Below are 72089 nucleotides of genomic sequence, written 5' to 3' on the forward strand. Positions count from 1 at the left end.
ACTATGACAATTGTATAAGGTTATGTTTTATTTATAAGATGTATAAGGTTATAAGAAGTATGTTTAGCTTTCTTTTGAACCTGTGATGTTTGACATAAAATGTACACAGAATTAAAATAAAATAACAAAATGGAGAGGAACTGAGGTGGCTATTATGGGAGGAGGAGGCCACCCATCACTTTCAAATAAAAACTTGTAATCTTCTTTTACATTATTTTTTCCAAGTCATAAATCCATGAAATCTTCATATCAGAAAAGTTGAGATGGAAAAACTTGGGTTGTTTTGATACTTGAAAGTGGACACAGGTTCGATGGTAGTCACCACTACAGTCTACAGTAACATACATTAGGTCGATAGGCCTAGCTCTCAAGGCGGGCGTCAAGAATATGGTCGAGTTCGCCTCTTCTAATTTGGCCGTTGTCAATGACATCAAACTATATGACCAAAAGGTCCAACGGAGTCTGACCCAAGATGAAGGATACCACATAAAAAACAAGTTCTTAGGTATTCTATGACATTACTAAACCTTGCAACGTCGTTCTTTCGACAAACAAGCAATGAGCGCTAAAGGCAACACTAGCAGGAAAAAGTGTAACCTGCAGAGACTATTCGTGGCAAAGTAGCAAAAATGCAAGTTACATATTTGTTGTACCATGATTGATATTGATAATTGAGACAGAGCAAAGATTTGAAATTAGGAATCAAAATTAAAACTTCCAGTATTGAGATACTGCGTCATTGATGCTCTTGTTTATTTATTGGTTTCTGAAACAGGTTTGATGGCTGCTTGCTGCCGAGTTCTGTCTCTTTGGGCCCTTGTTTGTCAAAATTGGAATCAAAGAATATTAACGGTATAGTACAGTATAGTTCCTTGATATTCTCTTTCATGCTGAACAGCATACTCGGAGATATATTACATTAAACAGTGTCTTTGTTAGTCCGGTACCTTACCTGTTTTTCGCTATTCTTCGACGTATGCGTAGAGAATTAGAACTTAATAACGTTCTTGGTACGTCTGCAGTAAACAAATCTCGATTTGGTTTTCTCTGGCTTAGTCTATTTTTTGCTCATGACTTGTTATTGAAATGATTATTTTATTCTTTCTTTACATGTAGTTTTCTGTTTTCCCGACGGGCGGGAAGGGCGCCACTATAAGCTACATTTCCAGTCTGGTCATTGGCTGCTGGATCCTGGAACTTCGTCCGTTTTTCCGGTAATTTAATTACTTTTTTCCTTATTTGCGTTCCCACCACATGATTAGTATTGCGGTAATTACTGTGGAATTCGGTTCTATTAAAGTCCTGTTCAATATCCACTGCATTGTATTATCTGTGGAAAATGACACCATTGTGCCGTTGTTGCCATTCTGTGATGCTCCTACAGAACGCCATACCTGAAACAGCTCGACTTTATAATTGATACTGGAATTTGTTTTTTTTTAGAGCGTTTGATGTAAGATATTGTATACTTGGTTTCTGCGTCCTCTTATAAGGGTCACAAAAAGCTTCTTTCGATACAACGAAACAAAGCTCCAACCAATATCTGCGGTCACTCAAGTGACATATTGAGACTGATCATCAAGTTGAACAATCAAAATGAACAATGAACGCACTTGACCATCAAGTCGAACAATGAACGCACTTAAAACAAAATTATGACGCGGCTGTCCGTGCCTAATGATGAAACAAACTAAAAGCTGTAAAATGTTTCTGTTTTATGAATCTCTTTAATGTAGTAGAGGTTATGCTAAATTTACAATCAGTCATTTATCGTCGCATTCTGTAGATACATTGTGTTACTATTTGATATTTATAATTATATAATCGGTGGATTTAAAATCCTGATAATTATGACAAGCAATGTGTGTTTTCTTTCCTTACAGTTGAAACATTTGGAGAGGTATTGATAGAAGTAGATTATGCAACGATACAACTCATCTGTCCTTTTGAATGTGAAGTCCAGGCAATGTATTCCATTCCCAGGACTGGTGGTATTGTTCAAACATCCATGGAACACCAATCATTGAATCGTACGAACATGATACCTTTTCTGAATGACAGTTTAACAAAGTATATATCGCGTGGCGTTTTTGTTTGTAGGTGGTGGACAAGGGGGAAGCATCTTGAAATTCCCGGAAGACGAATTTGTGTAACTTGTGTTCATCGGTAGGCCATTGATGTCATACGAATTTTACGTGACCTATTTTCAAACTCTGCCACTGGTTCAGTATTGTCACTAGCTTTCCATTGTAAACTGCAATAGCATATTTTACTAACAGTTTGTTATCTCTGTATGTTGCTGTTGTTTCCATCTTTCCTTATAATCCCTTTCCAAATTCTTCACTAAGAATCCCTTTTTGTTTTTCACTAAAAGAATAATGTTTTGCATGTGACCTATATTGGAAATGGTATATGATGTTATTGTTTATTTCATTGTATTCAATTCTATTTCATCTCATCTGAAATTGGAGAGAAAATAAGTGAATAAGTGAATCTAATTGTACGATGAGATAATATATTATTACACTATTATATTATAATATTATCGTACTATATATTGCAGCAATATATTATTGTACTATATATTGCATATCTTTTGTAACATTTCTAAGTTGTAACTGTTGTTAAGTATTTTGTAAATTGAAAACAAACACATTGACCAGAGTGTTTAAGTCAAGTTGATTCATATATATGTCACATATTAACGCGTTTAATGTTGTAAGTAAGATAAACATTGATTCAAGTTTAGGCACTACGTAAAACTGAATAATGTTAACAATTATAAGCGTTTTCGTTGATATGTTGCTATTCTTTAAAATGATAACAATGTTATAATCATCAAGTTCTTCGTTTTCTTAATGAACACAAAATAAATAAACACGAATTAAGGTCAGTTTTAATTACTCAATGCCTTTCTTTCCGCTGATTAAGCCACATACCACTTATTTACCACTAATTGTGTGTACCAAAAATGTAAATCTCTGTCAAAATAATTATTTCAAAAGAGAGCAAAACCGACATTTCATTGGTGACAGCTATTTGCACTATTGTAAAGTTTCTTTTGGTTCACCAAATATAGCAGTTTGTATAGCAAGGAATAAGGAAGCATGCTCGAATAATAGGAAAAATGCTTTTATGCTATCAAGAAATACGTACTTACGTATGAAAAGCGACACTGTTCCAGATTTCACAACAGTGAGGGAAGGTAATAAATAAAAAAATACGTCCTGTGTCACTGATCCGTCGTCCATGTTGTATTGCCTCATTAAATTGCATCTGCAACTGTGGTCAATTACTGAGTGTCAGTACCCCATATTCGATTATCCTCATTGCAACCACGTTCATGTGGAATTAGTGCCCCACATTTCTGCACGACTATAGATTAGTCTGATCCCTGCTTATTACCAACAGTGTCCATCTCCATTCATCTTTAACAAACAACCTGTTAGTTTCGTTGTTTTGAGATGCAATGTTAACTGAACGAAGGATTACGCCATGCGTTACTGAAACAAATAATATTCTCATTGCCTCTCATAATTTGGTATATGACTGATTAGTCTGCTAAATGACATCTGTCACTTTTTTAAACATATACTGTGACTTACTTGTTAATTACATATGGGCTAAATTGTAATAACGAGGCTGTTAACATAAACAACAAAAAGGTTGCATGAAGTCTTAATCATCTATCACATCCACGTAAATGTTGATGTTGCTATTAATGAACATACACATATCACTCATCTCCTTTTACATTTCTCTCTCCAGAGACGTACGTTATTTTCAAATCAAGGGGCAGGAAACATTCCTGTACTGGGGTCGTATATACCTGTTACTTCCTCCAAGGGACAGCTTAGAATGTTAATAATGTAACGCACATACAAGTGATATATTTTGTTTTATAATATGTTTTCTGTCATTAAAGGGCTGAGCCCGCACCCAGAATATACAGTGCCAAAAGAATACTTGGTTGCGCCCTTGTTCCAGATTAATTATGGTTTTTACTAATACTAAATGCTAGTATGTAATACTAGTTGATACAAAGGAGATGCACTAGCTATACACGGGGTGTGATACTTTAACAAAATATTGGAAAACAAATTACCCCCAATTTCGATGTCAATTTGATCACCAAAAATATTTCAAGAATATCCTGACAAAAAGCTTCACGAGTAGCAGCAAATAAAACGACTCAAGAACAACAAACTACTATTTTGCTAGGCTACAGCATTACAGCACTGGTTTAACTTTAATGTACCTAATCTTTCCTCTAATTAATAACTGCATGTTTCAAAGTGCAATGTTGCGTAAGGGCGCAGCGACTTAATTTTAAATCATCATATCATATCGGGCAAATGAATTTGTTGATATATACCCGATTTCAGTTATCAAATGTCAACATGAACTTTAGTTATAAGGGGCAGTTAACGATATCCCGAAGGGTGTTATTAAACAAATTACTATCAGTTATGGTGTATATGAACTTTGTCATATGATATTACCAGTCGCTGAATGTGTCAACGGCATTAGTTCATTTCAAGAAATTATTTATAGTTCATTAATTCCAGTACAAAAGGGGTAAGTTTCGCTCTCTATTTTAAGTTAAATTAGAAACATCAACGCGGGTCACGAGGAATTATTCTCACAAAATATGAAATTAATATAATTAAATGTTGTGAATTATGACCATGCTTCAATTAATGTGCAATAAAGTTGTATTTCGAATGAACCTATCGGTTGTTCTAAATTGTGGCTACAATACCAATTTTAAATCACAAATGGGTTCGTTGAGTATTGTTTTACCTTACATTCTATTTTCAAATTTAAATGTATGGGTTCATCATATACGGTAATAACAATCAGTATGGGTCACTTCTTACACCAGCAATTTAGAGGAATTTCCACTAGCCAAGTGATGGATCAACCAGAACAAGAAAGTACTACGCAGATCAGAATTTGACTAAGCGTTGTCATTTGACCCGTAATTTGACCGAGGGGGTCGTGAAATCTTCACCATGTTAACAGATAAATCATATAAAATGGGCAAAACTGAGTTAAATTGCATGATTTTTCAAAAGTGCAATGTTGCGTAAGAGTGCAACGACTTTATTTTGAATCATTATATCATATCGGGCAAAGTACTTTGTTGATATATACCCTACTTCAGTTATCAAATGTCAGCATGAACTTTGGCTATAAAGGGGAGTTAACGATATCTCGAAGTGTTTTCTTAAATCAATGACTATCATTTAAGGTGCATGTGAACTTTGTCATCTGCTATTACTAGTCGCTGAACGTGTCAACGGCATTAGCCCATTTCCAGAAGTGACTTATAGTTAACTAATTCCAGTACTAAAACAGTAAGTGCTCGCTCTCTATTTAAGTTAATTTAGAAACATCAACGCAGATCATGAGGAAATATTTTAGCACAATATGGCATTAATATAAGTTAATGTTGTAAATTATAATCATGCTTTAATTTATGTGCAATACAGTTGTATTTCGAATGAACCTATCGGTTGTTCTAAATTTTAGCTAAAATTAAAAAAAAAATGTATCAAAACAATTTGTATCAAGTATTTTGGATATTAATTAGGTTTTATATTAGGGATAAGCTAATGTTTGTTTGCGGTTGAAAAAGGTTTACGTGGAAGAGAATTCCAATGATTTATTTCCCACAAATTGGCAGTTTTTGCTACTACGGTTTGTACTCCCAGCTATCATTATTTGCGCCCGTCACTGCTTATGAATGTAACCGGGAACGAATCTATAAAAAAAATTACCACAGTATTATAGGTAATCGAGATAGCTAACGTAACATTCTATTTTACTTATTGATGAATAACAGGAACACATATTCATAGAATGAATAAGTAAAACACGAAGTAGAAGATACAGGTATCGATATCTGCTGTAAAGATGTAGTAACTGTTGATCGTTAACACCACGGCCCTGATTTAAGAGCTATTTCAAGTCTTTGTTATTTGTGCAGGACCCTAAAATTAGGAATTGTTGTTGTGTTCATCACAAATCTCAAATCTGATTCAACAACATGTCGTCACTAACAATGATCACAAGAGAGAAGTTATAAACGTAGCTTATGATCACAAAAGAGAAGTTATAAACAAAATTTTCTTGTAAATTTAGTAACAAAAAGGCAATTAAAAAGTAATCGGATGAAACAGTACTCGTAGTTGGTACTCGGATTATAATACGCTGTTCTTAGACATTGATACTCGGTACTCGAATCGCATAAGAACATTTCTTGAACCTCGAACTCTCAGAAGTACTTGTTCTTCGGACTACATCACTGCATGTCACAAACATTAATTCCCTACAGTAACAAGTTAATGCTTTCAATAGATAACTTAATACAAAAGTAATAACATTACAATATCAAAATAGGTAACACAATGTTACTTTATATCTGTATTTATTTTTTAAGACGTTTTCTTTATAAGCTGCATTAGTTTAGAGTTTGTTGTATCTTCTCTGAAATGTTGACGTTCAACGTTACTGTAAAAAGTTAATAATGTTTTATTTTTTTTGTGAAGCACAGTGCATCTGGAATGGTTTTTATTCCGATGTTACAAAATATATATCAACTGATTATTGATTGCGATATAACATTTTTTAAGCATTTTATATATATATAAGTTTGAAGTAAAAGACACAAACTTCAAATAGCTAAGTTTCTTTAGAAGCTATACAAATTGCATATTTCAATAAGACAGTTCCGTTTTTGGCTTTGTTAGCTAATCTTTTTGGATTTGAACGTGCATTTAGACATGTAGTGACTTGTTGGTTTAGTCGCAAATTATGATAAACAATCTTCAAGATCTCTTTATCTTCATGATAAAAGTATAAAAAGTAAATATTATATCCACCTGACACCCGAAAGTACGTATGAACTTTTCTGATTCCAATTGTATCAAACAAAATAGTTGATAGTTGTTTTCGCAAACGTTGTAACTCTGTTAATCGTCTAGATGATGTGTTATATCTTTATTTTATTATTGGACCTGTATAGTGTCGGACTTTTTTGTTTTTCCTAATAGCCCACAATTGAATCGTAGTCCTGTTATCAACTCTAACAACGTGAGTTTTGCTACGTTTTCTGTTTCAATGTTTTATGATTAATCTTAAGTATACGCTCCTCACTTGATACACACTTCAAATAGACTATAACTCACCGCAAATAACATACCGTACACTAGCTGGACCCGGATTATTGAGGTTTCTCAAATATCTTCGCAAAGGCTTAAAAAGTAGACCACAATGTTAAATGATTGCCTCTGTTTTTTACGGTGTTGTATGCTACGTTAGCCGCCCACAACACCAAACTTACTGAAAGTAAAACTCAAATATGAAATGAAATATATATTTAAATATATATACATGTCATAAAACTCTCAAAACAAGGTCAGAAACAATATCGGGTTAACAAAAGCACCCTGGACATATCTGCCAGCCGGTATTCTACAGCACTAAAGTTACACGAAGTAGTCAAAGGCTCTGAATAACATATGGGTTTAGATATATCCGATATGACATGAGAAGACCCTTATCAATACTCCGGATACAATCCAAGGGGGCACGCAGTAAATGTCAGTTCCCGTATATTATAAAACACCCACACACAGCACCATGTGATTGATCCCTGTTTACACCCTTAAAGTGAACAACCAACTTATGAAATAAACACGGTACACGCTAAGAATTATGGAGAACATGGACCACTGCTCCTTAAACACAGGGGTGTCAGGTACGAAAATAAAACATTCGAATGATACGGTTTGTGGAATGATAATTATATACACTAAAATTATCGTAAACATATGATCGAATATATACCCTTGTTGAAGTCATATGATAGAAGCAAGGAATGCTATACTGATATACACATACAACATCTGCAATTCAACGTCAAAACTTGTATTATATACTACAGCACCATTCACTAAAGAATGAGCGCGTATTCAACTAGACCCATGTCCATATGGTTAAGGGGGTATTTATCTTCCTCGGTTTTACTTCCGCGAAGAAAATGAAAGTAACTATCACTTAAACCTTGCGCAGGTAAACCTACTAATAGAATGTCCTATGTATAGGCTTAATATGCCACAAATGCACATCATCTTAACGATCCCCAGGACATACCCTCTTGTTTTAGAATTGTCTTTCCCTATTACTTTCCTTTTAATCACTTGTGTAATGAACTGCATTCAGCTGTCATTCTACGATTAACTGCGAATGTTTATTTAAGATATGGTGGTAATATAAAGTAACGTACATTTGCCTCAAGTATACCTTAACTAATGATATATGAGCTAATTAAAAAACGCAGCTTTAAGAAGGTAGGGTCTTGTGTAAATTGTTCAACTTAATTTTCATCAACGTTTACAAAACACGCTGCTGCTAACACACCTTTTGTTAGCATTGACACAAAATAAGACTGTGGTAAGGAATTTTGGCAATAAAAATTGGTTTAAGAATTACAATTTTAGATTACTTAAAATCACATGTCAACAGTATAAATAGAGTTCACATGACCTTTAATAAATATTTACACAATAAGTCAAATTTTTCTTACAACGTTAGCACAGTAAGCTAACATTTCCCTTTTATTAACCTGCTATCTATCTAGAGAACGCGTATTTGAATATCTTCAATCACGATAAGACATGGACATTTAGCAGGTAATAAAACGATAATGACTACAACAGGTTCCTTATTTACTCGTTTCTTATAAACGTCGGGGTATTTTAATAGCCATTGCATGACATGACAATTCAAACAACCAAAATACAACCACTTCTCACCTTGAGACCGAAAAGAACGAATTATTTAATGGATTTCCTTGGTTTCATTAACAGTTTTTGTTTTAGGAAAGACTACAACTAATTCCTCTGAACACCTAACAGTATTTAATACGCACGGCGTACTAAAGTTAAATTTCGTAAGCAATTCATGTTGATTCTAGTTCGTTGTTACAGTCTGTTTACTCTTCGTGTACTTTAGCACAGACCATCGAAGAAGAAAATCGACAATGAATGCCGCAACATTAATCTCAACTACAAATTGACAGTCATTAGCGTTGTTTAAAGTCTCTTGAAATGCCAGGTAAAAAGAAAGCCGTTCGGAGAAAGAAACAGCCCACTCACAAAGGAACGGCGTCAGCATCACAGTCAGCACTCACTTTAGCAGGTATGTGACACATTCACTGTATTGTAATATTCTGTAGCATACGCATTATACAACAAAGGAAAAACAACATGGATATAAAAGTGCAACTAACAAACATCCATTTCTGTAGTACCAATATAACTACCGTCACTGCTGTTCTTAAAGTTGACACAAATTCAGTGTGACTTTAAGGACACAGACCCAAGCATCATCGTTGGTGTATATGTCAGGTATAACCCACCTAAATAGTTCAGTTGGAAGATATCCCAATTTAAAATTAGTGTTTGGGAACTGTCATTTAGATATATTAAATATGTAAAATCAATGCCACTGGGATCTGAATCCGTTTATTCTTCTATAAAAAAACGACATTAATGTTGAGTTATCTTTCGAATACATTAAATGTTTCTTGATAATTGCTCTTGACAGCTGTCTCTATCACATATAATAATGGTAGTGTCTTGATTTGAATCTCATTAAGCTAATATGAACTGATTCCCCGGGGTAAGATATTGTCTTTTGAATGGTCCGAGTTGTAAATAACATTAAGGGACAGAGACATCGGAACATATAAAAGACAGACGAAACGACTAATATCTTACCGACATTAGTCCCCCACCCGTACACCCCTCCCCATCTTACGTTTCGTTATGATTACATGTAATGGAAACACAACTTTTGTTAGTGACATTAATGAACTCGTTTGAAAAAAAAAAAATTGTAAATAATGCCTTGATTGCTAAGTACGTGTCATTAGAAGAAAGATAAAACATTCAAGCTCAATTGGGTAATGACAAATACTCAAGAGAACCAAGCGTATGCGCCATCGTTATGTTGTAACAGACCCTATCTTTGGTAGTTGTATTCTTTATGCATCACACAAGTACTTGAATAATTTGTATGCTACAAGCTGAACTGGAGTAAAAAACATAAATGAAACGTGACTTACTTGGTATTGACATGTAATGAGGTGTTAGGGAAACAAATAGCGTCTAGTATAGCCCACACAGGAATCTAAATAATGTTTAAACAATCAGATATCAGCAATGAGCGACATGATGTTACGAATAGTTCACTGTGCTGACAGTCTCAATGTTCCTATTAGAGTGACTCTAGTAGTGACTAAAAAGTAGGAAAGTGTTCAATAAAATATTGAAATTGTATAAAATCTAGATGCACGATAAGTACAGTAAACAATTCTGATTTTTGCTGCTGATTCACATGTTTATATACAAAAAACAGAACCATATACTAGAAATATCCTTTCATACATTTCTCAGCATCACGTTTACTTGCTTGTTTTGACTAAATTAATGTTTTATTAATTTCTTACCAGAAAAGAAGTGCATACTTATAGATGCTCTGAAGATTGCTTACAAGAAGCAGTATGACGCATTACAACCAATTCCCTATATTAAGGACAGACTATATTGCGTAGATACGGTTTTTGTTGAGGGAGGTATCGAACACGTCCTAGAAACTCAGTCCGATAACTCGCAGAAAGAACGTTTGAGCTCGTATAAAAACATTTTTACTGATTCAAGTTCAAGGTTATATAATAGGCGTATTGTGAAGGGTGAAGCTGGATACGGTAAATCAACCCTGACCCTCCAGCTGGCGTATGACTGGTGTAATGGTGTCAAGGATTCTCCTGTCTCTGCAGCCGATGTATTAATTCTTCTGAAACTTAGACAGTTAGGAAATGTAAGATCAATCTATAAAGCAATCAAAGTTATATTATTGCCGAGTGAGCTCTGCTTAAATTCCAAAGACGTTAAAGATATTCTGCAACGATGCTATACAGTCAAAATAATTCTGGACGGCTTTGACGAATATCCAAATAGAGAAAAAAGTAATCGAAGTGATATCTGGCGCATCATTAAATCCACATTGTTTGAAACATTTGATGTAACTTTGACAACTAGGTTTATACCAACAGACTTCGAAAGGTCATCACCGAAACGACTGAAATTAATTGGGTTTGACGAAACAGCGCGTGACCAGTATATTCGCAAAGCTATTACAGGTGAAAATAACGAAAATGCTGTTGATAAAATCAAGCGAGGATTGCGAGAAAACCCAATTCTTGATAACATTTGTCAAGTACCTCTGTTCTTTGTTACGTTCGCTCACATGACTCATGAACGAGACGACTTTCGGAAATTTAAGTCGGTAACAGACTTTTTCGTATACATGTTAAAATGTTTCCACAGTCACACTAGAAACAAGGCATCTGACCACAATGTAGTAAGCTACTCTGTCGAATATGAAAATAATCACGTTGAACTGGACAAAGTAGCATTTGAGGGTCTAAACAAAGAAAACCAGCAGATAACATGGAATAAGAAACAACTCTGTAAGAGACTTGGTAAGCAGTTTTATGATATGTATCTCCGTGTGGGTATTTTAGTAGAGGAGGAGACACTTGAAGATTCAAAGAGAGAAACTTCTAGCGGGGACATCAAGATCAATACTGAAGTAAGATTCTACCATAAAATATTCTGTGAATGGTATGCGTCGTTTAGGTTGGCGATTGTCACTGCAAATGCAAACAATGCGTTTCAACTAGAACAGATTGTAGGTAAGATGGATCCATTTGACCTTCAGTATGTCTTTCGATTCGCATGTGGATTAAGTCGTAAAGCTGCTCGTAATATCATCGAATATTTGAAGAAGAAAAAAGATTGTGATAAGTTTGCAATCCTCTGCATCTTGGAACAAAATGGAGACATTGAGAAGATCAGGAAGACTATTACAGAGTTATGTTCTAAGGAGGTTATCATCAATAGAGATGACAGCAAGTTACTACAGAGGTCTACCGTACAGCTGCTACAGATAGCATCAAGTCATGACGTAAGTATTATCGAGGATACACATTCGTTACTATTATATGATTTATCATTGTCCTTTTCTTTAATTCTTTACGAACTTCCTTATATACCTCAGTTCTATGATATCGGATACAATCTAACTACAAAGCCCACCATAATAAAGTAGTAATTATTTCCCTTATGCAGATTACCATTGCAATATAATGTAGTATAAATATAAATAGAATGTTATCATGATTTGTAATATATTATATAGATTGTTTAAAATTTGTCACTTTTGGCACTTTTAGCATATTACAGTACAATTGCAATTACGGCACATATATGTTATATAATGCAATCTGCTTGCTGTTTCACTATAAGTAATTTATGACTGAATTACATGTTACCCGTCCAATTCAATTCATTGATAATCCATATGCCTGCATTCAGATATCTATGCAAGGTTGTTTCTTTCGTCTCCGTAAATGTGTAATTAACTCGCACTTTGTTATATTCTCCAAGAAAAAAAAAAAAAACTGATATTATGCCTCGAAAATTGATAGGCCCCTAATAACACCATTAGAGTTAACCTTTATTCGTCTAACAGAAAAGAGTCATTCGTCTAATTTACATACACACTGTTTCATCATCATTTGTTACTGTTATTTGCCAATTTAAAAACTCCCACTTTCTTTGACATCTATGGCTATCAAGCTGTTGTTTTATATTTAAACCAGTACATGACTCCATTCCAATTATATCGATCATATATTTTTTTTTAATTTTCATTGTACTACGTACTCTTAATATGTACTCGTTCCAGCGCAACACTGTCTATGTACCATCAAATAGGCTTACATCATCTCAGCACAACACACGCTATAAACGTATTACAGTATAAAACTCTGCTGCTCTCATATCAAATGTCGAAAACTTTGGTAAAGACTGCTTAATAATAACTCTCTGTATATTACAGACTGCTTACTTTTCTCTCTTTCTGTTTCCTATTGGTATTGTCTCCTTTGTTTGTTTCTGTCACTTTTGTTATACTGTTGTATTTACGTATTATGCTCAACCGAGTTCTTTTGTATTCCTACTCATTGTAATTTCAATATTGAACTCACTAAATGTATAAGAAAGTGAACCTTAGTATTCTCCCGTGGACGAATCTTAAGTAATTTGTAGTAAGCAAGTACTATGCTTAGTCGTTCGTGTTACGTAACTAGCTTCTCATTTAAGGAGAGCGGTATACAAACAATTACTACAGTTCTTTCTGAAATCATTATTGAGGAGCATAACAGTAAAAGTAGACCCCCTGGTATGGTAAGTCACACATTACTCCGATGCAACTATTTTCCTCTTCCTTCGATGGATTCATAAAGCATCCATGGTGGGGGGGGGGTGGGTAGGTGTGCACAAAATTCAAGGTTCAGTGGGATTTGTGCTAACCACACTACATAAAAACGTCCCGACAACTATTGATGCACTAAAGCGGACAATTATTCATTGAATTTTCTGTATTCATATTTCCCAAAAAAGTGAAGCAGTTTACATAACAGAAAATGCACTCTAAAAAACTGGGCACTTTAAATGTAGAATAGAACAAATGGTACTATTACATTAATGCCATGAGTCTAATGTAAACGAAACACAATTTTTAGGGTATTTGCTCTGTTCAATTGCTACCACGGTTAGATTGACCTATTTCTGTTATCTGAGTCTGTAAGTTTATCAATGACATACATAACGAGGGTAAACATAGCTGAAAACAAACATTGATACATACTATCCAGGCGCGTATCCAGGGGGGCGTTGGGGCGCGCGCCCCCAGGGAAGAAATAAAGGAGAGAAAAAAAGAGAAGAAAAAGGGAAAAAAGAGGGGGGAGAAAGAGGAGGATGAGAGGAAGGAAGGGAAAAGAAAAAGAAGAAGGAGAGAAAAAGGAGAAAAGGAGGGAGTAAAAGAAAAACGCCAAGACACCGGGAAGAGAAAGAGGAACAGTCATAATTACAGCGCTGATCCCTATTATATACACATGGTCGGGTAGCCAGTGACGGATCGAGGATTTTGACTCACCCAACCCCTTACACCGACAACTCCATTTTTGACTCTTCCAATTTTTCCTCTCTCACTAATGTATCTATATATATATACTATATATGGTCTATCATAACGTGTGTGTGTGTGTATTGTGCTATGAAACCAACTGTTGCTGGTCTCGAACTCGATCGAGTCGTCGGGGAACAGGACGCATTTCGGGAAGGGGGCGACCGACCCCCCCCCCCCCCCAACCGAGCATATTTTTTTATGATATCGCTAGTAATTTCATTATAGAAATTTTCGGCCAAAATGTTCTTGTACGCTTCGCGCCAACCCAAGGTGACGCTACGCGTAGATAATTTGCTTACAGGCTTCGCCCCTCCCTTGGCAAATTATTCGCTACGCGCCTGTTCGAATTTGTAAAGCAGATATCAAATCATATCAGTGAGCATGAAAATGGCGGTTCCAGGATGAACAGCCTCAAAACTGTCGATGTGTGTAGTCAGGAACCCAATTTGGTTTGGGGGTCTGTAACGTATTTCCCGAAAAATATAACCTAAATTTGTTTGCGCGCTCCGCTTGCGTTTCAACATGTTAATGTCAATATCATATAGGCAAGCATCGGCTATTACATCGCATGCTATCGTGTACCATACGGTCCGTGGAAGTTACGCAGTATACCGCGGGATGCCAATGTAAACAACGAAATGTCTTATGTAGATGGAGAAAAAGCACGGAGGTCCTAATATGTCAAATTCTCTTTTACATTAGCAATGGCGAATTAGTCGGCCAAGCTTAGAACTTTATTTTAATTATGAAGGAGATATTTTTTAAACTATTCATTTCCTTTAGCAATTTATTTTTCTTTCAGTAGGAGACCCCGCCTCCTACGCCTATGTGTGCAGTGTTCGGTTTCGGAAATATCTGGTATTTTTTCATTTCCTGCAACCAAGTTTTATAATAGCCGTTATAAGAGGGTTTAATATTTGTACACCAATAAATTAACTGTGTCCGAATTTTCGAAATTTCCTGACCAACATTCTTAATCATACTTTCCTCTACTCTGGGGGGGGGGGATCTGGGGGGTTTAAAAACCAGAAATTTTCTTGTACGCTGCGCGCCAACCGATGGTGGCGCTCCGCTTAGATAGTAATTCGCGCCCACGGGTTAGAAAATCCTGGATACGCCCCTGCTATCTATTTTAGAATATTAACATTTCCGGTCAAACTCTTAGACTAATTTTTTGGAGGGTGCACCCGCTCAATATCGATCCAAACAATGTTGTTTATGCTTGATTTGATCGGATCGGCTACACAGTATTTGGATTCAATCTTTAGTAGATGTTACTTCCTTTCAGCAGCATTCAAAGGTTTCGTTTTTTAAATACTTTTCTTCAAGCAATATTACATGATTAATAAATGTTTTGTTCTCAAAAGGTTAAATCAGTAGACTATCCACAGCCTATCCAAAAACACCTGTTCATTTATTACATGAAAGCTACTACAATAATGTAGTAATCATAATTAAGTTTAATTATAGCAGTGACTTCGTACTGCAAATTATGATAACGAATTATGGATGGTTAGGTCTAACCCTAACCAGGTGCGTATCCAGGGGGGGGGGGGCGTTGGGGGCGCGCGCCCCCCGGGTAAGAAAAAGAGGAGAGAAAAAAAAGAGAAGAAAAAAGGAAAAAAGAGGGGAAAAAGAGGAGGAGAGGAAGGAAGGGAAAAGAAAAAGAAGAAAGAGAGAAGAAGGAGAAAAGGAGGGAGTAAAAGAAAAACGCGAAGACACCGGGAAGAGAAAGAGGAACAGTGACATCATTACAGCGCTGAAGGGTAGCCAGTGACGGATCAATGATTTCGTAAAAGTGTGCCTCACCCTACCCCTTACACCGACAACTCCAGTTTTTTGACGTTTCCATTTTCCTCTCTCACTAATGATCTATATATATACTATATATGGTCTATCATAACGCGTGTGTAGAATTGTGCTATGAAACCAACTGTGGCTGGTCTCGAACTCTACCGTGTCGTCGGGGAACATGACGCATTTTGGGATGGGGGCGACCGCCCCCCCATTCCGCTTTTTTTTAAATGATATCGCTAAGTAATTTCAAAATAGAAAGTGCTTAGATGCAACTTACAAGGCCTGGGAAGTGTCATTTCCGGCGATCTGGGAGACATTTTCGGCCAAAATTTGCTTGTACGCTTCGCGTTAACAAATGGTCCTGGGTAGTGCCATTTCCAGCGATCTGGGAGGCATTTTCGGCCAAAATTTTCTTGTACGCTTCGCGCCAACCTATGGTGGCGCTACGCTTAGATAATTTGCCTACAGGCTTCGCCCCTCCCTTGGTAAATTCCTCGCTACGCGCCTGTTCGAATTTGTAACGCAAACAGCAGATATCACATCATATCAGTGAGCATTAAAATGGCGTTCCAGGATGAAAATCCTCAAAACTGTCCGACTTGCCTGAAAAAATAACCAAAAATTTTCGCGCGCAAAGCGCGCGTTCAACGTTTCGATGTCAATATCATATAAGCAAGCATCGGTTATTATATCGCAGGCCATCATGTACCGTACGGTCCGTTCAAATTGCGCAGTATACCGCGGGATGCTAATGTAAACAACGACATGTCTCATTTAGATGTATAAAAAGCATGGAAGTCCAATTATTTGTCAAAAGTTTCTTTTACATTAGTAATGGCGAATTAGGGGCTGCACCCCCGCCGAGCAATGGCGGAGCGTCCATACGGTCAGGGGGGCGGATGCCCCCCTGACGGACTCAAATGGACTGCTGGCGCCTTTTTCAGCTCTTTACCACTTTTTACTTATTCTAGATTATTGACTTTTTTATTGCGCTCTCATCTACTTATTGACATTTCTCACATTTTGTTGGTGTAATTTCGCGATGACACCCTATTCTTCGTTTATCTGCAAATTAGCCAGGCCCTGAAAGGGTCATTTCCGGCGATCTAGGGAGTATCTTTACTCAAAAATTTTCTGTGCGCTACGCGCCAACCAGTGGTGGCGCTCCGCTTAGATAGTGTCGAAAGCGCCCCTACAGACCATTCTCGCCCCTCCTGACCAATACCCCTAGCTCCGCCACTGCCGCCGCGCCTCTTACGCCTGTGTGTGTAGTGTTCGGTTTCGGGAATATCTGCTATTTTTTCATTTCCTTCAACCAAGTTTTATAATAGCCGTTAAAAGAGGTTTAATATTTCTACACCAATAAATTAACTGTGTCTGAATTTTCGAAAATTTCTGACCAACATTCTGCATCACACTTCCCTCTACTCGTGCAATTTTGACCGGTCTGTTAGGGGTTCAAGGAAGTTTTTCTATATTGGTTGTCCATAGATGAAATTTTGTACAACATTATGGGTATGTTTTCAAGTGAGTTTATTCACGAGAAATGTGAATTTTCAAATTCTGAACAAATTTGGGGCTTAAAACCTTGAAAAGTGGGGCTGACGGGTATTGTGGGCCGCGACGTAGAATCACCTACAAAAGCAAAGACCCACAGGAGATGCGATCAGGTCGAACATGACGTGTGCCGGGTTGACAATCTTCAAAAAGGTTATGGATGGAAAAAAAAACTATTAGGAAATACTTGGTTCTCAGGCCAAAAGTGTACATCTGGTTGGTCATTTCAAGCCCGAGAAGTGCCGTTTCCGGTGATCTGGGGGGTATCAAAACCAGAAATTTTCTTGTACGCTGCGCGCCAACCGATGGTGGCGCTCCGCTTAGATAGTAATTCGCGCCCCCCGGGTTAGAAAATCCTGGATACGCGCCTGCTAACAGGACTGTTTATTTCTGCCAGGACAGGTCTTTACTACTGGCCGTTAAACATTGCTGTACACAATGTCCTGTTAAAGAATATAACGTCTTTTTGCGAGAGAGTATTCTCGAGCTTAGATGTGGGACAGAATTCCACGCCGTTTCGTTAATTTGTAGATATGTCACAATGTCGAATTTACAGAATCCTAAGAGCAGTGTCAAAAAATGATGTTTACTAACGTATAAAATTCTTATTTACGTATATATCATACTCCAGATGATAATTATTTGTCATAATTGGATCTAAATGTAAAGAAAATGACTGCAGTTTACAGAGTCTTTTTGCTAAGACTACGAGTTATAGAAGTTGTAGATAATGACGTCAAACCAAAAAGTTTGCGTATGCATCATGTATAACTAGCTCATCGCCGAGTTGACTTTGTTTAATTGTGTACGTAATGTCGTATGTCATGCGAACCATCAACAGTCAGCAATACTACTGCATCAACGACACTATACTTAGCCTACTATACCTTTCGATATTCGGTAAAACTACTTCGTGTTAACTCTCACTTATATTTCTTATACATTCTTGAAGTATTTTGCTTGAATGTTAGGCGTAGATTAAGAAAAGAAGTGGCTCTGCGGACGAAAACAGTTTTGCTTAAATCACAATATCTTAGCCTCTCGGGGTCTGGCATTTAGGCACAAGTTGTTCGCAATACCGTGCGAGATTCACGAAAGTAGCCTAGACGTAGCGTTACGTAGAAAGACATAACGTTAACCTTACATTGCAATGTGACCTAGGCTAAGCTATATGGCAACCAGTTCGTAACCTAAAATGTTTGGGCGGCACTGAGACAATTGCTCTGACCAGAATCTCCTGAGAGAAATTTCGTGGTATTTCTTTTTTCGTCACCCCATTTGAGCACATTGGGTTATGATTGAATACAAATGGACCACTGTCATATATTATGCTAGGCACCCCGGTAACTAATTCTTAGTCATAGGCCTATGCCTTTCAGTTTCAGCATGTAATACTTGTACATGTTACTAGTGTTACTGCCTAGGCTATGTACAGTAAGTTCTAACTCTCAAATTAAAAGTATTAAGCTCGGCCTGAATTTTGTATGTAGTATGAAATGTTGGTTCAATTTTACCTACTGTGTGTACTGTATCACACAAATCTCAGCACCTGTACAATGCAGACTGTAACCAACGCTAGGCCTAAGTTAAACAGCCACTGGTCCAATTTGTATTTGGTATATAATGTTACTTCGTTATTACCTACTGTGTATACCGTATCAAACAGTACTCTGCACCTATACACTGTGTAGACACAATGCAATTTGCACGTTGTATACATTTGGGTGGGTTTTATGGGAGGGCATCTTTCGTACGCAGTTGCCATAATTGACGTAAATAATTATAGTAGCTCCGTAGTTGACAGTAGTAGAACTCATATGATGATACGAACGAGTGGGAGGACGTAGTCTTCTGGTTTAGAATAGTTATTGATTCGCACTAATCCTTACGTATAGAGACCGAGTAACATATTACTAGGCCCTAATCCAATCAGACATTCCGATAGCCGAGTTAGCCCTGGTACTGGTAGTGGTAGTGTATTTGACTGTGCAGTCATATTGAAAGTGGTAGTAGTACATCAAAGATATTTACTGTAGCAGTTATGATATTGTAACATTTGCAGCTGCACAATAGGCTACTACTTTAGACACGACGAAGAATGGGCCCACAACAAACATTTTGAGAGAATATAAAATGAAATGCATGGATTTTTTTTTTACAGTTATAAAATATTATCATATAAACTAGCGTGTGACTAGAGTATACGTGGCGGTAGCTTGTAAGCGGTTCATACGGGGTTGTGTCGGTTGTTTATACACTGCATGTGTCGGAACGAAAAGTTTTTTATTGTGATTACTGTATGTAGGTTGATGCCTGATTAACCACGCTAATACTAATGTGACGATCGATGAGTGTACAGAGTAGGGAACGAGAAACGATGAAAATAATATAAATTTGCAATTTGCAACTATCTTGTAATATCAACATAATATTTAATAAATTACTACTTACCATGTTATCCAGTTAGCAAGAAAATCAAAGCAAAAGAGTGTTTACATGTTATAATACATTAATATCAGTTGTTAGTTGTAGTCAATGGGTTTTATTATCAGGTATAGATACTGTACCTCCCAGCCGTGACAGTTATAGTGTTTTTAATGTATAAATTTATGTATAGTTCATTCGAGGCAGAGAGGGGGGGGGGGGTGTCAGGGGGTGGACATTGCTGTAACATAATGTATAATAGATGACCTACTTCTTTAGACTAGACACGTCAGAGAATTAGCCTACAAACAAACATTTATAGAGAAATTCACAGGCGTGGAATGTGTTGCACAATCATTAGGAAAACAAATGTATCCTATAAAATAGCGTTAATGTGACATTTGCTTGTTAGCGGTATACACGGGCGTGTTTCGGTTGTGTTCACTCCATATGTGTCGGGAGGGAAAGTTCGTTCTTACTGTTACTGTATGTAGCTTGAGGCGTTATCATCGATGAGTGTACAGACGTGAACAAGTAGTTTAATTTCCACAGATACATGATTTAACTTTAACCATTTTCTAATTTATTTCTTAGTATATTATTTCTTCCCGACTGGTACAAATGAGGTTGTGTTTGTAGACCAAGCTATGATGAAGAAAATGTTAAAGCGCCTGATTAAATTACTTCTTACAAATCATTGATACCAGTTGTTAGGTATAGCGAATGGGTTCTACTACCATGTATATTATCACCCAGCCGGCACAAGTGTTGTTCTGTTGAGTTAGTCGGGTAGGACAGAATGTGGGTGAGGGGGGGGGGTCGGGGTTGGAGGGCATATGACAACCGCAATGACTTAAGTCGAGATCTGCAATCTTGTATGAATTTATACTCGAGGCTATTCCTATATTTTTATGGGGAAAGCATATTGTTTTCCTTATAGTCGAAACCAAATTTAACTATCCTACGTACTCGCGGTAACTCAACACATCGGTAGTGAGTTCAACACTGTTTTTCATTTTGTTCATTTATTTATTTGTCATTTTGCAGTTTTTTTTTTCAAAAATAATTCTTCATTTCATTTTGGAGAGGGACCGGGGCATGAGTTTTTCTTTTGTTTGAATTTCTAAGAAAAGATACTACTCTGTTAACAGTGGTAAGTACGTTTAGTAATATTTATGTCAATGAGGTCATGCATCTAAACTACAGTTTATTATTTCATTAATCTTTCTTCAGATACCAATATCTGATATATGGTTGAAGTGGTCCTTCAGTAAGGTTGACAACAATACCATCATCATCCGGTCTGGTATTGCTCTACCAAGCCTCTCATCACTGGAGAAGTTATTGGTGAATGCAGGAAGAGACAAACCAGAAATTACTGAGGAAGATATTGTAGGATTATTGAACTATGTACTGCCGTCTAAGAAATTTAGGAAACTTTGGTGAGTAACTTACAAAATAAGGAGAGGAAAATGATAGATAATTACAAAAGATTTAAAAAAAAAAGTATTCAATAATTTATTCATGTCATCAAAGGATCCGACAAAAGGTAATTGACAAAAAATAATATCAAATATGCCATTAAAAAGGAACGTTTTGGGTAGGCCGGGTGAATAGGATTTTTAAGGTCATATGAATGCAAAATGTTAGGTCATATAACTTTAGAGCAATCTGAAATAACTGTAAGAAAATTCTAATTAAGAATTGCACATACATATATATATATATATATATATATATATATATATATATATATATATATATATATATATATATATATATATATATATATATATATATATATATATATATATATATATATATATATATATATATATATATATATATATATATATATATATATATATATATATATATATATATATATATAGCACTGGATTGGTATTTACGTTTACTTCTCCAAGTTGGTGCTTAGGTTTATCTAAGGTGAAATGATTGGATCAACTTGAAATTTTACATCAGTGTACCTTATGGTACTAGGACTGTATACCAGTCGTTATAAGTTGCTACCTACTTTTTGGGTCATTTGGCAAGGAAAAATCCAATTGGTCAAACCCTTACGGTAAACCTAAGTCTTGCTCTCAAAGTATATCCCCCAGTTGGTATATAAGTTGACCTGACGTACATGCATCCGTAGTTTTCTTGACAGCGGCAGTAGTCTGTATTCAGTGTCTACGCTCTACACTGTGTACACTGTATACGCCAGCGCTAACGCTAAAGCATACCCGTAGGCTGCATTGCATGCAACCCAATAACAGTTTCGGCTAATATAAGATGATGTGTAGTATCTGTTCCCTTTCGATGCAAGGGGACTGGGCTTGAGATCGGGTCAGTCGTTCGCCGGGTAGTTTGGTTTTCGTGCCCAGGTTCTTTCCTTGTTGACTTTTTCTTAAAAAAGTACCGTTAACACGAAAACGTCTCACCAACAACTTCAGGTAAGGTCCATGAGATTAGTCAATAAAGTTTGGTGATATTAATAACGTTGATATTATAACGTTGTTGCTTGATATTATAACGTTGTTGCATACAGCTTCACGTTATTTGTTCATACCCATATTTCAATACTATAGTCTAGACTAGCTTCTAGCCTAAAACTTGTAAGGCCTAGCCTACGTTCGGCTGTAGCCTAGGGCCATATTCCAAGTCCTAACACTACCTTAGCATTGGGTCAAGGGTAAACTGGTCTGTAGTTTGAGCTACAAATTAATACCAACTGCCAGAGAAATTAGATTTCAAGTAGGGCAGCTTAACTTCTTAGCCTACTGTGCATGTATGTATTATATATGGCCTTAAATTTTGCTGGACAATTATGTTACTGTACATTGCCCTAATCATGACCAGATACTGTAGCATGGTGGGCTTATAATTGACGCACTTAAGGATTTGATCAATGATATCTATCAAGGAAAAATCCAAATTACTCAACTGTATGTGTTTTTCATATGTGTAGTTCCTCAGAAATGTTCTGATCTCAACATATTTAAGGTTCTGTGCTTATGCACCGTACAATTGAGCAGAATTTGACCACAAAATGTCTGCCGTGTCAAGTTCTTTCATACCCCAATTGACACATTCGTCGATAAGCTAACTGTAGTGTAGGCCTTAGTATACATCCATTGACTTTAGATGCTGTTTGCTATGCTCTGAGCCTCTAAGCTCTGACAGGTCATGTCCCAGAGAGTAGTGTTATCATATTGAGGTAATGTTGGGTATTTTAAGGGTGTAAGATTTCCAAATGGCCAAAAAACGTGCAAAACTGGGGGGGGGGAGGGTGTTAAAAGCTTAAAAAATACCACAATTTGGTCAGCAAATACCTCAAATGGATTCAAACTCATGAAATATGTAATTCTGTTTGACTGCAAAAAAGTTTAGGTGGCCTGCTGTATCGTTGCTAGTAATAATTTAAGGTGCGTCAATTACGGGGGTGCGTCAATTATGAAGCCTTTACTATACTGTACAGTAGCTATGCCTAGATTATTAGAGACTGAAGTCACCATGCAAATGTAACTTACAAGTAGCCTGTATTGAATAAGAGATGCTATAATTGCTAGAACTTTTCAAAAAGTTCTTGGAAGTCTTTACTCTCCAAAATATTCTCAGACATTCTAAACACCACTGTACTGTAAGATGTCTGAATATCCCAGTGAGGGTATCAATAAAAACAGTTAAAGGATATAATACTAGAAAATCCAGCATCAAATTTGGGCCAATGCAGAATACCTTTAATCTAAGTCTCTCAAGTGATGCATTGTGTTTCAAGTGTCTTATTTATAACTAGCCAAAATTTGTACAATATAACAATGCCATGCATCCAAAGGGTTAATGAGTCAGTACATTTCCATAATGTAACTATTACAAAAGCTGAGTGCACCTAATTAAAAGTTAACATCCTCCAAAAATCTATATAACACAAAAATTTGATAAAGCCTTCTATCCCCTCCCTTGCATATACTGTAAGTCATTTTGTTAAGTCTATTTAGATCCATAAGTAATACCAAGTTGACTAAATGTGCAATATTCAGTGTTAAAGATCTGAGCTCTGTATTGGCCCAAAATATATTGGAGAGAAGTGTACAAAAAAAAAATTGAAATAATGCACATCTACACTCTGACCATTTGATATTTATTTGATTGGCACTGTTGATGTTTTCTCAGACAAATTTGATGATCAACATTCTTAATCTCAAGATGAATGACAACAGCCCACTATCCAAGGGAATAACACTGTACGATGTAGCTGCCATGCAGTGAAAAAGTCAATGTTGGAACGGTAGCAATCATAGCTAGAGCACAGATGCCATCTGGGACAGACTGATGTGGTGACCTACTGCATCATTGACAGCAAAATGGAAGATATTTTCTGAATTAACCAAAAAGTAAGTTAATATTCTGTAGGTTTGACATCGCATAAACTTGATACCATAGGACTCTATTATCTCAAATACGAGTAACATCTGAGGTAATTTATTCCAAAGTTATGGAATGAAGAAAGAAACAATCAGAAGGGATAAAAACTTTTGTATGATCTGGTTAATGTGGTGGTATCTTTTCCTCCATGTCCATAGTATTTAACTACACTAGAGCTATATCCACTCTCTGGTTTTTAATCTTAAAGGTCAATGCAAGACAACACCAAATTGTCAGGCTAGGTCCACATAAAATGTACATGTATATTTAAATTTTGAAATCTTTACAATTGGTAAAGCTTGAATGACTTGCAACTTTTAAAAGCACTTGCTATGGTAGGGAGCTGTTTCAGCTCCAATTGAATGCATGGCTGCATAAATAAAATGTGTAATGTTGTATACAAGGCAAGGTGAATCAAGAATTAATGGGCCCAAAATGGGATGGATAAACGAATTGAAATTTACAGTGGAAATAGTATATATGAAAGGTTGTGAGATGATTAAAATATTGGCTGAATTACAGGAGATTTAGTTTTGTAAAGCAGTTCATTGTTTTCTTCATTTGTAGAGTGTGAGGTCATGTGAGGTCTAATCGGTAATCGCAAAACATTCCAAGCAATATTGCGCGTGCTATAATTGGGACCAAATCAGCATATCTTTAAGAGAAAGCTTTTCTTTTTGTACCAACAGATGGATAGATCTACAGGCTAATACAGCAAATGATATGCTCTAATTAGAAATGCCAGGCAAGATGATCACACAGTTTACAGTGGGGTGAATACAATCATCAACCAAGCTTTTCATCATGCTGTACATAGTGGTATACAGTAGCTCCTTGTTGGGCTTATCAATTAAAAGCTTGCATAGAAGCCGATGCCAAGCAAAGCAAAAGTATGTCCTGTAAATCGCGAAGTAGATTCACACATCTCATGTATATCGTCTGGGACACAGCACATCTTTCAATCGAGTTAGGAAGTTGCTGGGAATAGTTGTTGGATTGGCACAGTAATGTAGTATTTGCTTCACATAAATGCAGAGCAGTAACAGAAAACTAACTAGTTCCAGGATATGTTACACTGTTACACCATATAAAAGATAGAGGAAATTAATATTATAAGCTTCAAGCAGACAGAACCAAGAGAATGCAGACCAGTCTTCATGGGAAGTCTTCTATATATTTAACTGTATAAATGGACTCATTCTTTTGCAATGTACTTCTTGAAATATTTTAGTTTGGTGACATTGTGGCACTACATGTTTTTGTAAGTATTAGGGAACATTTGCAGCTGCTTGTCAAGAACATGGAACTTGTTATACAACTGAAGTGGTCCTGATGCTTAAGTGTTGAGGTTACTGGATATTTTGCTGCCTTACCTTGCTTTAACTGTTCTTAAATGCATTTCTCATGTTTTAAGATGTTTTAATTGTGTATTCCAAGCAAGATCAGCAAGCCATAGTACAGTAATTTTCAACAACCACAACACCGATACTTGTGTAGGACTAAGGGTATTTGTTAGGCAGATTACTATTATCAAAATCTTTCAAACTTTTATCCCTCAAAATCTCCAGGGGTACACTGCATTGTTTCTGAACCACAGTTTCACAATTCTACAAGTGAGGTTCAGGGGTTATGCTATGGGAAAAGTTTACAATGTTAGGCCTGACTTAATTACTGAAAGCTTGTGGTCTTTTATTACACCAAGAACCAGTTTATTCTTTAAACAAAATTAAATTATTTCCCCTCAAAATTAAGGGGAGTGAATACAGCAAAGGTTCATGCAACTAGCACCAATGTCATGGAAACCTAGTGCAGCCCAATGAAACATACTGTAAAACCACAACATTTGTAACTATAGGTATGAAATTGTGCAATCCAGGGGTATTGTGTATAATTTTGTCCCTCCAAGCATGGAAACTCCATGATATTGTGGTAATTTGCATTGGTTACGGTATTAGATACAGCCTATACTGGTAAGTCTAGATAAATACTTGAGGTATAAGTTAGTTCCCAAAATGTTTCTCATGTATGAGAGAGGTCAGTAAATTGAGGTCATGAAATAGTGCAAGTATCCTGGTTTATGTGAAATAAATCTTGTGGAAAATATAAACTGGGATTGAAAATACAATCAACTGCTTGAATATGATTGTACAATTTTTATTGTGTCTCGTCATTTAATATCATGTTAATCTCCACTACTGCATGTGTTTGGTAATAAGCCAGATTTCTGGGTAGAAGTTTAAAAAAAAAACAAATCGTCAACAATTTTTGATGAATTTTAAACAATCACATTCACTGCCTCTATCTCTGTTTATGTTTTGAGTCAGCAACACAGTATACTGTACAGTAGTGTACAGAAAGGGACATTTTCTGATGTATTCCTGATCAATTGAAAATTGTTTGACTGTTTGTAGCAGTATTCCTCTGAGGAGTGAAAAAAATAAACATACAGTGAACAGTTGCAACTGCGCATGCATTTATACATTACTTAAATTATGTTCTGATGCAAGTCATGTAATATTTACTGTCGATTTTAGTTCAAAACTGCCAGTATACCATTAGATCCTGAGCCATAATTTTTTTGCTTTAAAATCTGGCTTTGAGTGTATAGTATTTTGTCAAAAACATAAAAGTGGAGGGGCTGCTTATCATCATTCCCTGAACAGGCTTTACCCAATTTGTTAACTATAATGGTAACATATCAAAATGTCTGGGGACTTGCCACAGTGCTGACAATTTTCAAATATTTCCATGGTTCCACCAGGGATGTTAGAGATGGACAAACAACATTTGAGCTTTCTTTAACGTTTGTTTCGTGCCGACATTAATACTGTTTTTGGTCCAATACTAATACCTAAATAGGGTGACAGGACAAAATCCCCCCGGACAAAGTCCCCCTAGGACAAAATCCCCCAGAGCCAAAATCCCCCCTGGACAAAATCCCCCTAGGACAAAATCCACCCAAGCCAAAATCTCACCAAGCTATAAAAAATCCCATCAATTCTTTACAAAAATGCGTCATCCCGGTCCCCGGTATCGTCATCCAGTACCGTCATCCGGTACCCTCACCAGTATTTCCATTGGTACTCTCAGTGGTACTCTCAGTGGTTCCCGGACCAGTACTCCGACCATACCCCGACCGGTACCTTAATAGTGAGCCTGACAGTTACCCCCACCGGTACCCCTCCCGACCAGTACCCTGGACTGTACCCCGGCCCGTACCCCGGCCGGTACCTCGACCGGTATCCCAACTGGTATCCTGAAAGGCACCCTGACACATACTCTGACACGTACCCTTACTAGTACTGGTACAATAAACAGTACTTTGACCAGTACCTTGACCGGTCCCTTAAATGTCACACCATGGAGCTATACCCCATGGCCACACTAACAGGTAGCCTCGCAATTACCCTCAATGATGTCCCGATCAGTCCCCTGACCAGTATCCGAACTAGTATCCTGACCAGTACCCTAACCAGTACACTGAGTGGAACCCTGACTGGTAGAGTGACCAGTATGATGACAGGTACCCTTACCAGTCACATGACCAGTACCTTGACCGGTACCCTCACAGGTACCCTAACAGGAGCCCTCACAGTTACACTCGCCAGTACCCTCACTAGTACCCTGACCAATCCCCTGAACGGTACCCTAACCAGTGCAATGTCCCATGCCTTGACTGTCACACCTGGGCCATCCCTGGTTGTTGCAGGCAGGCTTTGTATGGGTCAGGGGGATATTGTCTGGGGGATTTTGTCCAGGGGATTTTGTCCTAGAACCCCTAAATAGCACTCAAAACGGATAATGGTACCAGACGGTACCTGTACGTTGTCTGCTAGATTCATACGATGTCAAAAGGCTAGAACATGCACTATAATACTGTTATCAGTCGTCAGTAGGTATATATCACACTCATCTCATATCAGTATTTGTTTCTAATGTCATAACAGCCAGTGGCGGAGCGTCCATACAGTCAGACGGGGGGGGGGCGGACTAAAATGGGAAGCTGGCGCCCTTTTCAGGTATTCACCACTTTTTACTTATTCGCGATTATTTACTTTTTTATTGCGCTCTCATCTACCTATTGACATTTGTCACATTTTGTTGGCGATGACACCTATACCTAAAGGGTCATTTCCGGCGATATAGGGAGTATCTTTACTCAAAAGATTTCTGTACGCTCTGCGCCAATCTTCTTCCCCGTCAATCCGTCTAGTATCCCCCCCCCCCCCTTCCCCAACCAAACCTCGTATGTTAAAGGAATATCTAATGATTAGAGACACTTATTCTAATGTTAAATCAGCAAAGAGCAAGCAATAATGATTTTATCACTAAGATTTTTTTTTAATTTCTCAGTTACACCGTCATTTAACTTCCCACTCAATCTTACACTCCCTGATACTCTTCCATCCCAATGTAGGAAACTTCATCGTTACACGCAGCACGCAACGATCTTTGTTCTACTTAATTGATCCTTACTGAGTCTTTCAACTTAAAAGCATATTGTTTCCAAATAGATTAGTGAAAGTTACACAGTTTAATAAATTAGAAGCATCTCCTTGTTAAAGAATTGTATTATCGGCGTATAGTCTTCCGATAAGCGTAACTTAGGGTTGAAAGAAATCAGTGAGAGCAGGCAGTAATGATATAAACTTACATATATATATATATATATATATATATATATATATATATATATATATATATATATATATATATATATATATATATATATATATATATATATATATATATATATTTTCAAATCTCTTATTGAACGAATTATCAGCCCCCTGGTTACATCGTCATTTATCATCCCTCCCCCATCCTGCCCTACCCTTCTTCACCTCACACACTCCGCTCTATAGGGTTAAAAGAAATCAGCGGGAGCAGGCAGTAATGAAATTTACTTACATTAATGATTTTTTTAAATCTCATTTAGGATAAATTATTAGGTCCCCTGGTAACATCATTTACCCCCCTCCCATTCTCCCCTTCCCTTCCTTACAATCACCGCTTCTCTTACACCTAATATATGAGATATCCTCGCAAAGCGTGATGAACTAGGTCCCTCATTTATCTAATGCGTGGGAGGAACTCGAAACTTTCTTCCTTATCCGCATATTCCAAGCTTTCTCCAAGAAAAGAGTTACAGTACCTATTACCCAGATTTTTAAAAATAGCCTCCCTCCTCATAAAACGTGATGATCTATGTCTCTCATTAATCTGAAGCATGGATGAACTACCAACTTTAAGCATATTACAAAGTTTTGCCACAAAAGAGCTACGGAACCTACTACACACAAATTATGTAAATGTCACTAAACGGCATCCGTAGGGACATCGTTTTTTGGTCCACATTTGAGTTTCCATCATATCTTTAATCTGCTTTTCATACATATCTTTTACTGTGATTGTTATGATGACCACATCTAAGGACTTTTGAGTCGTATTATTGTATCCAGTGGAATTGTCTCGCTGAGATATAAAAGGATGAATTTTCCGTACGTTTTCACGGTAGGCCCCTCTGTTCAAGGTCAATGCACGACTATAACATTAGGTCCACTAAGTGCGGATATTGGTCTCCATTTGCCACTATTGCAGTAAACCCAACCGAGCAACGTGTCTACGGTGTCTCTTAAAAGACAATATTATTAACAAATTCGAAAAGAATTTTTAATCTCTTTGGTGTCATTTTAAAAGTATTTCTGATAACATTACGTACAGAATTCTTTTATATGAGAAAGGTACATATGAGAAACATGACAATGACCGTAATAAAACAAATTTCAAGATTACTAGCGATCAATTCGCTCAATTTGTTTCAAAAAATGATTGAAAAGTGATATGAATTCCTCCTCATTCATTCTTTTTATTTGAGCATGTTGAACGATAACATGTCATTAAGATTTATGTACGCTCTGCGCCAACCTGTGGTGGCGCTCCGCTTAGATAAAGTCAAAAGCGCCCATACAGACCATTCTCACCCCCTCTTACCAATACCCCTAGCTCCGCCACGATAACAGGAGTGACTTTCTATATGTTATTGGTAGGAAATTGCAGGAATTATTGGAATCCTCAATGAAAACTATACGTAGGTAGTCTTGTTTGCGTGGGGATTGAGTTGTGTAGGTGTTACACAAAAATGTAGATATGCTTTCTTTATTCTTGTGGAAAGCCGCTTTCACTTTGATATCAGATAAACCTGTGGTACATGCAGTGACGTAGCCAGGATTGTTCCAGTGGAGGGGGTGGGCGCTTGGGGGGGGGGGCTTGACCAATTCCTGGGAGGGCGTCTTGTTACTACCTGAGTGGAGTGCCACCATGGGTTGGCGCTCAGCGTACGGGAAATTTTCAGCTATAAAGACCTCCTAGATCGTTGGAAATAACACTTCCCAGGCCTTGTAAGCTGCCCTAAAGTTTCTCAACATCCTTTATTTTGAGATCCCCATGTCTTGATATGGTCATCAAATAGTTTAGAGAAATAGAAGAAAAAAGACAATCTGGTAAGTTGCTTTGAAATATCATGACAAATCTCGGCCTATGCGCTATGTCACGTCAGGTTTTTCAGCAACTATAGCCTACTGCCGGTCCGCGGTCGAAGGGTCGTTCATGAGTGGTCATCATGTAGATTCGATACCATGCAGACCAATGAATGATATATTTTTCGCACATGTAATTTTTCGACACCCAAAATCCCAGTGGGCGGGCGACAAGCTTTCATGGGGCTGTCGCCCCCACCCCCTCCCCTCCCCCCCCCCCCCCCCGTGGCTACGCCACTGGGTACATGGTGCCGAAGCACATATCTTCAAAGTACTGTCTCCAACTTTCAATTGTTTCAAGCTACTATGTGACCAAAAAGAGGTTCTCAAGATGAAGTTGCAGATCTGAAAGGACCAGTAAGTTTACTAGGAAACCTTTCGACCACCTTTCTTCATCGATCGGCTTGTATTAAATTAGCTGAAACTCTATAGACCTGTCTTGCAAGGTTTAAAGAAATGGCTCCTTACATAGTTGGCATGTTTCAAATTCATCCAGTGCAAATTCATCCAGATGCAAATTCATCAATATAATTGGTCGAGAACTTGCTAGAACAGTAAGCTGTCTGAATTAGCATCTTCAGATCGAATATGGGTTTGCTGAGTTAGGGAGCAATATGTTCGAAGTACAAGGACCAACCAATGAACACAATTTTAACATAAGAGGCAGAGATAAGACACTATAGCAGAAATCATTATGTCTTCTTTCTGTTTATTACTGATAAATGCAAATATTTTCATTAAAAATCAATATGAAATTTCATGTTACTTTCAGAAATATATAAACAAAGCAACTTCTACAACTTCAGCTCATTCACATTCATGCTATCAGCTAGAAAATTTACCATGAGGCACATTTTCTATGAGGCATTGATGTGAATACCACTGACATAACTTGTGCTATTCAAATGGATAAAGGGCTTGGTCAAGTCATGAATAAGGCTCTGCCCCATATATTGCACATGTACAAAAAGGGTTACTGCTGTACATGCAATACTTTTTTTGATGGGGGAGAGAGGGGGGGGGGGGAGATGTGGTAACATGTTGAAAAGACCACATCTTTTAATATTTCATTTTTCTTTTGAACATATGCAAATGCTAGAAATGAAAGCACTTGGAAAATTCTTAAAGAGATAGGCAGTTGTTGCCCTTGCACTACTTTGAAGTCTGCACCACTGTAAATATTGTTGAAGGAGTGGAGTTCTGCGAATCTCTTGATAGTCAAGTAATACATTTTTCTTTCACTGTTTGTTAAACAGCTCCTAGCAGTAATATGTAATTACACGACATTGTATCTGAGGTTCATTATGTAACCGGTGTTTTCTACATACAGTCAAATTAAAAACCAATGTTAAACTTGTTCACCTGCAATGGTCTAAATTCAGAAAGTACATCAATATCATAACTCCTTTGCATGTTGTATAACGGTACTGAATTTGAAGTGGATTATATTTATCAATGAATATAGCAATGTTTTGGGTAAAAGCAATTAAAGCATCCACTTGAACTTGTTTTCCTTGCATCGTTTGCTACTTCCTCCTATCTAGATTCGAAAGGGACATATAGATAAATGCTCAATACCTCAAACAACATTATTTAACCTTGTTTCCCACAAAAAATGTTCTGTCCCAGTTTCTGTAAACTACTCGGGATAAATGGAGGGCTGGGGGGGGGGGGGTTGGACAGGTTGGGAAACTAAATATTTGACAGATGTTGTATTTGACAATAAAATTCACCTTCCCAAGGAAGTAATACAGTTCTTTAAGTGGCATTTTATGAAGGACCTACAGTATGTAACAATAGCAGAATTGGTTATTGCCTCCTGCTGAAATGTCCAATAAAGACTCGCAGTATTGGAATGTTCATCAGATTCCTCATTTATAGAAACATCTGTGTTTATTGAAACTTTCATAGGATGTTGCCTACAAGATGCAGTTGAAGTCTACTGTACCTTGTTGTCAAAGGTGGAGCTCACAAAAAGTCCTATCAACTAGTCTTATTTAAGCAGTGGCCACATATGGGAAAAAAGAAAAGCAAAATATGGTACAATTTTGTTAATATTATTTTGAACTATTTATCCCAACACCCTATCCTCCTTTTAAGACTTTTGCAAGCTTGTAAACCAGTTACAGCACTCATGCAACATGATATGGCAAAGGTTCATTGCCAGAACATGAAACTAGCAATTTGGAGTAAATTTGTTAAAAGAATGATGAAGTTAATACACTGACATATTGAATGGGGCTCAAAAGAGCTTAAGAAGTCTTTTGAGGTACATTACTTGTTCTGATAAATATATTAATTGCCCTAAGATTCAGCTATTAAAGCAGCTACTAGTCAGATACTAGATAGTATGGGATCATGAAGGTTTTCAGATTTTACCTATATTGGCCTCAAATAACCTTTGACTTGGCTAAGAGCACTCAGCACATGATACACCTGCATACAAACTTCCATTCATCATTCCAATATTGAACTATCATGTTAACATGGCTTTCAGTTTCAGATATCTAGTTATCTCACATGGGCTTCTGCTATACTGTTCAAATTTATAGAATAGTACTCAATGTCAGAAACCTATATGCACTACATATGACTACCAACTTTTCCTTGTTGAGTTAGATGCTCTATGTTACTCTACTGACCTTGAGTAGCCTTTGACCCTCAATGAAGCAAACACCTACTGAAAATTCCAGTATAAATATAAAATTAATGAAATGATTCAGAAAATACTTTAACAGAAAGGAAAACTATTATAAACACTTCTGTTCATACTGACCTCAGCGTAAACAATTTAGAGACCAAGAGCATATGTTATAATAACTATTAGCTAACATTTCTTCCTTCTACTCTGCAATTTTGAGAGAACAATAAGCAAAATTGATACTGGCAAATGTAACATGGCAACAATAACAATAATTCACATATGATGATGACATCATAAAAAGTAGCAACCATGACAATGATGATGATTTGAAAATCTTAATGAGCAATCCTAAATGTAACTAGAATATCACTTTTAGTAGAGCAGGGTTCTCACAAGCACGTTCTAACCTGGCGGTGGTCGTGGTTTGAATATGATTTTGCCTCTCCCTGCATGGTTTGAAAGTTGAGCGCCCGGGCTGAACATTTATGAACCAGGAAAAGCTTGCTGCCACTTATCTGGTCCGAAAAAATTATAGCATGAGGTAAATTTCCTCCTGGGTGCATAATTATCATAACAGTTCAAGAATTTTTACCAAAGGTGATCATATTTGAATATCTGGAGTCGGCTCGGATTTGAAGGGTCTTGAATTTGGCTCACACCAAGTGGGCTCGGACTTGGCTCAGACTCTGGCTAATTGGACTCGACTACAGCTCTGCCATAAATATAAAAAGATAATGGATTGTTAATAATTTATTATGATGTTGAGAAGGTAGAGACTTAGAAAGTTAACTCCTAAATGTAATGGATAGCATTAAACTCTTCCTTTCACTAACAAAAGGATTCTCAAATACAGTACTAGCAACATTACAGCTGAAATAATGGATCACCAATACGATGCAGTGAAGAAAGGGAGTTTAATAAAGAGCATCCCTCAATATAATGACTAGGATAAAACTCTTAGTTTCACTAACAAAAGGATACCACATGCAGTACCAACAAGAGGGATGCCCATTATATTGAGGGTCCACTAGACTTAAGGTTTGCTAGACCCAACACCCCCATTGTGGGAAGCATTATTGAGCGTCTAGTTAGCATTTATTGGGTAACTGAAAGTATTGAAGGACCTTGATGACTCCCCTCCCAGTAGTTTTATAACATTTATGAACCAGGAAGAGCTTGCTGCCACTTATCTGGTCCGAAAAAATTATAGCATGAGGTAAATTTCCTCCTGGGTGCATAATTATCATAACAGTTCAAGAATTTTTACCAAAGGTGATCTTTGGTATCTGGAGTCAGCTCGGACTTGAGGGGTCTTGTATTTGGCTCAGACCAGATGGACTCGGACTTGGATCGGGCTCTGGCTAATTGGACTCGACTTCAGCTCTGCCATAAATATAAAGAGATAATGGATTGTTAATAATTTATTATATGATGTTGTGAAGGTAGACACTTAGAGAGTACTCCTAAATGTAATGGATAGCATTAAACTCTTCGTTTCACTAACAAAAGGATTCTCAAATACAGTACTATCAACATTACAACTAGAATAGTTGATTACCAATACGCTGCAGTGAAGTAAGGGAGTTTAATAAAGAGCATCCCTCAATGTAATGACTAGGATGAAACTCTTAGTTTCACTAACAAAAGTATACCACATGCAGTACCAACATGGGGGGGGGGGGGGGGGAAGAGGATGCCCATTACATTGAGGGTCCACTAGACTTAAGGTTTGCTACACCCAACATCCCCATTGTGGGAAGCATTATTGAGCATCTAGTTAGCATTAATTGGGTAACTGAAGTATTAAAAGACTTAGTCTTGTGCATTTTCATGTTACTTACTAACACCAAATTACTGCACACAGATGGTCATTTTTAAAAGTATGAAAACTGAATACAATCAAGAGCTTTTATTTGGACATGATACCCAATATGAAACTACTTTAATTGCACATACTGTATGTATGCTGGTTTTTATCATGAACGATTTTTATAGGAGCCATGAACTTTTTTTTTTTTTTTATGAAGTAGGTCTGGATTCCCTTGGCATTATAACCTGATTGAAATTTAACCTCTGTGATTGCACTAATATGTGAGACCATTGATCAACCTAATTAATAGCTTTTAATGATGAAGACACTGATAACAATTTCATAACTCATTAGTGTGAACACAATGCAAGGTTCAATGAGGTACTGTTTATTTCCTTAAAATGCATAGCTGGTGGTTTTTCAACATACTCTAATCCTTTCAAATATGTTACATTGAATCATTACACTTTTCCATTGATATATCACAGACTGTGTTTTTTTGTTATGGGACTCCGTAAAACTGGATCAAACCTAGCAATTTTGGACAAGGAATTTGCTCTTTTCGCAAAAACTCCTAAGTGTTCAAGTGACTGTACAGTAGGTCACCCTGTGAAGGCATTGTGGGACTTTGACGAATACTTTTGATCAAGCTATTACTTCAGCACTATTAACACTACCCACATCATAACGTTAATATCAAAATGCCTAAATTACTTAGCCATGATTGCGTTGTTATTCTAAAATGAATACTCAATTGTTTACCTTCAGCCATGACTCATCCCATAGGTGCAGGGGGAAAAAACTCATGTTACAAAAAATTGTTGTACACTGCTACAATGAGGCCCTGTGCGACTTACAGTAGTTCTCTGAATCAGAACCAATGACACACCACTACTACTGTACGCACAGGGCTAAGTGATGCACACTAACACATATAGAGAATATTGTGGGCATGAATATTGTACCGAGACGGCAAACGTTTTCACATTTTTTACTTTTGTAACTCGTTTATGGAATCTATCAGGCCCTTTCTTTTACTGCAGTGTTCCGTTTGCTTGTGTATCTGTTTTTGTGGAGTTGTGACTTTCTGACTGCCTTATTTTATGGCAGGGAGATTGAGACATACCCAAAGATTTATATTTCGTGAAATGGTTCAAAATTGCATCGCACGAATGCAAGTTCTTTCATACCCCTAAATTGACACATCTGTCGATAAGCTTACTGTAGTGAAGGCCTAAGTAAACATCCTTTATCTTTGGATGCTGTTTGCTATGCTCTGAGCCTCTAACCTCAGAAAGGTCAGGTCCCAGAGATTAGTGGTATTATATTGAGGTAATTTTGGTTATTTTTAGGGAGTAAGATTTCCAAATGCCCCAAAACATGCACAAACACAATTTGATCAGCATATACCTGAAATGGATTCAAACTCATGAAATATTTAACTCTGCTTGGCTGCAAAAAGTTATGGTTGCCTGCTGTATAGTTGCTACTGTGGTACTAGCTACAGCAGTAGTAGGCTAGTATAGTAATAGTAGTACTAGTAGGCCTAGTAATATTTGGAGGTGCGTCAATTATTAAGCCTTTACTTTAAAAGATCTGGAAGATCACCAGGGTGCAAAATGTGTAGGTTGACCAGTCTGTTACAAGTATATACTTTAATTTATTTATCACATTTTATATTCCGAGTATCAGCAAAGGCAGTAGCAGGCAGCTGTGATTTACCATTTACCATACTGATAGGTCCAATTTAGGGCTAACGTACGGCCTAGGCTAGTCTACTCTAACTCTAACCATGGTCTTACTTTATTTGTGTTCAGCATGAAGGTATTTACTCTAAATGTTATTAATATATCCGGAACACTTTTAAGGAATTTACTTACAATGCATATACTCCACCAAAGTTCCAAAAGCAAACTTCAAATGGGCAACGTTTACGGTAACCTGCGGCACTTTGCTTTGTAGACTACATGGCTAGGCCCACATAAAGTAACGTTGAATGTAGGCTATTGGGATAGCAACGATACGATCCGATCGACTGCCCTGCCACCGAACACAGAAAGAACTGCTTATGTATGGGGGCGTTGTTTCGTTACGTGTAAATTTGCCAGTTAAAATAGAAACTCTTATTTTCTTAAATATCCCAAATTAATGGAAGAAAAAGTACAAACACGAAGATTTCAGTGTAATTAGAGGAACCTTTAAGTTTCGGAACTAAATATAGCCGCATTTGGTCAAAATCGAGGTGTAAAGTTGGGATCAACATATATACCATGTTCGTAATTCTGTTATATACCCTTCGGAATTACCTCCACTTTTGAGGGGAAATTTTACCCTTTAAATGAACGATTTTTTTTTTGTAACTTCGGAATTGAAAAGTTTATGAGGTTTTCTCTTAACTCGAAATAATCATTCCTCAAAGGAAGTGAAATTGATTGAACAAGAAGACCCTAGACTTAGGTTTACCTGGTGTCAGGTAAACCTATCCCCGAGGTAAACCTAAGTCCCAGCTATCATGCGTTGAAGTAAACAAAAATACCAACGTGTATATATATATATATATATATATATATATATATATATATATATATATATATATATATATATATATATATATATATATATATATATATATATATATATAAATATAAATATAACTTTTAAATTGGAATTAACATGGGGATAGGACCAAAATATTTGTACATCATATACGAATGTAATGGGTTTTTTTTCTCTTTGCCTCACATTTTCTTGTAAGCATGTTTTTCATATAGCTGAACACAATGACGGTAGGTGCTGTGCCTAACTTGTCTATTTGACATTGTTCAACGTTAAATATATTTTATTGTCATATAGGACAAAAAGAAAACGTTTTGTGTTTACTCATTTTATTTTTGGGGGTAGGGGAGTATGAATATTTTGGGTGAACTCCCAGTAAGGCTGTTGCGATACGAGATTGTCCTTGTATAACAATGCTTCGATTTCCGCAAAATGTTTTGTAGGCAAGGCTTATTTGAGTGTATTTGTAGAATAGAGATACTGTACGTATGAGCGGAGTGCAGTAAATTCATCAAACAGATATCGCGGTATATATTATGACAAACCACGCCGCCTATTTTCAATTCAAATCAAGGCGTAAATTATGCCAAATGTAGGTGAAAATAAGAGAAGCATTGACAACCGGTTGTTTCTTTTTTCTTTATACATTTTAGACATTACATTTCCTAACAATGTTTAGAGGCAATTACAAGAGTAAAAATTCTTAAACAACAAATCACCCTAAATAATTCAAGAAAGTCATCATTACTAATTACTAGTTGGTTGCCAACAAAAATCAGTGAGTCATTGCGTAAATCGTGCACACAATTTTGGTTTCAATCGCAAAACTTCTTGTGTTGTTCTTTGATGAACAGTTAAATTCAAAGCCAAAGAAACTGAAAACATCGGAGTAATGATTTTGTAGGAATTTATGACCTAAGATAGAGTCCTGTTGAGTGTGTGCAAATATGTATGAAGAAAAACATTTTATAAAATTAAACAAGACGATTTTATTTGTTTTAAATAATTAACTGAAAGAAAACTATATTGATGGTTCTTGGCTAATATTGTATTAAAACAGATAGGTACAGGTTTACCGATTGTCAAGGTGACCTTCAGTGGTACATTTCTTTGATGTATTCACGGTAACTTAGAGATGTATGAGAATACGTACTTTTGCTGTGCAGGTGTTCAACCACGTGACGCATTACAATATGATTGACAGGTCATATATAAAGAATACAATGAACATTGTGCAATGTAGACAACGTACGTGTTGTTAAAGATTATAATGAAAGGAAAATAGACATTCCGTAGTAGGTCTGTGTATAGACGTTTGATATTAGATGTACATTATAATGAACGAGATGCGTTAATAGGCGTGATTTAAATGAGGTGAAGTCTGTAATGATGCACATTTCGGTAGGAAGCCGGTTCCATAGATCAGGTGCAGCGACAGAAAAAGCAGCGGGGCCATAGTGCTTCTTGTTATCCGTGCTGCGTAGAACGACAGTAATATTCTTACGGCGAAGGGTACGTTTGGGTACTCGAAGTGTGGTCAACTCAGACAGGTAAGAAGGTGCCATTTCGTGCAAGCATTTAACTAAAGTAATTAAAATCTTGAATTTTATGCGTTGGTTTATTCAATAGAACTGTCATATCAATTGCAAATATTTTCATTTTGTTGATACAATTAATGAGGTATTCCCTGTTTTTTAGTGGGTTACCTGGCTATAATAAGGTCAGCTGTTTGTTAGTATTTACACAAGATCATTTGACATATATATATATATATATATATATATATATATATATATATATATATATATATATATATATATATATATATATATATATATATTTATATCACAGGTTTCTTAACTGCACACTACCTGCATCTATCAGACCAGAGAAAATCCCAGAAGAATTAAAAAGACGGAATGTACAAGGTATGGCTATGTGTGTACAAGTTATAACTAAGAACACGGTCACACATATAAAATTGCATCTTCCGACTACCGTTTGTTAACTATAGTCCGACTATATTAAAATAACTACGGTAGCGGCCACACGTACTCATATGACTTTGTACTATGTGCGGACGATCGTCATTCGCGGACGCATGCATTAGTGAGTTAATTATGCTTTTGCAAAGCTATCATGCGCTGTTCCGTTGGGTCGGTCAAGGGTCACGGACTTGACCATAATTCGCGTTTTTTTTTAGTTGTAAGTAGTAGTTGATGGCGATGGAAGCTTAATTTGCCGTAGCGCTTTCATTGATTCCTATTGACACCGTCTGTCGCTTGTACCCGCTCGTTAAGTTGTTGACTTTGGTCCATATCTCCGTATGCATCCGTTCGTATCCCTCTCTCGCCATCATATCCGAACACTTACTAAACACCTCCTTATTCCTGACGGTGTTGTCCACCAAACTATGTATCTTCTTCCCCCAAAATATATCAATTAGTGTCAGGACTTCTTGTTCCTCCCAGGTTTTACCGCGAGTAGTGGCTGCCATTGTGAGTTGTCTTGTCGAATTGTCCGGAGTGTTGACTGTTGTGTTGTTTTGTGGTAGAAACCGTACGTGTGTATGTGCAGTGTGTTGTATGCAGTGCAGTGTGGGTCTGTGTTGTTTACATCGTATGTATCTAGGCACGCGTCGCTATGTCAATGGATTGAAATCGGGGATTTCTGGCCGAGGTCAGTGTTTACGCTAACATGAATATTCGGACAACGCAATTGCGGTCACACGCATGGTTCTTCCTGCTAACGATGGTCGGACCATGGTTAATTCGGGGCTAACGATGCTAATTACTATCTTTAGTGGACGATGGTCGGACGATCGTCAGACCATAGTAGAGAGCGTTCACACGCAAACCGTACCATCAGTCAGTTCAAGTCTTGCTTGAAGACTCATTTTTTCAAGTTGGCGTTCTATTAGGGATGTACAGCGCTATTGAATACTTCGTAGATTTTAGCGCTTTATAAGTTCATTTATTATTATTATTACCATGGTCGGACCATGGTCGGAACATCGTTATGTCTGAAAAAAATGTACGTGTGACCGGGGTATCACACTATGTTATAATACAATGTATACTGGTTACAGTACAGACTGTGCAATGTAATAAACACTTGTTATACCACAATGATATTAAACTACTCTACTATGCTGTGGCATGTAAGCAGAGAAATCCTTCCAAGGTTAAACAGTTTAAAATAGTAAATAAATATTTACTGCAATTCAGCAGGTACGAGATCCTTTCTTTCAATTTGATATTTGTTACTAATTGTTCTGCTTGTAACAATGATGATACATAATATTTGGTTAAGAATATTTGAAACAATTCCAAATCGTTGAAGTGTAAGATAAGTTTAGCTCATTCATGTGAAGGAATGTTGGGCGAATGTCGTAGTGACGGTAGACCAGTGTGATCCTACATGAAAATCATGCAGGTAAAAATGTTTTTGTTTAATAATAATATATTTATATTAAAAAAATAGGTAACTTTGGTATAATTTAGTGGGAGTCTGGAATTTATCGCTCCGGTTAAGTTACTAAATGTACTTTGTTGATTTTATTTTTATTCTGTTTTTCAGTTTTGTGGCCGAGTAATGCCTGTCATCTTGATCTCCAATCCGGTCGATGGAAGAAGGTTGGTTTGACTTTGGTTCTGTTTGAATTAAATTTGTCTGGATCGGTTGTGTTTGTGTGCAAGGGGGGGGGGTGAGGGGGTCTGTGAACAGGGGAGGTAAAATAATAAGGTGTATCCTGCAGTCTATTCTTTCCTTAAACTTTTATGTATAACCTTTTTTTTATGTTTTCCATGGACAATTACGTACGATTAAATATCAATATAAAATACTTGCACTAATTTATTCAACCAGTACAAGACGACTGGTCACCATGCCTATATATGGCATGATAGTGTTTTGAGTTATCGGATTTCAGGAGTTTTCAGGTCCTTACACAAGATATATATGTACCGTACAGTGCTCCCATACATATTAAAACCACCATGCCTCATTACACACTACAGGAATCTTCATTGATATTAGTTAGTATTGTAAGGACCAGTAACGTGGAACTTGATCATATTTATACTTTTCATAAATAATTATTATTTTATACCTTATCATTTATCATATGTCATTGCTAATACAATGTTTATCTTGTTTAACAGGCTGATGACGTTCAAACTATTACAGAGTTGTGCTCACAAGATACAGTCATCAGTAACAACGATAGTGTGTCAGTACATAGATCAGCCATAGAGCTCATGCTGAAAGCGTCTAGTCATAATGTAAGTACACCGTTAGTGGGTCACGTGAGTACAGAACTTGCATTAATCTAATATTACAAAATATTTCCCCGACCACCTTAGTGTGATGAAGATATACTAATTAAACATGTTTACCCTATAAACAAAGAATACAATCAAGGCTCAACAGAAACATTCAACAAATATCAAAATAAAAACAACTATTCATAACTATCCCTGTTTTTCCCTCTAATTGTCTGTCTTTAAGATAATGACTCAATATAACAAATCACCTTCCTCTGAACAGTAAACTATTCACCTTCATATAACCTTTAGCTAAATCCTCAATCACATATATCACTCCACTCCATGCCCTCCAATCATGGGGTACAGTTTAAGCCTCTAACTGAATTTGTGGCTATGATTAACTAAGATTAAACACAAAGCGTTCTTTCCCAATCATTAATATGGTACAATTTCTTTGTAAAATAAATAAAATAAGACTCTCAAGATAGAAAAAATCAATATATTTACAAGACTAGAAACCCATTGCTACCCCCCCCCCCCCTTGGCCATGAAAGTGTCACTCAACTTGTATTTACTAAACAGTAACCCTGCATACAGTCCAACTTATATTTATTAATTATATTATATATTATATATATATATATATATATATATATATATATATATAATTATATATATATATATATATATATATATATATATATATATATATTTATAATTATATTAATTATGAATAAATTATATTTATTATATTCCTTTCTTCCGACTTCCACCTCCCATTAAAACACAAGTAACATTTAATATGTATGAGCGGTCTACATGCTCCTCTATACTTAAAGCACCTCTAATTATCCCTACCACGTCCATCCCTACCCAGTACGACACTCATCGGTCCATGTATCTATCACCTCTTACACATGCTTTGACAATAACAACATAACATTCACGAGGGTAAACCATATCCACGCCCTCCCCGTACTAAGGCACCCTTATAATACCCACACTAAATGTCACTTAATAAAACTAAAATCAAACGAAGATCAAACAAACTTTAGAAATAAAATTACCCATTTAATAACAAATTTAAACTACTAATTATTAAATAATCAACAAAACAATAACAAAATATGATTAAAATAAACAAACTATCATTTGGTTAATATGAATTTAAACAACAATGAAGTTAATATTCCTAAATTAATTATAATGTTATTATTTTCAAATATTTATACTGTAAACAAACATCAGGATAATGTTCTTTTTGCAGATTTCCTTCTACCCCGTAAACACAAATTACATTTAATATATGTATATATTAGCAGTTTCCATGCTCACCCACCCTAAAGCAAAGCTAATATTCCTTAATTAATTATAATTGTATTAATCTTGATCCTGTAAACAAACATGATGAATTAATTCTATTTATTATTTCCTTTCTTCAGATTCCCATATACATGGTGAATCTAAACTGGTCCTTTAGTAAGATTGATGGGTGAGATTGATGGGACCATGGGACCACGATGGGACCATAAGATTGATGGGACCATTATCCTCTCCTCTGGTCTCTGTCTACCAATCATAACATCAATAGAGAATATGAGCATACAGACACAGGAAGGGAGAGAAATGAATAAACATGAAGTTAATGGAATATTAAACTATGTACAACACTCTCAAAGATTAAAGACACTGCAGTAAGTATAATTAATAGTTATGTATATAATGTTAGTAATTATTGAATTCACTGATAAATATTAATGATGTAAACAAGATAGGAATTCTTAATATCGTTATATTTAATATTGACTGAAGGTTGATTGATAGGTTTAGATAAATGTAGAAGTTAAAACAAAACGAATGAAAAAGAAAATGGATAAATAATACACTAACAATGAAAGAACAGTCATCAGGTAAGGAATATGATTAATGGGAGAGTAAAATAGAGACAAAATGAGACAGAAACACATAGAATTGACCTGAAAATTCCTCAGAAGAATGAAATTTGTTTCCATAAAGAGATATGAGGCTCTAGCTTACACTTAAAAATAATATATCTCATTGAAATAATAATAATTATAAAAAAGTAGGATTTAATTATATCAATATATAAGACATCATTACTGCAGAAGTAAACAAAAAAACATTTTTGCCAAAAGCAACCTTTGATAAATATACACAAACTTCGATCATTTATATTAACCAAAAGAAATTAATAAGATAAAAAGGAAAGGATAAAAAGCTCAATGTTTTATCAGGACTCTTTCACTTAATACTTAATATATAAATTAACTGATAGTTAATGCACATTGATGTTTAAGCAAAAACAAAAACAGTGATATAAATTAAACATTGTAATTTTATTTATACATTCATAGGACAAATCAACTATATTACCATAAGCTTTCCCTAGTCCACCCCATACAACTATGCCGGACCACTTATCATATTTCCTGAACCTGTTTATAACACTTGGGGTAACTTGTTAATAACACATTTATCCCCACGCACCCCCTTCCCGACCCCCCACACACCCACACACATGCACATACTCAGCAAGGTCTCCTTCTGTCATATTATTATCGTTCCTCTCTTCTGATCAGCAACCTGTCTTCACCTCCTCCACTCCAACCCTTTACCCCCTCCCCCACCCACCCAACCACCCCATGCAACACAAATCTCTTGATGTATACATATTATTAACCCACATAACATTACAGTCAATCCCCACACAGTAGAGACCATTAAAACAGTTTATATATAAATAACACTCAAAGTCACGTATATATGTTGCCTTTCTATTCTCATTGTTTGCAGTACAGTAGAAACAAACACAGTACATATGTTTATAGCTTGATATTTCAGAAGATTTTACTGTAGATGCTTTCTAACAGTGCAGTATCTCCACCCCCGCCACTTACACACACTGACAAACACACCCTTCCCATCCCAAACTTACAAGGCCTATGACTCTTCCTTAATCCCCATATACTGTACACTGGGTTGTCACAAAATTTCCAGTTGCAACAATTAGCCCTGTCATATACACCCAATACTATACACATTTATATCATACATCTGTACGTTAACCATTTCTTCACTTTTCTACACAGACAGAATACGATTTTTTTTTTATCCTAAAAGTCTACTGAAGTTATTTCTTCATCATATTTCTTTCTTGCTGATGATTTACACTGACTGTACTGACATGTTCAATAGTTTAACATTTTCTTTTGTTCAACACCTGTCAATCAAATACTTGAACAATACAATGAAAAGAAGTTGTATTCAATGGAAGAGACGGCGCGTCCTTAATAAAAACACCTGGAATTTACTGACAAACAAGTACCTCGAGATTGCCATGGAAACGTCTAGTCACTGTCTGGTTTTAAAATCGTTAGTAGGCCTTCGTGACGTGTGCAGTTTTTCTAAGTAGAATATGTTTAAAGTTTTTCTTTCCTTTACCTTTTTGGAAAGTAAAGGATAAAGACGACAGAAAAGATAAAGCAATGAAGGAAATAGATAAAGAAAAAAGGAAACTAAAAGGGACACAGTGGTGATGATGATGGGAACGGTGATTGGAATGAATATTGTGGTACAGATGGAAATATGAAAAAATAAAAGTGGTGATGATGGTCTCATAATGTTGATAGAAGTGATGATGGTGATAATGATGATGGTGATGACGATGGAGGGGATGATGATGGTGGTGATTTTGATGATGATGGTGTTGGTGGTGATGATTATGTTAATAATCATGATGGTTATGATGATGAAGATCGTGGGATCATATTGTGATGCTGGTGATGATGATAATGATGGTGGTATTGATGATCCCTACAATGATGATAAAGGTGATGATGGTGTTAATAATCATGATGCATATGGTGATGGCAATGATGGTAATGGCGATGGTGGTGATGGTGATGGCGACGATGGTTATGGTGAAAGATGATGATGGTGATAATGATAGTTATAATAATGGTGATAATCATGATGATGATGGTGATGATGATGGTGATAGCGATGGTGTTTGCGATTGCGATGATGATGATGATGATGATGATGATGATGATGATGATGATGATGATGATGATGATGATGGTGATAACGATGGTGATGGTGATGGTGATGATGGTGTTGGTGATAATAATGATGATGGTGATTGTGATGATGGTGACGGTAATGATGGTTATGTTGGTGGTGATGGTGATGTTTATTATCATGATGATTTTGGAATCATATGATGATGATGGTGATAATAATTTGGAAAATTATGTATATAATGATGATTTTGGTATCGTATGGTGATGATGATGACGGCGATGGTGGTGCTGGTGATCATGATGGTAAAAGTTCTTATTATGGTTATAGTAGTCACATAAATGACCAGAATGGCGATGGTGATAATGATGGTGGTTGTGATGGTGATTGTGATTGTGGTAATGGCAATGATGATGAATGGCGATGATTGTGGTGATAGTGATGATGATGGTGAGGATGTTGATGATGGTGATGATGTTAGTATTGGTGGTGATGTTGGTGCTAGTTGTGTTGGTAGTGATGGTGATGATGGTGACCAATAATGTGTTGATGATTGTGATTGTGTGGATGATGGTGTTGATGATGGTTTTGATAGTGATATTGATGGTGGTGGTGGTGATGATGTTGGTTTTGATGGTGATGATCATGGAATCATATGGTGATGATGATGATGATAATGATGATGATGATGATGGTGATGGTGACGGTGACGGTGGCGGTGGCGGTGGCGGTGGCGGTGACGGTGACGGTGGCGGTGGCGGTGGCGGTGGCGGTGGCGGTGGCGGTGGCGGTGGCGGTGGCGGTGGCGGTGGCGGTGGCGGTGGCGGTGGCGGTGGCGGTGGCGGTGGCGGTGACGGTGGCGGTGGCGGTGACGGTGGCGGTGGCGGTGGCGGTGGCCGTGGCGGTGACGGTGGCCGTGGCGGTGGCGGTGGCGGTGGCGGTGGCGGTGGCCGTGGCGGTGGCGGTGGCGGTGGCGGTGGCGGTGGCGGTGGCCGTGGCCGTGGCGGTGGCGGTGGTCGTGATGGTGATGGTGGTAATGGCGATGATGGAGAAAAGTGGTGGTGGTGATGGTGGTGATGATGATGAGGGTGGTGGTGGTGGTGATGGTGATGATGATGGTGGTGGTGGTGGTGGTGATTTTGGTGGTGGTGGTTGTGGTGGTGGTGTTAATAATCATGATGATTATCATGATGATAATCGTGGAATCATATGGTGATGATGATGCTTATGATGATGACATCGATGATCATGACGGTGATGATGATGATGTTAATGATCATGATGCATGGTATGATGATCATGAGATCATATGGTGATAATAATGACGATGGTGGTACGTGATGATGGTGATGGGGACCGGAGGGTAAAACTGGTGATGATGGTTATGGTCACACAAATGACCAGAATAGCAACAATGATGATGGTGATAGTTACGATAGTGATGATATTGATAATGATAAGATGATGATGGTAGTTAAGATGATGATGATGATGATGATGATGATGATGATGATGATGATGATGATGATGATGATGATGATGATGATGGTGGTGGTGATGGTGATGGTGATGGTGATGGTGATGGTGATGGTGATGGTGATGGTGATGGTGATGGTGATGGTGATGGTGATGGTGATGGTGATGGTGGTGGTGGTGGTGGTGGTGGTGGTGGTGGTGGTGGTGATGTTGGTGATGTTGGTGATGTTGGTGATGTTGGTGATGTTGGCGGTGGTGATAATGGTGGTGATGATTATATTGATAATGGTGATGTTGGCGGTGGTGATAATGGTGGTGATGATTATATTGATAATGGTGATGTTGGCGGTGGTGAAAATGGTGGTGATGGTGATGGTGGTGATGGTGATGGGGAATGGGGTTATTAAGATGGTGATTATGGAGATCTCCCTATTCTCCAAGTATTACATGACATAAAATAACAATCAAACTAATGATGTGAGGCGTCGAACAGAAATTAAAAGTGCAATTTATAGTTAATATTATTTGTTTAATTATCTCGCAAACATTGTTCAGCTGGTTATAGCATGCGGTATATCACCGGAGAGTAATTATATAAAGCCTACGTCGTTAATGGCATAAAAAGAACAAGAAACTAAGACATTGTGCTGCTGCTACATAGTGTAGTAGGGAATGGAAATTAAGAATGGTATCTATTATTAAATAAATGTAAAGGTTGTTTTGAATCGAGCGTCTGATCATTATGGAGTCTCTGATTCTGTCTCTTTGTTAGTTAAAATTTCTTATCCTGTTTCTTTAATCATCAGGTTTGATTCATGTCTGCTGCCTCCCTATACACCGATACAGGATTTGTTCAACTTAATTACAAATAACGTTGAAGGTACAGTATCTATAATTATTGATTAATTAGTTATTGATTGATGGCTATCTCTTGCCTTTTTTTGTACAGATTGTCGTTTCCTTTTCTTCTTGAAATTCAAGAAAATTTAAGATACAGTTTAGATCATGTTGATTCTGGCCAGTATAACTCCATATCTTCAATTAACGCTGAGAAAGAGTTTTGGAACAATTTTAATAAATAAGTTAATTAAGCTTACTGTAATGTACTGAGCGTTCGGTACGTTTACTTTCGCACAGAAAAAAAAAAAAACAGAGATATTAAAGGATTACAAACATCAATAAAGCCTAAACCCTGTACTTTACACTCAACTGGCTTCTATATTGAATATGTTAACATTAACGAAAGTGATCTCTCTCTCTGAAATAAGATAAGATAATGACATGTTGTGAATGCATATTAAATAGTTGTGGAAATTTTGAACAGGATATGGGAAAGGGGAGGGGGTCCTAGTGTAGTTGGTTGGTGAGAGTGAAGAATAGATCACCCAAGGCTGCACATGTTTAATACAATGACATCTGACATGAACGTAGCTGGTGCCGTGAATTTAATGCAAACGCTTTCAAAGTTACAATTGAAGACGTTCTCGACTAAATACAATAGGGACACCTGCGATGTTGTTTGAAGAGATTAAAATAACAACATAATACAGAGTAAACACGTCAAATAATTCTACTAGCGGTAAAATAAAGGAAGCGGTACCACTGGTAGTGAACAAAGGTGAAAAGCAAACATAACTCAAGTAAAATGAAGTTTGCTCATGTTTTCATTAGGATATCTACATCATAGCGCTGATCAATTTAGCGATATCTGTCTATGAAGGATTATGGATTGTATGCAACCTTCACTCTTTAAGGACAAATGTTCAGGTTATATGATTGCTTTCCAATCGTCAACTTTTGTTTATTGTCATCTGCAATGCTTATAAGCAATGTCAAAAATGTCAAAGAGATCTGAAACATGAAGTTAAATAAAACACGACAATCCAGTTGTAATAACTTTAGATATCTGAGAAAGAATTTTAATAGACATAAATTCAATACTTCAAGTCAAATTACTGGAATACATACATTTACAAATATCTGCTATCTTAATTTCAATAACTGAAATGAATAACACAAGTTAATAAAATTAAATGCAGCTCTTTGTAAACTTGTAAAACTATAGCAACCTTATTAAATTTTAATGAATATTAAATAATAGACGTGAGATTTTGCACAATGCAATGAAAGGAGCAACCCTTTACGCATTAAGTGACTGAGGGAGCTCTTACCCATAAATATTCGAGACACATCTGCTTTAAAATGTGTCACAACAAAATTACTTTCTATAAATATCATTTTAAAAATTGTGCAGGGAATATGGGAGGTGGGGTTTTATCAGTTTTGAATACATATTTTAAGTAACCTGTGTAAGGTTTGGTATTACTTACAATTACAAACGCAAAAAAAAAATGTTTGACATGAACATTGTATACAGTTTATGTTTGCTTTATATTACAAACATATGTGCAATTGATGCACATTAGAAGGCAGATGCTGGATATTTGCGAATATGTGTTGACAGTCTTCTCAATTCTTGAATGATGGCCACGTGCCCTTCTACCTTAAACATATTTTAGTGTTGGGATGCAACCAGACAGTTAATAGATATTGTTCTGTGATATAAATATGTCGGTATCACACATTTAGCTTTGGAGTAAAACACTGAGACAAACTGATTGCTCCTATTGGTGTTTCTTCTTGCACGTTTCATCAATCTTCAAGTAACCAGTCTTGTGTTCAGTCGAAACGAAATGGACTAAGACAATCAAAGAAAACTATCAAATTAGTTCCACTGACCGGTCTGATAAGCATACTGTTTGGATTACTCAATTTAAATTGTTGACTTTTCATGAATTATAACCGGAATTCAACTGTTTACTGTGTATGCCTCAGTAGCTAAGTCTATGAAAGTTTGATCTGATTTAAACATAGATTATAACATCGACTGCCGTTTTATATTGTTTTTTCATGTTTGTTTGTTGATGTTGTTTACCTACCTTAATTCTGCTTTTTTTTTTCATGTATATCTTAGTTTTCTGGTATCCTTATGGACCAAGCGAAGGGTACTACAAACTAAATCTCCATTCTGGTCGTTGGAAGCTGACATTTGGACGTTCTTTACTCTTCCCGGTAATGATCTCGCATTAATTATTTTAATAAGAACCCTTATGGTTCAACTCACTAAAAGAAACCCACCGAATGGAAGTTTAGTTTGAAACAATGCTGTTCATTCCAAAGGAACATTTAGACAAGAATATTTGTTTGCACCCACTAAACTATATAATGGCAGAAACATTTCAGATTTGTTTGTGCTATGACATTTCAGTGACGCAGAAGTAACATTAAGCTAACACATACTAAAATATCTTAACTTCACAGTGTGTTATGTGATCCGTGGCAGGTACAAGGGGCTATGAAGTATACGAACGTTTGGTCATAGATAAACAGTACCGCTTTACAATGCTTTTGAAAGGGCGGTAAAATATGTGGTTGTATCTGATAATTATGATGTTGGTGATGGTGAAGGTGATGATGGTGATGACTGTGGTGGTGGTAATGGCGGTAATGGTGATGATGATGGTGGGGATGGTGGTGGTGATGATGGTAGTGATGATGATGGTTGTGATAGTGGTGGTTATGGTGATGATGGTGGTGAAGGTGAAGAAGATGGTGATGAAGATGATGGTCGTGAAGATTATGATGGTAATGATGATACTGATAATGATGGGGATGATTGTGATGAAGATAATGGAGATGGTGATGATGATGGTGTTGGTGATGGTGATGATGTTAAAAATCATGATGCTAATCATGATGATGATTGTTGGAACATATGGTGATGCTGGTGATGCTTGTGATGATCATGATGAAGATCATGGTAGTAATGATGATGATGATGATCATGGTGGTGATGGTGATAATGGTGATGGTGATGGTGATAATGATGGTGATGATTGTGATGAAGATAATGGAGATGGTGATGATGATGGTGATGATGGTGATGGTAATGGTGGTGATGGTGGTGGAGGTGATGGTGGTGGTGGTGGTGATGATGGTGATGATGGTGATGATGGTGATGATGGTGGTGATGGTGGTGATGGTGATGATGGTGATAATGGTGATGATGGTGATGATGGTGATGATGGCGATGATGGTGATGATGGTGATGATGGTGATGGTAATGGTGGTGATGGTGGTGGTGGTGATGGTGGTGGTGGTGGTGGTGATGGTGGTGGTGGTGGTGGTGATGGTGATGATGAAGGTGATGATGAAGGTGATGATGAAGGTGATGATGATGGTGATGGTGATGATGGTGGTGGTGGTGGTGGTGGTGGTGGTGGTGCTGGTTGTGATGGTGGTGGTGATGGTGATGGTGATGGTGATGGTGATGGTGATGATGGTGATGATGATGGTGATGATGGTGATGATGGTGATGATGGTGATGATGGTGATGATGGTGATGATGGTGATGATGGTGATGATGGTGATGATGGTGGTGATGGTGGTGATGGTGGTGATGGTGATGGTGGTGATGGTGATGGTGATGGTGATGGTGATGGTGATGGTGATGGTGATGGTGATGGTGATGATGATGATGATGATGATGATGATGGTGGTGATGGTGGTGGTGGTGATGGTGGTGATGGTGGTGATGGTGGTGATGGTGGTGATGGTGGTGATGGTGGTGATGGTGGTGATGGTGGTGATGGTGATGGTGGTGATGGTGGTGGTGGTGATGGTGGTGATGGTAATGGTGGTGATGGTGGTGGAGGTGATGGTGGTGGTGGTGGTGGTGGTGGTGATGATGGTGGTGGTGATGATGGTGATGATGGCGATGATGGTGGTGATGGTGATCATGGTGATCATGGCGATGATGGCGATGATGGCGATGATGGCGATGGTGGCGATGGTGGCGATGGTGGCGATGGTGGCGATGGTGGCGGTGGTGGCGGTGGTGGCGGTGGTGATGGTGGTGGTGGTGGTGGTGGTGGTGATGGTGGTGGTGGTGGCGGTGATGGTGGTGGTGGTGGCGGTGGCGGTGGCGGTGGCGGTGGCGGTGGCGGTGGCGGTGGCGATGGCGATGGCGATGGCGATGGCGATGGCGATGATGATGATCGTGGGATCACAAGGTGATGATGAGGATGACAACGATTGTGGTAGGCGAAGATGGTGATGGATTTCATGTAGAAGTATTGATGGTGGTGGTGTCGGTGAGGAGGAGGAGCAGGAGGAGGACAAGAAACTCTTCCTACTTGCTATGGTATAGCTAACGACAATTTCATTTTTCGCAAACGTATACAGTTGCTTATTTCGCTAGCAATATCTATATTATTCCTACTGGACAACACTACCATTTTACTGGGAAAATAATTAAAAGTTTTTTTGTATTTGTTCTCATCTCCATTCTTATTACTTTATTTACAGACGAAATCCATTGGGGATGAATTGACGGAAGCAGAATATCGTCAAGAGGTAATGTTATGTAAATAGTGAATATTATTCTTCATTTGGTAAATCGGTCAGTATAATACATGCATACACACGTGTACAGTGAGATACCTGTGTCATTCCAGACTTAATAGAAATAAATTAAAGCAATTAAAGCCATAGCACATGTTCCATAGTAAACATTTATACTTTATTTTTGGTTAAACACAAATTACTTCCAACAATACACGTTTTACATGTAGGCGTTGGTACATGTTCAACAAGATCTGGTCGATTAACACGACGTCTTTGCGGTATCATATAATCAAAAACGCCTTATTAAAACATAAAAGTAAGAACAAAATATATATAAAAAAATGCCTTAAAATTAAAAGTTTTCTGTTTTCAATTTAAATTATGGCCACTTGCTTTAGACAGACAAACAAACATTGCAGATACTTTGGATGGGTGTGTGTAATGTTATTTAAGAGACAAATAACAGCTGGAAGTAGTTTTCCTTTTTTTTTTTTTTTTTTTTGGACAATCCTTTACAATCTTGATTATTTATTTATTGTTGTCAGTAAGTGATCAAATTTATTTAATATCAAAGAATTATAATATTTTTTTTTTCAGGTGAAAAGCTTCCGTCATCGCTTAAGGTAAGGTAATAGTATAATAGGGAGAAAGTTCAAAACACTACAAACAAACATAGAAAGGTTTTATTTCATCCAAACATAGAACGTATCATTATATCCACAGCACTGCACCTAAAAATATACAATGTCACTCGTGTAAAACTGTTGTATATCTAAGTAAATGACAAGGTTTAAAGTATGAATTTGTATTTAAAACAACATTAACTAATGTTTATGCAAATTTGAAATGGGTGACTCTGAATATTGTTAATGACATCTCAGTGGATCATCATTGTTATTTGAAGCAATGATAAACATGCGATGACCCTTTAGACCAATCAATTAAAATTGAGATATTGATTCCTTTACTGTTTAGACACATAGCTGTAGTTGCGTATGCCATTTTAATTAAGCTTATTTGTTAAGTTTAGATCATAGAAAATATTAACTTTAATATTTTCCATTTGATGAAATTACTTCAACAATTGCAACTAAAAACGTTAGAAAAATCTTCATCATTTTAGTTTTTGCTACTATTCCTTAGATTGATTTCAATAACACTTATTTTACTGCTCTAATGAGAAATCCAGGTGTAACGGCAAGGTCATTTAAAAGAAGAATTTTAGGTTGTAAAAAAATAGCAACGCCAAATTACAGCATGAAAGTAAAAGGGGTGGTTTTAGTCTGTTTCTGCAATTTTGTAGGCTGTATATTTAATTTTTAATTTAGAAAGAATGTCAGAAAGGGTACGGCATGTCATGTATATAACGTACGAACGTTTTGGTCGATCATAGGTTTTTATAAAGCTCCTTATCAACGAGGCTAACATAGGACCAGACTAACTTACAATGTGTAAAATTATTGTACATGAATTAAAACACAGAATTGATACCCAAATGAGAAGTCGACACCTCTCTCTTTAGACCACTCCACGTATGTCGAAGCAGTAATGGATCATTCGTCTCCTCGTGACAGCTTCAATCTGAAGCTCATTAATGTTTATAAAAAAATTGAATTGAATGTGTTTACCTTGTCAAAGCCACTGTGATTCTAAGTTGCATTTACCATATAACTGCAAATTGCATAAAACGTAGAATAACTGTTAATTCACTTACTGGTTATAAAGAACCTGGAAAGCAAAAACTTATATCTGGTATGATCTTAAAATGCCAATATTTTTTATATATTAACTTGGAAGTAATGGTGACTATTGTTTGTACTATAAATGATATAAGAGTGATTAGGTATGTCAGTTATCATAATGTAATTGTTGATCTTACTTTATTCTATACAGAGATTCCCCATGGCAGCAGACCTGGATAGTCGCGAGAGGAAACCGAAATCTTGAAACAGAATAAGAAGATTACGATACGTTGTCAAGTACAGGAGACATTTATGTTAATAATAACTCAGATGTCACAAGAAAAAGTACAGTATTTCACCACATTATTTCATTGCAGAAAGCTGTAGTGACGTGCATAAGATATCAGAGGTGTGGGATACTTTTTCCTCGTGTATGGGATTTTGAGGTTCTTGTCCCTGAAAAGCAGCCGCTTAAAGTTTAATTGGGCATTGATACCTCATCATTGGAACATTAATTAAGTCTATAGTACGGTATAAGAGCAAGGCTTTGTTAATAAATAATTGGTTAAAAGGGTATGTAACTAACACATAACAGAGGTCTTATTTTCTCAAGACTGAATGTAACCACATCCACAACTGAACCATTGACCCTCAAATGACAGAAGAGGAGGGGTCATTAACCTGTATTCACCCCACCCTTAACGCACGCCACTGGGAAATGGTATGGGTGACTGGAGAATCACAAGAAGCATTAACAGCACAATAACAGAATGTTTATTAAGTGTTCTATTATTGGTATGTTGCCAGCCACCTTTATTCAAGTGATTTCTATGCGAGCAGAGCTTATGAATCAAATTAAGTTTGGTATCAGGTTTGCTCAATTTATATTGAATTTGCTACAATATTTCCCCTAGCATAGTTATAAGGTTTTCTCGGCTGTTATAAATTATGAAGGGTCAAGAACCTTTATGATATAACGTGTACAAAAGGAAGGGTCATGTCTCTATTAACTTTAATCCGCTCTTTTTCTAGGGTGTGGGTCCTTCCCTTAAAAACAGACACAAGAGTACAAATGGAGCAGTTTTATTTTTAGATTATAAATTAGGTATATTATAAGGTCTTAAGATAAGTCCCTACAACCTAAAGTATTGGACAAGATCAGTTATTGAAAATAATCGGCCCTCAACATCGTTTAATGTCACATAAATATTCAAAGATACACACAAAAGAGGCAACATGCTCATAATCTTTATACATGTGTTAAAATCAGAAGCTTCTATTTGTCACGTGAAATCAGATCCATAGTCATCAGATATCAATAGTCAGCTGCCAAAATTCCAATTTTCAACAGTGGCGTAGGAAGCTATAAAGAAGTGTGAGACAGAAAACTATTGTGGTACTTCACCTCTAGAAGAAATTTTTAGAATATATAGTGACTGCGACGGGTTGCCAGAAATATCTTATCGTTCGTTTCAAGTCAAACTTTGCTCTCTTTTCGACATCAAGAGCGATAAGACCTTATATGTTCCTTTTTAATTTTTACGTACTTTTATTAGTTTTGTTATTATTTTCCGTCTTTGTTTATCAAGTTTTGCCTTTTCTTTACATAGTGTCTTCCTGAAGAGAACTTAACATGTACAATGAGAACATATATCTCATTATTTCTAAGAACTTCTTTCACAAGAAAAATAAACAAGAAGGCTACAGAATCAGACAATTCGAATGATTTTCTTTAAATTGAAAAAGTAAAAGACGTTACAATTTGATATGAAGTCATGATGCAACATGATCCATTTGGTAAAATATATCAAAATGAATTCGTCTTTTTAGCTTCATTTTGTTGCTTTGTAAATGATAGATATTAGTGTTTCTTTTTTGTTAAGCTTTCATTTTGTTTGATATTGCTTTCTTGTCAAGAAATGGTAACATATAGTTTTAACCGCGACATTATATAACCTTACTTTAGCTTCTAAATAAAACATAATACAAAAAAATGTATAACGTCATGTTGCAATTTGAAATCAAATTAAATTTCAGAAATGACAAAACTAATGAGAGCTAACATTTTATAAATATTATGAGTGTATTTATTGATCAGTAAATAAATTAAACAGAATCAACCTATTTGGTTACATTTTGTGCCTTTGAATAGTTTTGCTTCTGTTGTTATTACGCATAGAAACCAGGTATTTGTACGGTAATTTTGAAGTTCTTTAAAATCGACATTAAGACAATAAATAAATGACATCAACGTTAACCCACATACCAACGTTATATATTAAAATAGTCTATCAACACAGTATTTGCTGCCTAACTATGAATAGTAATTATTCTTTTCGTCATCATCAACATCATATAAGTGATATGGCCCTGTTGTGTCGAACGTGGCAATGTGGCGAATACCAATAAATAAACACACACACACACACACCCACACACACAATATATATATATATATATATATATATATATATATATATAAAAGATAAACATGCGAATATGTTTAACAATTTATAAAAGATAAACATGCGAATATGTTTAACAACGACATACTGCTATATTTCGGAGTGGTCACCACTCCATCGTCAGGCAATTGTACAAGATCAATTAAATACACGGGCTAATATACATCAGAAGACGACAATAGTGATAAGCTTGAGTGATATTTTTTTAAAACTAGGAATGATTAGAACAGCCAGCAATTTTTTTTTTTAGTGAATTTTCAAACTAGGAATGAATAGAACAACCAGCAATAAAAAGTAAATAGGGATTAGAATAGCTCCAACCCGTAGCTCGCTACATTTCTATTTAAGTCTGACTTGCATGTTTAGTAGATCTAAATATCAGTGTTTTTTTCATGTAGTTAGTGGTCATGTTCGGCCGCAAATTTAATGTTACTTAAAATACACTGTGTTTTCATATTTTTAAATTCTTTAATGGTAATATTTGGTACCACCAGGTGTAGCAAATTCAAAGTTACATGCAGTTCTGAGTGTCATACAACAACATGGTTTTGTCGATTGTTCTTTGAAGTGCTTTTGATAGAAAATTCAAAAGCGTACGACTTTATTTATTTTCCGTTTTACAAAATTTTACAGTCACTGACTTTGTTTATGTTAAAGATGGTTCTCCAATATGCAAAGTGTTATATGTGGAGTGTGTTTGTTTATGTTGCTAGCAAACAAATGCATAGGGGTTATCCTGTACCACGTTCTCTGTCTCCCAATCACAATATCTTTATAGAATATGAATTTACGGATAGAGAAAGGGAGAGAAATGAAAAAAAAAAAAAACATGTGAAACTATCTGAAATAATAAAGAACATAGAGTAATAACATTTAACAAAGAACTCATTAATATCAATACTGTAAACAAGATAGGAATTATTAATATAAATATATATTCAATAAGTAGTGAAGATTTATTGAAACGTTAAGAAAATTGTAGTAAAGTAAACTAAAACAAAACAAATGAAGAGGAAATTGAATATTGCAAATACACTAACAAAGAAAGAACATTCATCAGGCAATGAATATTACTAATGGGAGTCTAGTAAAATAGAAACAAAATGGGACAGAAAAACTTAAATATTAGCGATAAATGATTCAGCGAATTGTTGAAATAAGAAGATGGGAAGCCCTAGCTTTAACTTAGAAACAATATATTTAATTGGTACGAGGACAACACATAAGGGATATAATTAGACCAATATATGAGGAAGCAACAATGTAAGATATTATCATGACAGAGTTTAAAAAAATCACCACAAAATAATAAAACAAACTTCGATCACTTAGATTAACTCACTTTTTCGTAATAAAGTAGATAAAAAGAAAAAAAAATACTCCTTGTTTAATCAGGATGACTTTCTTTAATTAGTATACAAATCAAGTAATGATTAATGCAGATTAATGTAAAAGTTAACACAAAATTATATAAATTAAACAGTATATACTAGTCTGCATCGATGCATATGGCACCCTCTCACTATACTACCCTAAAGATACCCTAATCCAGCCCCACACTACAACTAAACCGGAACACTTACCCCATTTCCTTAATCGATGTTTATAACTTTTGGGTTATATTTTTGATAACACCGTTTTGGCAACAAGCACCACTCCCTTCCCCATTCCATCACCGAAAACACATGCTCACTAATAACCCCTGTCTGACATTGTCGTCCCTCTTATTTGATCGACAACCTGTCTTTAGTACTCTCACCTTCTCCCTTTCAACACTTGGACCACCCTCCCCCCACATACCCAACAGAAACTCTTAATATAAGCATAATATTAACTTAGATAACATTACAGTTAATCCGCACACAGTGAGATTAACCAAACATAAAGTGCATTTGTCTCCTCAACTATTCTTATTGTTTGCAGTACATACCATAGAAACAACACAGTACATATGTTTACATAATAATATTTAAGAATAGTTAACTGTAGATCTTTTCAAGGTCAATGACCGTTTTATAATATGTATACAGTGTACATTATGTTGACACTATATTCCCATTTGCAAAAACAAACCTTCAGTCTTACATACCCTATACTGTACACATTTATATTATAAATCAGTACGTTAAAATATTGTTTTACTTTTGTACTATGACAGTACACTCTTTTATATCCTATTAAATTCATTTCATCATGTCTTCTCTCCGAATATTTACAGCGATATGTTATAATTGGTTAATATTTCCAATATGGTGATTAAGAATATGGTGTTAAGAATAGGTGCTCCTCTATTACATAATACAACTTCTTTTTAATGCGATGCGCACATCTCTTGTACTGGATACAACTTCTTTTACTTATATTGTTCAAGTATTGGATAACAGGTGAAGAACAAAAGAAAATGAACAAAAGAAAAACAAAAATAGTTAAAAATATGACTGTACATCTTTAGAAAGAAAAACATGATGAAGTTATTTCAATAAGATTAAAAAAGGTGCACTGTCTGGGGAGAACAGTGTGGAAATAGTTTAACATGTTTGATATAACTGTGTACAGTATAGGCTATGTGTGACTTGAGAAAAGAAAAAAGCCGTCGGTTTTTTTCAGTGACCTCAAGTAGAGAATATTCTTACACCCTCTTTGAGATAACTAGTCAAGACTACCTTTTCCTGAATTTCCAGGAATGTTCTACTTGTTTTGATAAACCAACTATGTTGTGGCCATTATATTTATTAAAATAACGAGAGCGCTTTAACAATGAGGTCAGCGATCCACATCGCAAGTTAAACAATTCCTCTCTCTGCATATGAAAAGATTGTTCGGAAGTTGATGCAAAAAGCCGGAGTGCCAAGCCTTTGAATGTGCGAACAAGAGAGGGGAGGAAGGGGCTGGGAAGGTAAAACGATATTATGTTATTCCTGAAAAGAAAACGTACAAAAGGCACAAAAGGCACAAAAGCGCAGGCTTGTCCCTCCGTCGCAGAACTGTTATTTATGTTGGCACTAGCACTAGCACCAGAGTAACCGGCAGTTTCGGCCACGAATACGTTCAGATTAGCAAGCGCGCTGTCTTGTTGTTTCAGTTCTGCCATTGTGTATTCAGGCTCGAATTAATAGCAGTCAAGTCTAAACGCATCCATGTTCTCTCTTCTTCTTTTTTTTTAATCGCGAGTCTGGAAAAATTTTTGTAAGAAAAATTTGACTTAATATTGTCTTAGTTGTTGTGAACAGTAGGATATGTTAGATAGGTTTCAATGTCGTGTAATGACAATCGTCGTAAAACCCTCGATATTTAATAAAAACACACAATTATACTCTAATTTTGTTTCTACTATTGAAAAGCTTTGTTATAAATGAAAAACAAAAATATTATCAAACACAATATATTTCTTTCTTTTTTGCTTGTACATATTAATTATTGTTGGAATTGGCTACAGTTTTTTCTCTGTTGAAATGCGATATTTGGCTCGCTTTTACGTCACGAAAAAAAAGGTGACAATGTACAGTATCTAAAGGGAATGGAAGGGTCATTTGCGTTGACTGTGTGTGTCTGAGAGGGAGCTGAGGGGTGAGGCGTTGGGTTGGTAAGTTCGTTTTGTGGGTGAAAGAAGAATATTGTAATGTTAGAAAGGACCTACAGTTATATTTTCTAAACGACTATTATATAAACATATGTACGGTGTTCGTTCATATTAGTATATACTGCAAACAATGAGAGGTGAAGAAAAAATTAGAGTTAGAGTTATTTTCATTTAGACTGGTTTATTGGTAGTTAATAATTGGAGAACTGTAATGTTATGTGGGGTTAAAATGTGCATAGCATTTTTGTTGTTGCATGTGGGTGGTGGGCATAGGGTTGGAGTGAAGGAAGTGAAGACAGTTTGTTCTTCAAAAGAGAGGGATGGTAATAGTATGACAGAAGGATATATTGATGGGTACGTGTGTCCGAGTGGGGGGAGGCGGGGTGGACGGGGGTCGGTATAAAAAGTGGTGTTAACAAGATAACCCAAGTGCTGTAAACATAGATTAAGGAAAGTGGGTAAGGGTCCGGCATAATATGGTAAGGGGTGGATTAGGGAAAGTTTGATGTAGCCGATACGTAGAAAGCAGAACCAAGATATTCAAAAGACACAAAATGTAATTAAATATGTTACATCTATTTCATATTTTACTGATCAAAAAATACACTCATTCTGTTGATAAAAATGATAACTCTTATTAATTTTATTATTCATGAACATTATATATTAATTTTGATTAGCCTACCTAGAATTGCGGTAAATACTAAATGTTGCAATTTCTTTGCATGAAGCTAATAGTAAGTAAAATAACAAGCTTAAACAAGAAAGCAATAATCTTGAGCATTACATAGCGACAAAATAAAGACGTATTTATTTCAAATATGTTACCAAATGGATCATGGTGCATTACTGTGTTTATATCAAATTTTAACCGTCTTAATACTTTTATATTTACAGAAAACAATTTCATATTTTCTGATTGCCTTCTTGGTTAAATGTCATTAATTGAAGATTTAAGAAATATTGAAACATACATTCATGGCGTTTTTAAATCTAGTTTTCTTCTGGAACAAAAAGGGCAAAACTTAAGAAATAAAGAAGGGCAACGATAATGAAACAAATAAAAATAGGTAAGAATTAAAAAGGAACATATGAGGGTGTATCACTATAATATATATGGATTGTTCTATAGCTGAGGTATCACCATGATTGTTTTTTTTTTAATATGGATCAAATAAATATTCTAACATGTTATTTACAAGAAAAGTTTATTTGATTCTCATTCAGGTGTTAAAAACTGTACCACATATAAAGTGATGCAAGTATACATTATATCATCTCTGATGCGGAATGTTATACACTGATGTATTAATGTTCTGCTGACAATAATATGATGATGACGTCAACCTTCTTTTGGAAATAATGTTCCTTTTGTTAATCCAGTTTTATAAATTCTAAATTATTACTCATCCAAACTAAATATTATGCCATACTTTAACAGCATAACATGTTTCATATGAACTAGTTTCCTTTGGTATTCATAGCGAACGTGTTACTTGCTACAATACAATATTTCTTCTCTTTAAATGTATGATATTTCTACTGACAGCATAAATAATGGATTGTCAGTTAGACTAGTAGTCCAGTCGCTCTAATGTTTGAGTTTCGTCAAATCAAAATATGACAGTAGTTTAACGACGCCAACTGGGCTGGCAGCGTTTGGTTTTTAAATGCATTTTTAAATGCGTGTGTTTCAATAAATAAGCAATTCACTAAAGTGAAATGTTATACAAAAAAGGAAGACATTTACACAAAAATTTACGACATAGCCAAAACAGTAATACACTGTATGTAGTATGGTGTGTCAGGATTAGACTGTATGCAGCATGGTGTAGTCCCGATATATAAAGACCCTTGAAAGAAATCATGAAGACATAATACGAGAAAATTTAAATCAGAATTATAATAAAACCAAAAAACAGAAAGTGAATTAAAGGAACACAAACATTACACATTATAAAGCGTCAAAGGACATCGAGTTCATATCGTAGTATTATGCAAAACAACGGTCGAATCAAATAGGTGTGTAGGTAATCTGTTTATTCAAATAATGAAGTACAAGATAAACATACGAGCAGGAACAGGAGCAAATAGACCCCTTGCCAAATCTTCCTCACTTTCACAAGTGGAGGCAGGAGCGTTTCTGACCCCCACATTCATTTGAGGAAATCGCTGCACCCCATGACATAAACTTTTGAACTTATATTAGCAGAAAGGAGTTTCAAACATTACATTTTATTTTTTCATAATGCTTTAATCTCAATTTGAAGTTCTTTTATTTATTTATATATTTTTTGCATGAAATTCCAAATTCGAATCACTACATAATCTAAACATTTCCTCTAGTGGTGAATACCTCAGTGGTTTTCTGTCCAACTCTTTTTGATAGCTTCCGACGACACTGTTACAACATTGGAAATTTGGCAGCTGACTATTGATGTCTTATGACTATGGATCTGAAAGCACGTGACAAATAGTAGCTTCTGCTTTTTACACATGCATAAAGTACATGAGAATGCTGCATCTTTCTTGTTTACAATGCATAATGATGTGACATTTAACAATGTTGAGGATCGATTATATTTAATAACTGCTTTGTCTAATACGTTGGGTTGTCGAGACTTATCTTAACACCCTTCTATATACCTAATTTATACTCTACATATGACCCTGCTCAATTTGAACTCTAAGTGTCTCTTTTTTTAGGGGAGGACTCCACACCCTACATGTGAAACAAATTAGCGATCATAGGAACACTACCCTTCCCTCTAATCACGCCCTTACAGCCCGTCCTATCACAGCCGAGGAATACTTAGAACTATGCTAGTGTAATATTGTAGCCAATTCGACAAAAATTGAAACCTAACTTAATTTGAGTAATTAGTTCTCATTACATATAACTCAGTTGAATATAGGTGCCTTGCCACATACCGAGTAGTATTACACTTAATCATCATTCTGTAATTGTGCTGGAAATGTTTCTTGTGCTTCTTCAGTCATTACATACAGCTTCTTAGGGGAGTGCGTAAAGATTGGAGCGAGCAGGGGTCCATGCATCCTCCTCTACCGTCATTCGAGGGGAAATAGTTCAATCGTGGACATGTTTACATTCATTCTAGGGAAAAATATACCTTTCCACCGTGTTAGTTACATAGCCTTCTGATCTCACACACATTCCAGATGATTTATTAGCAACGCCTTGCCCTAAGACTTTGTTACATACGTAATTAATGCAGCAATTATGAGGAATTTTTGCCAAAATTGAACCTGAAGAATTTGCTCTTTAGGGACAAAGGACCGCAATACCCTCATACACGAGATACTTTATAGACCCCACCTCAGATATATTGAGCACGCTACGACAGTTTTATACAATGAAGGAATGTGTTGGAAAACTAAACTTCTTTTTCTGCGACACCTGAGTTAAATATTTACATCAATATCCTCTGTACTTAACAACGTATCGTCATCTTTCTATTCTGTTTTAAGATTTCGGTTTCCCCTCGAGGCTATCCAGGTATGCTGCCGCGGTTGGTTCCTGTTAAAAGAAAGTAAAATCAACTAGTCCGCAATGATAACCGACAAATCTAAGAACTCCTATATCATTTATAGTACATAACATAGTCACCAGCACTTCCAAGTTAACATATCAGACAGATGGCATTTTATGATCATATAAGATACGAGTGTCTGCATTCAAAGTCCTTTATTACTAGTGAGTAAATTAACAAGTGTTCTACGATTTTTAGCAATTGGCAGCTACATATTAAATGAAACTGAGAACCCCGTTGGCATTGACAGTCTAAACAATATTAAAGTCAATCTCTGAAAATTAATAGGAACAGAAGAGTGACACCATGTGTAGATTGAAATCAGCATCATCATTTTAGAAAAAAAGTGCAAAATCACAGTAATATAAATGTTAAGAAGCGTTAAAGAGTTGCAGATTGAAAATGACAAGAGGAGTCGAATGATACATTACTGTTCTGTCCTCAGTGGAGAGAATATTAAGAGAGGTGTCCTATTCTCATTTGGGTATAAATTTAGCCAATTCATGTACAATAATTTTACAAATTGTAAGTTAGCTTGGCCTAAGTTAGCGTAGATGATACGGAAGCTTTATAGAAACATACGATCGACCAAAACATTCGTAAGTCGTAAGTCTGAAATGTTGTTGTTCTCTTTCTGGCAACCTTTCAATAATAATCCAAAGTAAACCAAAAATAGCAGAAACAGACGTTGACAACCTCTTTTCCTTCCATGGTGTCATTTGGCGTTGTCAGTTTTTCTACAACTGAAAGTTCTTCATAATTTTAAATGATTTTGCCGTTACACGTTTGTTTATCATTAGAGCAGAATGGTAAGTGTTATAGAATAGTTTGAAGGAATAATAGCACAAATTTTTAAATAGCATCTTTTAGTTAATTTAAACAATTGAAAATATTATTCTTAGTTTTCAATGTTAATAATTCCCATGATCATATCAAAATAAAATACCATATGGAACTACAGCAATGTTATGTGTGTACACAGTATAGGCATGGATATATCACTTTAGTGTATTGGTCTAAAGCGTAATCGTATGTTTATCATTGCTTCCAATAACAATAATGATCCGCTGAAATGTTATAGACAACATTCAGAGTCACTCTATTAAATCTGCATTAGCATTCGTTTATGTTTTCTTAAATACAAATTCGAAGTTTAAACCTTGAAATTTACTAAAATATATAACAGTTTCACACAAGTGACATTGTCATTATTTGGGTGCAATGCGGTATATATAACGGTATGTTCTATGTCGGGATGAAACAAGACAGTCCCTTTGTTTTTCTTTGTTTTGTAGTGTTTAGACCTTGCACTCTATTACCATTCTTTCCTTACCTGTAGCAATGACGGAAGCTTTCCACCTGAAGAAATCAAAAATGGAAGGAAACAATGTCAATATAAAGATAAAATATTAAGAATGTCTCCTCCCCACCTGCAGAAAGGCTCTTTATCCTTGCCACAATGAATCCAAATCGATAAAACAAGACTGTCTCTAAGTAATGACTTCTTTTTAAGTGCGACTTGCTCTCAAATCACACAAACTTATATATACATGTAACAAATGGCATCAATTTTGAATCGATTTCCTATCATCACAGTCAGCCTTTAACTTATACAAGGTAGTATATAATCACACAAAAATTAGTTATACAAAATACTCCTCTCGAACTCAACCGTCTCATTTATATAAACTTTATAACTGTCCGCTGTCACATATAGCCACATTTTTAATCCAAAATAAGAAACCTATAAGAATTTATTTCAACTTAATAATTCACTACTCTGCTGCTCGTGGTGCCTATCATTATTTCATTTTGTTAACCTAGATTTTGATAAGTTATTTTATTTAATGTCAACAATGCATGAGAATTAATGCTGTGCCCATATTCAGATACTACTATTCACATACCACATCCATCCTACCAAGTACTTCACTTCACTTCAAAAGAATAAATTAAAACAGAAATTAAGAAAAGATTTGTCCCAGTTTTATAAGAAAAAAGAAGGTAACTTAGAGCTGTTACTGTTTATTTTGTTTTCATATTCAAGGATTTAGCTTTAAAGTTTAATTAAAAGTATTAAAATCGCACTGTAAACCTAAATGAAGATCCGTTCAGTTCATCGGTACGGCTTTTTATAACAATATTTAAATCCATCGGTTTGCATTCAAATAATTGGTTATTAAATATAAAGTCATCTCATATAAACAAAAAGTTCTCATTTGGGTAATCGACCATGCTTATACTCTCCTTTGTAGGTGAAATTCTCATGATAAATGACTTTTGATATATTGACCATTTAGACTTCTACAGACCAGAAAGGAACTTTGACCTGCTACCAAATAATAGGGTTCTTGTACTCACCATAAAAAATATATGCCAAATAAACGATGTTAGCTATCTGGATATTTCGTGTTTATAAGGCTTTTGATGATTAGACTTACTATTGGTCACCTTTGCTAACCCCAAATGACACAAAACAATACGATTATTGTACTGATTATTGGGAAGCCACATGTTACTTATAAGAATTGCAGAGGTAACCTATCTTGAGATATCGTGTTTACAGGCTAGGGCGTCACACACATACGCTTGCACACAAACTTGACTTCATAGGTTACTTGCCTGATAAGTAGACAAAAAAAGTAATTTGAAGACAGAAACTTTGCATGTTAACAAGTTTTGCCTACTGTTAAGAGGACTTTTTTTTTATCTTATCATACCATATAGACGTCGTGTTTAATCCACCGGGTCCTGTTTAACCTGTATCACTTCCATATGTAAAATTGGTATTGCTGAAATTATTTAGTGCTTAAACAATAGTAAAACGCAGAAATGTTTACAGTGGAACATGTGTAATGGCCTAATTTGGTTAATTTATGGCTATTATATATGGGTCGATACAAGTATCTCACTGTACACGTGTATACCTCTATATCATACTTAAGAATTTACCAAATTAAGTACACTATTCACTATTTGTATCATATTACCTCTTGACGATATTCTGCATCCGTTAGTTCATCTAGAATGGGTTTCGTCTGAAAAAACAAAAACAAATGGTAATATGATTCGAGATAAAATAATATAATACTTCATATACAAGACATTATTTCCTACTAATTTATGACATCATATATTAAGTGCATGAAGAATGGGAGAGGGACATAACCACTAACATCACCACCACCACAACCACCATCATCATCAAACCCACCATCACCACGATGGTGATGATCATGATCATGATCTTCATGATCAAGATCGTCATGATCATGGTCATGATCATGATAAATTATCATGGTCATGATCATCATCACGATCATCACCACGATCATCATCATCATCATCATCCTCATCATCATCATCATCATCATCATCATCATCATCATCATCATCATCATCATCATCATCATCATCATCATCATCATCATCATCATCATCATCATCATCATCATCATCATCATCATCATCATCATCATCATCATCATCATCATCATCATCATCATCATCATCATCATCATCATCATCATCATCATCATCATCATCATCATCACCACGATCATCATCATCATCATCATCCTCATCATCATGATCATCAACATCATCATCATCATCATCATCATCATCATCATCATCATCATCATCATCATCATCATCATCATCATCATCATCATCATCATCATCATCATCATCATCACCATCATCATCCTCCTCATCATCATCCTCCTAATCATCATCATCCTCCTAATCATCATCATCATCATCATCATCATCATCATCATCATCATCATCATCATCATCATCATCATCATCATCATCATCATCATCATCATCATCATCATCATCATCATCATCATCATCATCATCATCATCATCATCATCATCATCATCATCATCATCATCATCATCATCATCATCATCCTCATCATCCTCATCAACCTCATCATCCTCATCATCCTCATCATCCTCATCATCCTCATCATCCTCATCCTCATCATCATCATCATCATCATCATCATCATCATCATCATCATCATCATCATCATCATCATCATCATCATCATCATCATCATCATCATCATCATCATCATCATCAGCAACATCAGTACTATCACCATCACCACCATCATCAGCATCAACATCACCACCATCACCATCTTCACCATCTTTACCGTCACCACAATATCATCATCGTCATCATCATCATCAGCATTATGTTCATTATCACCATCACAATAATCACCATCATCATCACCATCATCACCACCATCAACACCATCATCATTTTTTTCCATCATTACCATCACCCCCATCACAATCATCACCATCACCATCATCATCCATATCATCACCAACATCACACATAACCACCACCATCATAACGTCACCATCACCACCATGACAACCATCACCACCATCATCACCATCATCACCACCATCATCATTATTACCATCATTACCATCACCCCCATCACAATCATCACCATCACCATCATCATCCATGTCATCACCAACATCACACTTAACCACCACCATCATAACGTCACCATCACCACCATCACAACCATCACAGTCATCACAGTCATCATCAACATCATCATCATCATCATTGCAAGCAACTTGAATATTATTGGCAGTTGTTATCTTCGGTTTTGTATACGTAGCAAGATCGATTGAAGCTTACTGCATCTACAAGACACATAGTACTTACATGTCTGTGCCCCACTGTGCTTGTGTTTATTTTCAATTATTCGCCCGCAGTGTCAGTTGACTGCACATAGTGTATCTCTACATGTCAATCATCACCGAAATCGGGATTTGGAATATGTTAAGGAGCTAAATCGATAATATGTTGATTTTAATATATATATTTCAATTTGAGTTGCTAGAAACTGGTATTAGTCCAGGGAAAATTACTTCTACCGATTTAATTCGACATATCCTCGATTTAAACTGGTAGATGTCGATTTGACTAGATATATACCAATTTATTTTACTTATCATCAATTTAAATTGGTATATATCGATTTAAATCGGTGTATTTCGATTTAAACTGGTATAAGTTGAATTACATTGTTATATGTCGATTTAAAATGACATTTACCGTATTAATTTGACATATCATCGATTTAAACTGGTATATGTTGAATTCAACTATATGTCGATTTAAATCGTTAGAAATCAATTTAAGCAGCTGGAAACTGGTATAAGTCAACGAAAATTAGTATATGTCGATTTAAATCGGTATAAGCCGATTCCCTATGATTTGAGACTGATGGCCCGCCATAACGTATTAGTATACTTGTGACGATTTATGTTTTAGCTTGATGTTACTTCTGCGTCACTTACATGGCAGAATAAACATATTTTTGAGCTGTTTCAGCCATGAGAGTCCAAAATAATATTCTGCTCAAAATTTGCTTCGGAATGACTAGCATTGTTTCAAATATAATCTTCTATTTTGTGGACTTGTTTTAGAGAGTTGAACCATGAAGGGTTCTTGTTAAAATAAACAATGAGAGATAATTACCGGGAAGAGTACAGAACGTCCAGATATCAGCTCCCAACGACCAGACTGGAGATTTAGTTTGTAGAACCCTTCGCTTGGTCCATAAGGCATCCAGAAAACTAAAATATAAATGAAAACAAAGCAAGATTAGGGTAGGTAACCAGTATCAACAAACAATCATGATGATATAAGACAGAACGGCAGAGAAGGTTATAATCTGTGCTTGGATCACGTCAAACTTCCGAAGATTTAGCTACTGAGGCATACACAGTAAACAGTTGAATTCCGTTTATTTTTCATGCAACAGGCACTACTTTAAACTGAATAATTCATATAGTATGATTATCAGTCCAGTCAGTGAAACTAATTAAAATCCTTTTTCAGATATCTATAGTTATTACAACTGAAATGTCGTGTTAAATCTAACTTCATGTTTCAGATCTCTCTCTGAAATTTCTGACTTTGCTCATAAACATTGGAGATGACCAAAAAAAAAAAAAAAACGATTGGAGAACAATCATATAACATTAGCATTTGTCCTTAAAGCTTGAGGGTTGCATATAATCCTTGGTCCTTTATAGACATATATCGGTAAAATGATCAGCGCTATGATGTGGAATATCCTGAAGAAAACATGAGCAAACTACATTTTACTTGATTTGTGTTCGCTTTTCACCTTTGTTCACTACCAGTCGTACTGCTTCCTTTATTTTACCTCTAGCATAATTAGTTCACGTTTTTACTCTGTTTTATGTTGTTACTGTAATTTATTCATGGTGTTCTTATTGTATTTAGTCTAAAACGTCTTCAATTGTGACTTGAAAGTGTTTGCATCAGATTCAGGACACCACCTACGTTCATTGCGGATGTCACTATATTAAACATATGCAGCCATGGGTGATCTATTCCTCACGTTCACCAACCCACTACACTCAGACCCCCATCAACTCCCCGCCCCCACTTTCTTTTCCTGTCCAACATTTCCACAACGATTTAATGGGCATTCACAACACGGCATTATCTTATCGTATTTCAGAGAGCGAGAGAGTTCACTCACGTTAACAAATTCAGGCTACCCTCACGGTTATACCATGTAGTAGCCATTATACTTTAATTTACATCACTGTTATACCATGTAGTAGCCATTTGAAGATATTGTACATGGTCTAGGCTTTATTAAAGTTTGTAATCCTTTAATATCTTTGCTTTTTTTCTGTGCGAAAATAAATGCACGGCATGCTCAGTGCATTACAGTAAACTTAACTGATTCATATTAATTGTTCCAAAGCTCGTTCTCAGCTTTGTCACTCATTTGTTAATTTCTTCATTTGTTTTAATAGAAGAAATGGATTTTTTTTTATGAACGGGCTTAACATGATATGAACTGTATCTGTAATGTTCTTGAATTACAGGAAGAAAAGGAAACAACAATCTGTATAGAAGAAGGCAAGAAATAATAGTCAATCGATAACTTATCAATCAATAATTATCGTTACTTTACCTTCAACCTTCTGTGATATCAAATTGAACAAATCATGTAATGGTGTATAAGGAGGCAGTAGGCAGGAATGAAACCTGATAAATAAAGAAACAGAAACTTGACTAACAAACATACAGAATCAGAGACTCCATAATGATCAGACGCTCGATTGAAATAAACTTTAAAATGAATCATAGAATAATATATATCATTGCTAATCTCCATTCCCTTCTACACAATGTACCAGCTACACGATGTATTAACATATTGTTCAATTTATGTCATGAACGACGTTCGCTTTACTTAATTACTCTCTCCTGAGATACCGCATATATTACAAAGCTGAACAATGTTCTTTTCGACACCTCAAATCATTAGTTTGTTTGTTATTTAATGTCACGTGATACTTGGAGAATGGGGAGATAACCATCACCACTATGAACCACTACCATCACCATCACCAACACCACCATCACCACTATCTAAATCATCAATATAATCATAACCATCACCATCATCATCATCATCATCATCATCATCATCATCATCATCATCATCATCATCACAATCATCATTATCTTAATCACCATCATCATCAATATCATCACTATCACCATCATCATCATTGTCGCTAATCTGGTCATTTTTTTGACCACTATATCCATCATCATCACTTTTACCATCATGATCTCCATCACCATCATCACGTACCACCATCGTCGTCATCAGTATCACCATATGATTCCACGATCATCATCATGATCATCACA

At 36.1% G+C, this 72089-nt stretch overlaps 3 protein-coding genes across 7 annotated transcripts in view; 2 read left to right on the forward strand and 1 right to left on the reverse strand.

Annotated features, from left to right (window-relative positions):
- The window catches only part of LOC139982292 (uncharacterized), a 22554-nt gene extending 20051 nt beyond the window's left edge, over window positions 1-2503 (forward strand). The window contains exons 15-17 of one of the 2 annotated variants that reach the window (XM_071994977.1): window positions 776-852; window positions 1117-1214; window positions 1884-2503. In XM_071994977.1, the coding sequence (XP_071851078.1) occupies window positions 776-852; window positions 1117-1214; window positions 1884-1907 (199 nt within the window). In that variant the 3' untranslated portion in view covers window positions 1908-2503. The remainder of the gene's footprint in view (window positions 1-775; window positions 853-1116; window positions 1215-1883) is intronic. The other variant, XM_071994978.1, reaches the window with a different exon arrangement.
- A 4459-nt stretch (window positions 2504-6962) lies between these two features.
- LOC139982306 (NLR family CARD domain-containing protein 4-like) lies at window positions 6963-50647 on the forward strand. Of its 4 annotated transcripts, XM_071995009.1 has the most exons (9): window positions 6964-7098; window positions 9022-9207; window positions 10523-12039; window positions 21118-21326; window positions 39713-39789; window positions 41441-41496; window positions 42025-42144; window positions 48453-48526; window positions 50621-50647. In XM_071995009.1, the coding sequence occupies exons 2-8, from the start codon at window positions 9117-9119 to the stop codon at window positions 48456-48458; spliced, it is 2076 nt and encodes a 691-aa protein (XP_071851110.1). In that variant the 5' UTR covers window positions 6964-7098; window positions 9022-9116; the 3' UTR covers window positions 48459-48526; window positions 50621-50647. The 4 variants fall into 4 exon arrangements, with proteins under 4 accessions (XP_071851111.1, XP_071851112.1, XP_071851110.1 ...); XM_071995008.1 differs by lacking the exons at window positions 48453-48526; window positions 50621-50647 and adding an exon at window positions 43572-43719; XM_071995010.1 differs by lacking the exons at window positions 21118-21326; window positions 39713-39789; window positions 41441-41496; ... (1 more) ...; window positions 48453-48526; window positions 50621-50647 and adding exons at window positions 24061-24281; window positions 25002-26450 and having other exon boundaries at window positions 6963-7098.
- A 10298-nt stretch (window positions 50648-60945) lies between these two features.
- LOC139982313 (uncharacterized) overlaps window positions 60946-72089 on the reverse strand; it is a 156335-nt gene continuing 145191 nt past the window's right edge. Inside the window, exons 8-12 of the mRNA XM_071995027.1 lie at window positions 71341-71414; window positions 69861-69958; window positions 67321-67368; window positions 65664-65689; window positions 60946-64317 (exon numbers count right to left, since the gene is read on the reverse strand). Coding sequence (XP_071851128.1) covers window positions 64254-64317; window positions 65664-65689; window positions 67321-67368; window positions 69861-69958; window positions 71341-71414 — 310 coding nt within the window. The 3' untranslated portion in view covers window positions 60946-64253. The remainder of the gene's footprint in view (window positions 64318-65663; window positions 65690-67320; window positions 67369-69860; window positions 69959-71340; window positions 71415-72089) is intronic.

Source organism: Apostichopus japonicus, chromosome 16 (genome assembly GCF_037975245.1).
Source record: "Apostichopus japonicus isolate 1M-3 chromosome 16, ASM3797524v1, whole genome shotgun sequence".
In the NCBI taxonomy this organism is placed as follows: Eukaryota; Metazoa; Echinodermata; class Holothuroidea; order Aspidochirotida; family Stichopodidae; genus Apostichopus; species Apostichopus japonicus.

Coding starts and splice junctions, on each gene's coding strand:
- LOC139982306 (XM_071995008.1), top strand. CDS start 9,117: ATGCCAGGTAAAAAGAAAGCCGTTCGGAGAAAGAAACAGCCCACTCAC. Junction 39,790..41,440: donor AAAAAGACGGAATGTACAAG/GTATGGCTATGT, acceptor TCTGTTTTTCAG/TTTTGTGGCCGAGTAATGCC. Junction 41,497..42,024: donor AATCCGGTCGATGGAAGAAG/GTTGGTTTGACT, acceptor CTTGTTTAACAG/GCTGATGACGTTCAAACTAT.